The 70972-nt window shown below is 36.1% G+C and overlaps 7 protein-coding genes and 3 long non-coding RNA genes across 13 annotated transcripts in view; 7 read left to right on the top strand and 3 right to left on the bottom strand.

The window, feature by feature from the left end:
• Nucleotides 1–992: 992 nt before the first annotated feature.
• On the top strand, nt 993–3402 carry LOC147472721 (uncharacterized). Its single transcript, XM_086588380.1, has 2 exons — nt 993–1186; nt 1302–3402. The coding sequence occupies exon 2, from the start codon at nt 1584–1586 to the stop codon at nt 3228–3230; it is 1647 nt and encodes a 548-aa protein (XP_086444506.1). The 5' UTR covers nt 993–1186; nt 1302–1583; the 3' UTR covers nt 3231–3402.
• Nucleotides 3403–4300: 898 nt separating this feature from the next.
• On the bottom strand, nt 4301–5444 carry LOC147472722 (uncharacterized). The gene is made up of 2 exons (XR_015210723.1): nt 5276–5444; nt 4301–4905 (listed from the first exon to the last, which is right to left on the bottom strand). It is a non-coding gene; the product is annotated as an uncharacterized LOC147472722 (long non-coding RNA).
• Nucleotides 5445–10985: 5541 nt separating this feature from the next.
• LOC147472723 (protein NO VEIN-like) lies at nt 10986–15052 on the top strand. Its single transcript, XM_086588381.1, has 4 exons — nt 10986–11550; nt 11630–11835; nt 12102–12348; nt 13492–15052. Exons 1-4 carry the CDS (start codon nt 11158–11160, stop codon nt 13963–13965), a joined length of 1320 nt encoding a protein of 439 aa, XP_086444507.1. The 5' UTR covers nt 10986–11157; the 3' UTR covers nt 13966–15052.
• Nucleotides 15053–15666: 614 nt separating this feature from the next.
• Nucleotides 15667–18986, top strand: LOC147472724 (uncharacterized). The gene is made up of 2 exons (XR_015210719.1): nt 15667–15873; nt 17320–18986. It is a non-coding gene; the product is annotated as an uncharacterized LOC147472724 (long non-coding RNA).
• Nucleotides 18987–19487: 501 nt separating this feature from the next.
• Nucleotides 19488–25706, bottom strand: LOC147472725 (protein transport protein SEC13 homolog A-like). Of its 3 annotated transcripts, none has more exons than XM_086588324.1 (3): nt 25482–25706; nt 24416–25333; nt 19488–19983 (listed from the first exon to the last, which is right to left on the bottom strand). In XM_086588324.1, the coding sequence occupies exon 2, from the start codon at nt 25321–25323 to the stop codon at nt 24418–24420; it is 906 nt and encodes a 301-aa protein (XP_086444450.1). In that variant the 5' UTR covers nt 25324–25333; nt 25482–25706; the 3' UTR covers nt 19488–19983; nt 24416–24417. The 3 variants fall into 3 exon arrangements, with proteins under 3 accessions (XP_086444450.1, XP_086444451.1, XP_086444449.1); XM_086588325.1 differs by lacking the exon at nt 19488–19983 and adding an exon at nt 21056–21293 and having other exon boundaries at nt 25482–25641; XM_086588323.1 differs by lacking the exon at nt 19488–19983 and having other exon boundaries at nt 24234–25333; nt 25482–25641.
• On the top strand, nt 21919–25335 carry LOC147472726 (amino acid permease 2-like). Its single transcript, XM_086588370.1, has 5 exons — nt 21919–22025; nt 22127–22222; nt 22566–22780; nt 22868–23007; nt 23136–25335. Exons 1-5 carry the CDS (start codon nt 21919–21921, stop codon nt 23451–23453), a joined length of 876 nt encoding a protein of 291 aa, XP_086444496.1. The 3' UTR covers nt 23454–25335.
• Nucleotides 25707–26369: 663 nt separating the features above from the next.
• Nucleotides 26370–29270, bottom strand: LOC147472727 (uncharacterized). Its single transcript, XR_015210724.1, has 2 exons — nt 28850–29270; nt 26370–27419 (listed from the first exon to the last, which is right to left on the bottom strand). It is a non-coding gene; the product is annotated as an uncharacterized LOC147472727 (long non-coding RNA).
• Nucleotides 29271–31707: 2437 nt separating this feature from the next.
• LOC147472728 (protein RRP6-like 3) lies at nt 31708–38913 on the top strand. Its single transcript, XM_086588354.1, has 11 exons — nt 31708–32274; nt 32371–32621; nt 32699–32797; nt 33468–33551; nt 33881–33967; nt 34603–34723; nt 35445–35629; nt 35726–35764; nt 36341–36858; nt 36938–37436; nt 37677–38913. Exons 1-11 carry the CDS (start codon nt 32076–32078, stop codon nt 38355–38357), a joined length of 2763 nt encoding a protein of 920 aa, XP_086444480.1. The 5' UTR covers nt 31708–32075; the 3' UTR covers nt 38358–38913.
• An 11575-nt stretch (nt 38914–50488) lies between these two features.
• Nucleotides 50489–58403, top strand: LOC147472729 (uncharacterized). 2 transcript variants are annotated; one of them, XM_086588353.1, is made up of 5 exons: nt 50489–51957; nt 52399–52638; nt 53535–53687; nt 54181–54352; nt 58170–58403. In XM_086588353.1, the coding sequence occupies exons 1-4, from the start codon at nt 50737–50739 to the stop codon at nt 54322–54324; spliced, it is 1758 nt and encodes a 585-aa protein (XP_086444479.1). In that variant the 5' UTR covers nt 50489–50736; the 3' UTR covers nt 54325–54352; nt 58170–58403. The 2 variants fall into 2 exon arrangements, with proteins under 2 accessions (XP_086444479.1, XP_086444478.1); XM_086588352.1 differs by lacking the exon at nt 58170–58403 and having other exon boundaries at nt 50490–51957; nt 54181–54558.
• Nucleotides 58404–64843: 6440 nt separating this feature from the next.
• Nucleotides 64844–70972, top strand: part of LOC147472730 (DNA-directed RNA polymerases IV and V subunit 2-like) — a 10387-nt gene continuing 4258 nt past the window's right edge. Inside the window, 12 exon segments of the mRNA XM_086588371.1 lie at nt 64844–65536; nt 65641–67055; nt 67201–67335; nt 67337–67399; nt 67401–67497; nt 68129–68341; nt 68783–69014; nt 69017–69129; nt 69131–69407; nt 69410–69632; nt 70655–70914; nt 70917–70945. Coding sequence (XP_086444497.1) covers nt 64844–65536; nt 65641–67055; nt 67201–67335; nt 67337–67399; nt 67401–67497; nt 68129–68341; nt 68783–69014; nt 69017–69129; nt 69131–69407; nt 69410–69632; nt 70655–70914; nt 70917–70945 — 3750 coding nt within the window.

Raw genomic sequence — 70972 nt, forward strand, 5'->3', positions numbered from 1 at the left:
AAGAGGCACGAATTTATTTCGTGTGATAAAGAGTATTCTGTTGTATCACTTTGTAGGCTGCAATCAGGTTGCAATCCTATACGAAGATTGTTGTTTTTCATTTGAAGGAGGAGACGATTCAAGAGGATTGTCCGAAAGAGGTTATTATGGTGCATTGGTGTAAAGTGGATTTTACATCTGGGGGTGTCAGCTGGATATCTATATGCTGTACCAAAAAATTTGGAAACGTTTTCTTGTGTGTGCTAGCGCGGATGGAGTGAACTTTCACTTGAATCATACTATCGAAACTGAAAGCTTGACGCATATATCTATATTCCGTAACTTATAGGGGCAACTTTTAACCCCATGGTAACTTCCTCAATCCCATGAAAGTATTAGCTCGGTGCTTTGAACTCGATTTCTATATTTTTGTTTATTTATTGTCTTAGATTTTGGTGCGTTGGGTTTATCACAGGGGATTTGGATCCAATACATTTGCAATGTCTGTGATTAAGGTTGCACACTTGCACAACGGAGTAGATTCCTTCGAATATCAAAGCAATGTAAAATTGGCAACCGAATTAATAACTCTAGTCATGCAGAAACTGTGCCTTAGGATTTGTAATCATTTTTTATTTAGGTTGCTGTACTAGGAGTCTAGGTATGAACAAGTGGGCATGGAGATTAAGCAGTGACCAGATGTGATTAATATTGATATATTACGAAAAAACGAAAGAGATGTGAATTATATAATAAAAATTGTTGGTTTATTTTATGTGCAGGTCCAGATCAAATGCAGTATTCTAGCTTAAATCTTAGAAGGCGTTCCTCAAGTCGACGACTACTTCGCAGAAAATGAAACATATAACGAAAACAAAGACAATGTATTCCACCAACCGATGATGTAATTGATGACTTTCAGATCATATATAAATCCAATAGTTAACATGTCTTAATCAGTAGCGTTCTTAAAACATTCAATAATGTCCATATTCCTCTCCAAGTTTTACCCTAGACAACAGTAAGTGAAGCTCTACTTAATTTGGCAGAAAACATAGAAAGTCCCTCCAAAACTGTGAGACAGTTCGTTTTCTTTAAGAATTAAGAAACCATGGTGAAGCATGGGTGCGTCAAAATGGACTTGGATGAATCCAAGTATCCTTCTCCAGTGTCTGTGATTGGATTTTACATAGCAGCAGCATCTCTGGTATGTTTCCTAGCAATGCTTTTTGATATCCTGTCTGGATTTCGTTATAGAAAACGATGGTTACCGTGTGGGCTATTCTCACTCAATTCTTTAACATTGACTCTGCTCTCTATAGCTGCAAAAATCCCGGTAGATCTCACTACACCAATGCCAAGTGCTTGGGACCAAATTTCTAAACTTAGTGGGAGTACCTTTATATGCATATCTATGGGGTTTCTCATGCCTTCTCTTGGAACCAACCAAATTTCTGAATGTTTGACCAACATGGCCGCCTTGAGCATTTTCGTGGTGACTATTATTGTCAACATCTGCATTCAAATCCGCACTGGTGTTATCTTCATGTTCATTGTTGAACATAGGTAGCCCACAAGATCATAAGGTGCTTGTTGAACATATCATGATCATGTGTTGTATGCTAGTATTGCTCGCAGTTTTGTGGATTTCTGCTCTGTTTATTAACAGACGTAAGGATCTTGACCTCGATTTTAACAAAGATCTCTTAACTAAATGCCGAGGAAGTTTATTTCGTCGACTGAAGTTTGTTTACTTGTATGGTTATTGCTATAATCCTCAGTACGTTTTATGTAGCCACCATCTCCGCGATCTTGTGGGCTACCTATGTGTACTTTGTTCTGTCGTAATAATACAGGCAGCAGTAAGGTTTCTTAGCTTAGAGTTTTGTCAAGGGTTTTCTGACTATCGATGGTCAATATGGATAATAGTTGTCTTCCAGATTCTAACTATCATATTAGGAAGTTTTGTCAGCATCTTTAGACGGTTCATGATGCATTTCAGCAATGAGAAGAGCGGACATCGTCAAGGAATGCCAAGTGCAACTGGGTTGATAATGTCAAGTCCGTTTCTGAGAAATAGTTTGAGGGACCGTTGTGACATTCTTATGGAGGCTTTCATGTTACTCGTGACTTTTCTTCCCGTGTTATTTTTTTTCCCTGTGGATAAGTTGCTTGTTGTTCTTATTAGTCTATGCCACAGAAAAAGATATAAATACAATGACAATAGATCAGAAGCTCGAGTGGTGAAATTTGTGAAGCGTATCAGGAAAGAGGTAGAGCTAAGGCTATGTCTGCTTCTCGGAGTCAGAACCGTACTCAGTGGAGACATAAAAGAATATGAGCATCTAAGTTATGAAATTGGAGTGCGTTTTGGTTTATGGTCACTTCTAGAAAGTGTGAAGGATATGAGAAGGTGGTGGATGGGGGTCAGTGGAAAGGAGTCTCTAAATTATCTGCCCAAAATCATTGAGAAAACACTTGATCGAGTTCATCCTGATCAAATAGGTCGGGAAGGGTCTTGTCTTTCAATGGTTCTCCTTGTAAGGATTGCCCAAGTTTCTATACCATCGGAGCTTAGCGGGTCTCTAGTTCAAGCATATAGTGAAGCCCACAGCATCATCCATTATATCGATAGAAGAATGAACTCCGGAACCTACAAGAATAGACAGATATCTAAACTTGCACAAGCTGTGTGGGCAAGTGATGATTTTAGCACTCTTCTACCTGAGACTCTTAGGAGATCTACTGTGGGTGGCACATCTGGATATCAAACCAATATGCATCGCGCAGTTGAGATCATTGAATATCTTAGAACTGCATTCTCATATGATGCTGTAGGGAATGAATTCCGACTCCTTACAACGTTGCTCACTTACAGTAGTTACTCGTCAATTGACGATCTATACGATTACATAGAGCAATTATTTGTTGAGATGTTGCATGTATTCCTTGCTAAACTCCCGCATGCCATATTTAAAGAAATAAGTGAGAGTCCTGTTGAAGAGTTGGACCAGAGGGCTAGACTTGCTTTGCAACTCCTTTGTCAGGTTGAATCATTTAAAGATCGTATTCATTGGTCATTTCCTGTGCAATCTGACATCTCGACTCTAATTGTTACTTGTCAGATGGCGAGTGATGCACTCGAGGAAGAAAATTTTGATGTTCATCAGGACAATGTTCCTGCCAACCGTGGTGATGAAAGTGTTCCTTCCACCAACGATAATGTAATAGTTGAAGTTGACGATGAATGAAGAATCCATAGCATGTAAATCTTAATCTCTCTCTCTCCATCTTAACATAGATTGTCAATTATAGCCTCTATGCTCGGAAGGATGAAGTAGACTGTAGACCACATCGAAACGTTGTCTGTTAACATGTATTCGATCAAAAGGTATATAATGACGACCTTGACTTGCTTTGTGATTCCTATTGTCAAATTGATTCGTAAGAGGCCGCAAATTTGGTGGTCGTTTCCAAGTTATACTACTGCAATAGTACCTCCAGTACTGTGGCCCATATTCTGAAAATGGACCGGACCAAATACTAAGGGGTCTTATACATTATACAGGCTACCCGAACCATGCTGCCAAACAGGCCTTAATATAGAGTTTGTATTACAAAGTATAAACCCAAGGTACATTAAGTTCTGGGTTTCATCCTGGCCCACCCCGTACTTGAATTGGCCATTGCGGCTTGGAAACCAAGAACATGTCACTTTGTTTAATTCCTGTCCATGGAACAAAAATCCCACATTTCCACTTTGTTTAAATTCTTGTTTACTAACCTAACCCAATTGTAATTCTAATCAGTTTCTACAGTGGAATGAAGATCCACTATATTAGGCTGAGTCCAATGACTTCCTATCCCTTTAAAAATAGAAAGTCAATAGATTTTATTCTCTATCATTAATTTCCTCTTTATATATATAAAAGATTTTATTCTATATCTTTATTTTACTCTCTATATATAGAGATAGAGAGTAAAATCCTTTGTATATATACATAGAAAAATAATGATAGAGAGTAAAATATGTTGACTTTAGCTCTATTTTGTTGATTTTAGCTCTATTTTATTGATTTTAACACTACTTTTAAAGGGATAGGGAGCCATTGGACTCAGCCTTAGAACTGCACCTTTATTATTTTCTCACCGTTGGCTTATATTTCTCAATGGTTGCTGGGCCTATACCAAATGTAATACCAAGTGCAAGTGAACATTGTATTGAGTATCGAATTGAATATAATCATTCTCTTTTTCCCTTTTTCCTTATTCCTCACTTCTCTCTCAACACTAATCGTTCTAACTTCTAACTGTTTGGTCATTCAGCATATAGTTGTAATAATAGAAATAAAATATAAAATAGCTTCAACAGTTGCCAACAATATACTATCCCATTTTGAGTCCTGGGTTATCTCCCTTCCGATCAGGTGAACAAAAATGCCTCAACCTATACAGTTCAAGACTAGCTGAGAGTAAAGCAACCAAAAGAGCAGATACCAGTTCACTTTCCCACCACCTAAGAGAAAAAACACTGATGCTTCAGAAGTCGCAATATAATATCCCACTTTGTTTAAATTCTTGTTTACTAACCCAAAAAATTCACTTACACCTAAACTTTTCTATACAGACTTCAAAACTTCACTTCAAATACTTCAGAACATTGTCACAAGACATCAGGACCACACTGACTCCAAAAGTGCCCACCACAGCTGGCTTCCAACCCAAGTAAAACCCTCTCCAACCCAGTTCTCTGTACACCTCCATTACCAACTGTCTCATGCTTCCACTCTTTGTTAATACAAAAGGATGAGCAGCCATAGTCCCAAGCAAAGTACACAAATAAGGGGCAACTACACCAGCTGCTGGAATATCCTTCAGTAAATACACCTCTCTACGATCACCACCCCTTCTAGACTCACATGCACCCTGCATAAAAGCCAAAATCAATATCATAAGCTTGAGACAAAGAAACCAATACTGACAATTTAAGTGAAAGTAAAATGCTTAAGAAACAAGGGAAACATACATATTAGACCTTGACAAACTTGATACGAGAAATTAAAGTCTAATCTATATAATTGGATCAAATTTGTCAAGGTCTGACCTATATAATTGGAGTTTTAGCACCCTCAACTCTTGCAGATAATTTTGATCTCGAAATTCAACAAACTCCAGGTTACAAAAAAAAAGTGACACGAGCTTCGACACAAAGCACAAAGTTTAAAACTCAAAAAGAAAACATCACGCAAGCCAAAGATAATTATCCAACGAAGGCATAAAATTTTTATATACCAACCTCTGCAACCCAAGTAATAACAATATTGTTCATATAACATATCCAATATCCTTAAAGAAATCACTACTTAGGATGCATAAAAGAAAAGTTACACCCCTAATTTAAACACACTCAGATGCAAAAAAATGCAAATACTTAAGAAGGTCAGAGCACTAACCTATATTTAACTCAATAAGAGCCACATAAGTGCTACACAGACCTTTTAGCTTGCCCAGCTAAATTTGGCTCCCTAAAATAAAAAAACCCAATCCAATCACGTGGTCTGTTTTGAAGTGCTAAATGATACAGACGGCATAGTTTCTGTCGTCCGTCCATTATTTTTTGAAATTTTTTTGGACGGACGGCACAGTTTTTGCCCTATCGAAATTTAACACACGAACGGCAGAAACTATGTCGTCCGTCTCCCAAACTTATTATAGCAGCTGCTAACGAAGGTCTTAACTTTAGCTGGGTTTTTAAGTCCTTCCAAATTTAAGACCCTTTTAGCAGTCCCATTGGAATGATATTTTTGTAGTTAGGGTGTTATATTTGTCTTTAGCAGCCCATATAGCCCTCATTGGACTTGCTCTAACATAAAAACATACGTGCCATAAGTTATAGACCCAAAAATAAAATAAATAACACCTATAAAGAAGAACAACACCAAAAACATACAAAATGAAGGAACCCTTCCATGAGGACCCCAACTCTCCCTCAAAAGAAGTACCACACCAAAGCATTCGCCAGCAACAAAACTCCCTCTCTATGGGGATACTTACACCCATGCAAAACTCCCTCCCAAGTCCCAAGTCCCAAGTCCCAACTACACTCCCAAAAGCCAAAATACGCTCCAAATGAGTCAATTACACTCCAAAAGCTGCCAACCCTAGAATCACGCTCTATAAGGAGTCAACACATGCTCTATATGCTGCTTAAAGTCATAAGCGACTTTGTGAAGCCTGAAATTTTCGAACATTATCCAAGGATATGAATTGTATACGCTACCAAGAACTAAGATACTAACCGTATTGAGCCAAAGCAATAATTTTCAAGTTATCAAGTGAGCGGAGCGAACATTCTGGGCCGACAAGAAGAGGTATGTGGTTTAAAAAGTATTTTGGTTGGTTTCTGTTTGTCTTCATTCTCGAGCAATTTCTCCTTCACTTTCCCTCTCCCTCTCCCTCTCCCTCTCCCTCTTTCATTTTCAACCAAACTCAACTCTTTCTCTCCCCACCACAAACTCATCTCTCTCTCTCTCTCTTCTCCACCTCCGCTCACGCCCTCACTGTTTACAATTATCTAGTATAATGTGGTCAAGTAAAAATAAAATAAAAATTGATGCAGGAAGATAAAATAAAAAATAAAAAAATAAAAAAAATACACCAATCCATTCAAATTTGAAATAACATATTCATTAAAATTCAAAAGCATTTTACATGCATGTTGCATTTACAAGCAGTTAATTGAACATTTTTCATTAAACACATACAAAAACTAAAACTAAGAGCTCCATAACATAACTCTTTCGTTGATGGAGTGTTGAATAGGTGCATAGACTTTCTTGGAGAAAATTAATTCGGCCCCTAAACTGGAAACAAGCCCAACACAAATAGCGGATTTCAACCTCGTCGTCAATCCATTTCTTGACTCAAAAATTCCGACCCTGATATTCGCCCCAATTCCTTCAAATAAACTAGTAAGCCCCAATATCCCAACATTACTATATACCCCCTATAGCTCTTCCTTAACCCGATCAAACCTCCACTGATAATACGAAAACATGATGTAGCTGTAAGACCAACCACACCCAGAGACGGAGCCATAATTCTAAGCCAGCGGGTTCGAGATTATGTACACACCCCACCCTACCTATGCAATTTTTATTTTTATTTTTATTTTTCCTGTTAGAAGGTCTAAAAAATAAAGATCAACAAAATTATGTATTTATTTTAATTTACAAAACTAGAGTGCGTTGACTACTAAGAATTTAATATGGACTGATTAAGTTAACTACTTAAATATTTGAGCCATTAATTGATACTACTATGTCTATATATATCTATATAATCTAGTCCACAATACAACAATTCAACAAATTGTTAACTTCCTATAATGTTATAAGTCTATATAACATATATAATATTATATAGACTTATAAAAGATTAACATTGAAAATAAAAAAATTACTTTGTTTTGTTTTGTTTTAAGTGGAAATTTTATTGATAATGATAATGAGTTTTACAAATAATTAGAACAAGCGTGCAACAAACTGCGTCGTTGCGCCGCAAGTCATTTCTGAATTTGTGTTTTTTGTTTTTTGTTTTTTTTGTTAAAATATGACCGTTTGTTTAAGAATTGAGAGTGAAAGAAAGGAATGAGAGAATACGAGTTTGTTATGGGTGATTAGAATTATACAAACTAACCGGTTAGGCTTTAGGTCTTTAGCTATTTGTTTTAGTATCATCAACCCATCAAATATTCAAAGACACATTTATCCCTCTTTAATAGTTTTGAACTCAAAATAAATGATAAATGGTAATTTTGTAATGGTAAAAAGAGAAGTAAAAAAAAGTTGGTTTATTGGAATGTTTTTTATAAGTTTTTTTTTCATACTATTTTTTTTTTTGTTAATAATATTCTTATAATAGTTAAGAAAATTTTAGAGATGCGGTAGTGGAAGTTTGCTAAAAAAAATTGGGGGTGCGATTCCTTATAATTTTAAGATTTTTCTAGACAATTAGTTATGTGGTAGTAGAGGTTTTCTAATCTCATGAGGTGCGACCGCCCCCACACGTATGCACCCCTCTAAATCCATCTATGATCACACCGCCCATTACAGCCTCATGACCCATATTTTGAAGGGAACGGTGTGGTTCAATAGTGGTAGCCACAGGTGAAAGTTATTGGCTTTTGAAATGATAATCAATAGTGGAAGAAATAGAAAAAACCAACTTACTTCCTGAAATAGAGAAAGTTAAAATCTTTTCTTCGTGTTCTGATACTTTTTCTCACCCGACAATGAATGTCTGAAAAATCTAAACTCCCAAGTCTCAACTCTCTCAACTACACGCACGGAAAACTAAAAACTAATTTCTGAAATAATGTCGAAAGGGTTTTGAAAGTTGTCAAGTGGAAGTGGTAACACAAGGAATGATCTAGTGGGACGCGAGTAGGCTCCCAACTCTGGTAGTAGTCGAGTGGGCTCAATTGTTGTATTTGTAAGTAAAGATGTACTTTAACGACACGTTGTCAGGATTGGAAAATTTCCAGAAAAGGTTGAACATCACATGATATCAGGAACGCCAAGTTTGATGACCAACATACATATAAATCGAGTGAATGATGTTCGTAAGTGTGTCTTATGGACGGCCATGCTATGTTAAATTGTCTTGATGAAATTATTCTCTAGAGAAAGCTCGATTGGACCTGTCTCAATTCCAAGGGATAAACCAGTTAGACTTGGATATGGCTTTTTTGATTGGGTTAATTAGTTCAGTGAATGAGTCTCAAGGACAAAACCGACGAAATAATCACCCACCAGAACCACCTTTTTTTTATAATAAGCCACAACGACCGGGTAGAGGAAATCTCCAGTCTACCCCTAAAATTTTAAAGAGCCAACTTAACCACCCACTATCCTTTTTAGTTGTATACTATGACAGATTCTAACTCCCCTTAATTGTTATTACGACTCCACTCTAAGCTCACATCCCGTCATCTGTATACTCGAAATCTTCTCAATGTCTTTGAAATTTGAAAACAAAAACTATTTTGACATTAGTAACATTTTAGGGGTGTCAAAAGGGCCGGGTCAGGCTAGCCCGGCCCTCAAACCATAAAAGCCCTCATGACTGAGGGCCAAGTCAGCCCGCCCCTAATGTGTGTTGAGGGCCGGGTCGAGTAGGGTCAGGACATAAATATGCAAGTTCTTACCCGCCTCTCGGCCCTCAATTTTAAGGGTCAAATGAGGGCCGGGTCGGGCCCAATCAAATTATACACTACTAATTTACTTAATTTTTTTATTATACTTTTGATTATGTATATCAATTTCAACTAAGGATATAAAACTTATTTTTATGTATTTAGAAAATGAGATATAGAGATGGTGGAAAAGATGAGAGCCTTACACTTTCAATATTGAACTATGTTACTACGTTAGAATTGCATGTTAACTTTGTCTTTATATAACGTATATATCTCTATTTCATTTAATTATAAAAAAATGTATATATTATGTTCTAATCTACTCCTTATTGAATACTAATTGTAGCGAAAAAAAATTGATATAACCTAGATAATTATATTAGAAAACATATATGCAATGTAAACAACAACAAAAATTATGAGGGCCAAGTGAGGGCTGGTGAGGGCCTAATGAGGGTCGGGCTCATGTTCCAGAACCTAAGCCCTAGTCCGCCCCTAATAGGCATGAGGGCTGGGCCGGGCTGCCCCTCAAATCTATGAGGGCCAGCTTTTGAGGGCTTTTGCAAACATTTTTGAGGGCCGGGTTGAGGGCCTGAGGGCTGAATTATCCCTAATGGGCTAATGTTGTCCGCAAACCGGCTGTTCACGAAGCTGAGCCCTTTCTGACTGACCCAAGCTTCTTTGCAAAATCAGTCAACTCACATTACTCCTATCTTGACATCATCATCTGATATACGACATCGAAAATCATCTTATGTCAACAAGGAAAATCTTCTTCAATTTTATGGATGCTACTTCTAATGTCAAATTCCTACAACACCTATAGAAGAAGGAACTTGATTTTTTTAAATATGTATCAAGCTTGATCAATTACATTTTAGGCAGTGAGCAAATGCGCAATACGGTCATGTATAATTTGATAGACATAATTAATTTTAGCCAGCCTTATGTGTGAAAGTGAGCATAATTAGTTTAATAGAATAAAAAACAAAGACATAACTTCTAAACTCCAAAACAATTTCAGATAAAATGTGTGATTCTCTCGTGTGAAATTTGAGCCAGCCTTATGTGTGAAGCACCCTCCAAGCTGTTGGCAAACGGGATGACCGCACTGCTGCAGAAACCCTGAAATTGTTAAAGAAACAGGAGTTCCCCTGTCCTCATGCCTTCATTGAGATATGGTTATTCTTTGTAGCTTGGGTTGCAAGTAATAATAGACTGTGTAGCTATATTACGCTGAAAGATTTATTTGACTCCACGTGTGGTGTTTGAGGGACATTTAGCTAATCTATTGTTTCTTAACTTATTTAAAGTCGAATTTGTGACACAATTTTAGAAATTACTTTGCTGAACTTGTTAGCCATGATCCTTCATTCAATAGAATGTTGAAAACTTGAAATACATTGATGAGAGTCATAGGAATATAGGGAAGAGCCACTTTTGACTGATACTGAAACTATAATTGAAAATTATACAAATGCTCTCGTTGTTTTCAAAAAGAAAATATTCAATTTTAATTAGGTGGGAGCATTTATGTTATTTTCAGTTGTTTGCGGTCAAACCAAGTTGACCGTGTGTTTAGGGGGAAAATCCTAATTGGCTAGTGGGGGATAAGTGGATAACACTAGTTCACCCTTATTTATTTATAGTGATAGGTTCAGTTTTTTGGTGAATCATATCTAACAAATATCCTATTCATTATTATAGTTTGACAACCAATGAAAGTCCCTTTGCTTTCAAGAATCATGACCTCTATCAATTTTTTTTAAAGTGACATAGGATTGAAGACTCGAGTTACCATTGATGATGCTTTAGAAGTTCTTCGAGTCTTGCCTAGCTTTGAGGCACCTGTTATTGTCAGGAACCTAAACCACTTTTTCATTTATTTAAATCTACAATTGTTTTGGTCATCTCTGCATCTGCTTTTCTACAATTTTCACTTATAAGGGCACTGTCTCACTTGTGGCAGCATTGGCCAAATGTCCAAATTTTATGCCTTCATCTGGAATGGAATGGGTTCTGCAAAAGCAGAAAATGCAAAAGAGTTTACTTCAGGACCCTCTATATTTGTCCCATTTGCAAATAAATCTAGGCATGGGGATGAAATATCTGGTAAACTTTTATCAACAAATGAAGTGTATTGGTATGATCCAACTGGTTCTGTGGACTTGAAAAAAGAGATACTTCTTCAATGCGGCTCATTAGATGAGACCAATTATTCCTTAAGCAAGATGATTTCTCATGTTTATGAAGGCCTTCACGACTTTTTTGTGACTGAGTGTAAGGTGTGCGAGATCCCTCCTTCTCGGTGCTACATGCAGATCTTGGCGCAGATGTCAAAAGTTGCGTTGCCTTCACAGGCGCCTAGTGTTGTAAGTATGCTTTCTAAGACAATTAAGATTGTATCACGTTTCAGGTTGGCACACTTGAGTGACGTATCACATGTTTCAGGTTTTACGTGTTCTTATGAAGTGGGCCAATGATCTCAAGTCTGGATTACTGGAGCCGGAAGATGCTGTTTACCTGAGAGAATGCCTTCTTAAACGGGAGACTGCAGTGCTTCCTACAAAGCAGGATAAATGGGTTTCACTCCATCCAACTTTTGGACTCGTATGTTGGTGCGATAACATGGAACTATGGACGCCTCTGACACAGAGGTAATATTTTCTCTTTTAAAATGGTAAACTTGGATAACCTTCGATGGCCGAAAATGTAGGATAGGTAGTGGTGGCTGCATCTCCAATCTCTTCTGGGAAGTCCATTTACTCTTGGATTTGACATGTTCAGATGAACTTTTAATCGTCTAGTGTCATTTTAATCGTCTATTCATGCAGGCTGCATACTTTTCAATTATGAAAAACTTTGTTGAAGAACTCTTTGGTACTTGAGCTTGATCTATACACATATTTTGTTGCTTTGTCAGGTCATTACTCGTGAAGACGGTTGACTGTAGAGAAAAAGCTTTATTGGTAAACTGGGTTCTTCCATATGCACAACATTATATCTACAAATTACACCCTGATAAGTATATTCAACTAAAGCAGTCTGGATTTTCAAACGTATGCGACCTATGGATTGTGGTCGTCAAAAAATTGTTTAAAAATCGCCATACTGTTAAAGGATGTGACAGTGCATCAAATAAGCGAACTGAGTGCAGCTGCCTTTTACAGGTATGCAATTAAATGATTCTTAATTATTTTTTTATTGTGAATTTGTGCTAATCATATCGGATATGGTATTGGTGAAACTGAATACTTGTGTGATGTACTGATGTAAAAACATTTTCCCGAAAATGTAATTGGTTTTAACTTGCATGTTATTTTCTCTGTTTTGGTAAGCATCGTTTGTTGTTCAAAACTGCAGTCAGTTGTAAGAAACCTTAACGAAGATGATCAAGTCCAGGTATGGTAATAAAATTTTCTAGGGAAGCTGTATAGGCCCCACTACGTGACCCAAAGGCCATCCATACTTGTGCCCACAATAGAAGGATTAATGAGCTGATGTGTGACGTGCCCAAAATGTCTGGAAAAAACCATTAGTGGCATAATGCAAGGCCCAAATGTACTTGGGACGTTTAGAAGGATTCATTCATGTGTCCAGTATCTAATTCAAAAGCAATCAGTACAATCTCTAACAAATATTTGGTTGTGCTGAATCTTATCCTAATTTGAAATACGTAGTTAACTATAATAAACTGGGCAATATTTGATCCACTTCTACTATGAATCAAATTAGTGGAGGGAAAACAAATCTACGTTCTCTCTTTCCACTTTACGATGGATCATATAGTGGACTGCACAAGTTGAATGTGCTCTCTGGCGCTGGTAATGTGTATCCTAAACTCTGAGTATGCAAATGTTTTTGTTCTCCTTGGTTGAAACATTTTTTCACTATGTATATAGTCAAATATGATTACGGTTTGTAGGAATACGACTATCCTGTAAGTGCTTTCCGATGCTGGTAATATGCGTATCTGGAACTCGGATTATGCGAAAACCATGTTCTAGTTCTCCTTAGTCGAAACGTTTTTTCTTAGGGTCACTGTTTTTGCCTTTTTGGTTTTTGTTAAGTATGTAAAGATCCTAACAGCTCTCCTATACTTTTTGGTTCAGATGATTTGCAATAAGTTACTTCTGAAAATTGTGCGTTAAATTTGGTTTAACAAATGTCAGTAGTACATAGCTGTAGAACCTGGTCTTTTGTTTTCTTTGTTTTTTTCTTACAATTTAGCAAGCAGAAGTCTAGAATAGATTTGAATTGTTTAGCTTCTTAATCCTCTACTCAACAATTTTCTTTGCTAAAACTTGTTGCAGGATAACAACTTATACGTAGACCGTGCCTCAAATCCACATCAGATATTCATGGAGCTTTCACGCCTTTTTTTCAATGGAGCTCCGGAACTACACTTGGCAAATTTCCTCCACATGATTACAACCATGGCAGAGTCAGGCTCCAAGGAGGAGCAGACAGAGTTCTTCATTGTAAATAGTCAAAAAATTTCAAAGCTTCCAGATGAAGAACCTGTTTGGTTCATTTCATCTTTATTATCTCAGAAGATAGATGATGGTAATTACCAGCCCACTTTTGTTTCGTCCACAACTGATAACCAAAACTGGTTAAAGTCTAAGAAGAAACCAAGTGTCAATACTTTTTCTCGAGAAAACTGTTTTAGGAAAAAACCTGCGGTCCTGCCACCAAGTGATAGGTTAGAGATAAAGAATCAGGCCGAAGGCATCACTTGCACAGAAGCTCATGGGAGAGTTTGTGGCTTTCAAGTACTTCACTGACAAGGTTGGTGGGGCAAGTGTGAAATGGGTCAATGAAGAAACAGAAACAGGTTTACCCTATGATATTGTTATTGGGGAGAGCGCAGAAAGAAGTGAATATATTGAAGTTAAAGCGACCAAATCTGCAAAGAAGGATTGGTTTGCAATATCTACAGTTTTTAAGAATCCTCTGAGACTGCCAGAAAGGCATGCTTCGATTGGCTATTTTGATACCGAAGAGTTGAAACTTGTCAGGATATGCTAATGTTAATGACCCTTGTATGCTCAATTGGATGTCCAACTGCCTATACCGAAGGTACTCTCCTCTTGTACTGGCTATCTCACAATGTGTAACATGAAAGTAGTTCCCAAACAATGGGAAAATATTCAAGACTGTACCTTTCACTTGAACCACGTTCCCTAATCTGTAAAGAGTGGTCTGGTGGTGAGTCATGGGTGGAATAAAATGCCCTTAATGGATGTACGGGTTAGCAGAACAATGTCTCAATCTATGGGTAATTTCACTAACCCTTGCCCCTGTGGTATCATACCAAGCATCTCACTGTTATCCGTTCTGTCAGGCTTCTGTGAACATGTTTGGTGAGAGTATGGTGAAGGGTTATATATTGCTCTTTTGGTTGGTGGCTTGATCATTCAAACAAGGATATAATCATAGTCTGCTCAGATCAAAGACACTCAGTGCAGTCTGAGCTCAATGCCATACCTGCTATAGTCTGCATAAGTTTCAGTTATCATGTATCCTTTAAAGTGGGTGAAAGCATCAGAACACAGAGTACTAGTTCAAAGCGCCTTGAATCAGAAGGTGATTGAGTTCTTGATGGAACGGTCATTTGTTGTTTTTGGATACAGATTGGTGTACAAGGCATCACTTTATTAATGGAAGATGGGGAGTGGGGTGGTGATTAATCATCTACTTTTTCAGAACATCTTCTGAGAGCAGGGGTTGCCCATTCTTTTAGGTCACTTGTATTCAAACAGATCTTTCACGCACTCTGTGCTATTATGCTGACATGTTGTAGCTTCATTTGAGAAATGGCTGAAATGCAGAAGAAATTTAATCCATCCAATTTTACTGATTTCCAACTTTCCTTTCAGAAATACTTTTTTGTCAGACATTATGTCTTAGGAGGAGATGGTCATTATTAGTTTACAGCTGCTAGGAATTATTAGTTTACATTATGTCTAAGTTAGTATGGCCTTTCGACATTAGAGTGGAGACATTTAGTTTACAGCTGCTAGCCCATAAGTAAGCAGTATAAAAAGAATAAGATGAGTGAATACAGCTTAGGTAGTAACAGTATATGTTGTCCCTCCTCTATCACCATGGTTCTCCTCCAATATCTAACTAGGGTGCGATGGAGTTTCTACCAATTAACCAACCTCTGTAATTCATATGAATGATCCAAGTTTTTCTTGTGAAATATTAATAAACCTTGTTTGTCACAAAATGTACATGTCACATGAAAATTTTCAGTGGCTTAATCACATACAAGTGACGGCCTGAAATTCAATCGCTGAGCATGTGCCTCACGGTAAATCCCTGCTTAACTTTAGAAAGTGGCTGAAATCTGCAACTGCGGGTCCCACCTCGTCATGGGTGCAATTTGCAAACTTTAAATGGGCCTAAGACAAGCCCAATAGGCTTTATGTACATGAATGCATTTCTTGTTGAGAAACTTGGACTGGAGCCCAATAAAGAAACCAATGACCAAAATGAAGTACTCAGATAGTCAGATCACCGTATTTGTTGCAGATTTGTTTTTCTTCTGTCTTTACCTTAATAATCTAGGCCTTCTTCATTGTAATTCCGCTATGTTTCACGGGGCTCACCTCCCAGCTGATTTGGCTTATGCCACTTATGGTCTCACTGCGGACCACTGCACTTCTCTCTATCAAAGCCTAGAACGTGTAAGTATCCTTTTATATTTCTGGTTGGTTAGTTGCATATTATTCTAGTTTTAGTATGAGATTAATTCAATTTTCTTCACTTCTCACCACGATGGATAGATTAGATTATTGCATTTCCCGAATCCCTGTACGCTAGAATTAGCATGGTACGCCAGTTCGAATCAAAGACTCGGGGGCAGATAATAGTTGTCCCTGGACTTGGCATAATACACCGGTCCGAATCAAACACTTGGGGGTGGAGGTCCCTAGACGCGGCATGGTATGCCAATCCGAATCAAAGACTCAGGGGGCAGATAATAGTTGTCCCTGGATTTGGCATGGTACGCCGGTCTGAATCAAACACTTGGGGGCGGAGGTCCCTGGATGCGGCATGGTACGCCAATCCGAATCAAAGACTCAGGGGGCAGATAATAGTTGTCTTTGGACTTGGCATGGTACGCCGGTTCAAATCAAAGACTATAGGGCGCAATTCCTGGATGTAGCGTGTTGGGCAGCCCTAAAAATGAAAAAGGGGCAAGTCCTCGATGCGGCATTTGGGCCAATCCGAAAAATGTAAAGGGCACGAATGTGTGTCCTAATTAACACTTGGGGGCAACCTAAGCAAGGAAAGAGGACCAGCAATACTTGGGGGCAAGATGATATTCGGATCCAATAGTTACATTTGTTAGTTGATCCCTGGCTTGTTTTACCAAACCAGCCGGCATCAACTTGGGGGCATGCGAATATTGGGGGCTCCGTGACCTCAATAGACTGCCAGAGGCACACAAGTACGCAGAAGATATGATAGAGAGGGGAATTAAGTTGCACTCTAAAACTTTGTCCAAGTTGAAACAGAGCCTTACGCAATTCGGCAAGGCATATGCTTACGATGAACTGTTAAGGAAATGGAAGTCTAATTAGCCCAACTGATGGCACTTCTGTAAAATACATAGGTTCAGATTTTGTTATAGTGGGTTTTGGTCATATATGTTCCTCATGAAGCTTGCTGCCTCCTGACAAAGATTTCAAGTTTGCAGATGAACAGACAATAAGATATTCAAAGTGCTACCCAATGTATGGTATTTTCTTATCCTTATGCATAGTGACATATTTTGGAGCAGTTTGTCGTGGTTGGTATTTCTGGCTTTGTTGGTACATGTTGTCCTTCTCACTTCCCCATTTCCTCGAAGGAAACTTCTTCAGATGTTAGTGTTTAACATTATAACTTGGTTGTTGATTTCCTTCCATCTATGTTTCTATCCATATAAAAGAAATTGATTGATTTTACAAATTATTAACTGCATTTCTCTAATATATTTGGCCTGCGAGGCAAATCAGTGTTATATTCATGTGTACGGATTTGTTGGAGTGCATTGCTGAAAGCAAACTGTTTAAATATTTGGTTCAATCATTATATTACCTCAATTGACACAGTACCATTACAAGAATCTGTGAGTTAACATGCAGTGCAGGTTCAGCAATGAGTAGACAGTTGAATGACTAATACAACACATATGGGGTTGTTGCTGAAACAGAGTCTACAGGTTTGGTTTTGATGCCCACAAGCAATGAGAGACAGTATGAACTGATGAAGAGAACCTGGTGCCTGTGCGTAGAAATATTTAGCAATGATATGAAGGAACTCTTTCCTACTATAAATCACTCCACAGTCTTATATATTTTACACATTCAAGTCCAACTTATTTTGGACACGTCTACTCTAAAGCAGCCCTCAAAGAATCTGATTATGCATTGATCTGTTCCTTATTCTTATGAACTATGCTACTCCCAAGTGACCCCTTCTTAAATTATAGTCCAAAATTTGATACACATGAACTCGAACTGTCAAGAAGTGTATCCTTTATGTTCATGGTCAGTTGGTAACACTAGTCACACCTCCATGACTCCATCACGCATTTCAACATATCAACTAGGAGCTTAATTCTTTCCAGTAACACAACAAAGTTACGAACGAGTTCTTAACTATATAGAAAATGTACTTAAAGCACTGGAAACCACAACAAAGTAGCGGCTATTGTAGGCCAGAGAGATGCAGAAAATGCATAGAACTAATATGATAGTTGTTAATGTAAATTGCAGTTCAGGTAAGTTTGGTATTAGGAATGAAGATAAGTGTACCGTGATAGAATTTGTGGAAGTGGAAACAGTAAAACGAACTCTGGCTTCTTGGCACCACGGGCTAAATTAACGGTCCGCGGTACCAATAGGGGCAACTGTTATGGCCTTATTAGGCCTCTAGGGATTTTTTAGGTCGTAACAGCGATGTAACACTGCAGTACATGCGTGGGTCTAGAAGCATGTCGATTGAGAATAGGATTCTAATTGATGGTTTTATACAAGGTGGTGGTGCATCAGTTGCATGTTTTACGTCTTCGTGAGTCGTCATTTAAAGCGTTGTAGAAGACACATGTCCTTGAAACAATATAGGAGCCGTGGTTCATTTGATTTGCCTCAAGAGTTACTGAGGTTTGACATTTTCAAGCCACTGCATGATACATGGAAACTCTATGTCCTGAAAATTTTAAAAAGTCCCTGGAACACACAACAAATAGCTCGATGTCTTCTCCACACAGACCTACATGGTGCGATTTTTCTAGTGGAAACCCAAGAAAGAAGGTCCCATGTCTCTTCACGATGCCATCGATGAGTCTGAGAATTTAACTGATTTCCTGTTGGACTTCAATGTAGATGAGTGATATTTCTCGGTGTTTTCATTTCCAAATTTCTCGTGGTGATCTCAGGAAGTTCTACTCAGATCTCTCAGGATGGTCTTCTGGAAACTCAGAGGAGAAGAACAGTACTGTTGGCAATGTAGTTAAGCTTATTAAGTGAAGCAGATGAAAAGCTTTCACGCAGCCCAGAAGTAGAGCAGCTGATAAAAAAGTTGGAAAAAAAAACAACACAATCACTAAACTTACACCCACAGACTATTTCCTATAACATCCTAGAAACCATTTAATTTGTATGCTTGAAGTATCTTATATACTCAAGCCAAGTGTATTTGAGTCTGACTTGTTTTTCGAATCATTGTTTTGCATTTGGTATTTGGAAATTTTGGAATGCTTGTACATTTTCAGAGCTAGTACCTAGTTTTGCACTTCAGCATTCAGAGATTTCGTAGTCTTTAATTACTTTATTTAGATGATCTAAGCAACCTACTTTTAGCACACCAAACATTATGCTGTTTGGGAAATCTGCATCACATGGTTTCTCTCTACTTTGCACCATTTGAATGATTCTGGTGGGCTGGTGGCATATTACAATGAGTTAGCTTGATATAATTTTTATCTTTCCAGTGATAAAAAGAGGCGGGAAGAGAGATGTCTCTCTTCTTGCTACTCCAGTGCTTGATCTCCCACCTGCAACTTGTTTGTAACTTATGTCTTAAATTCATTTCCGAGTATACAAATATATGAATTCTGATGTAATAAGCTGGTTGACAGAAGCCTAATAATAGCAGTATGTCACTGAACATTTGTCTGTTAATATGCATTGCCCTGGGCCTTTTGATTGCACACACTCTAACGTGAAGAATGAATTTGATGCCTGTGTTAAGACACAGGTCATCCTTACAAAAAAAAAGCAAATAGTCGGTCAGATGAAAAGGCATGAAGTGAATAAGAAGGTTTGGCTTCATAACTTATCTGATCAATCGTTAGTTTAACCATAACGATTGAATGTGTGGTCAAAATTAAAACTAGCTATACCACCTTACATTAACTAATCAAGATTAAGACAAATAAGAGTATATGGATGATCCTGACACAACTCAAAGAATACAGAACATGAAGAAGGTTCCTAAAACTATTTGGAACAAGCTACTGACAAATGTAGCCTATCTTAGATAAACCCAAGGTGGTATTTCGAAGATTCATGAACTGCTGCAACAACAATATCCCACTGCAAGAGATGAATTGCTAAATCTTGATTTCAAATGTCAGAACTTCCAATCCTTATGATGTATTTAGCCTTGTCACTGCCATTCACAAGCAAAGAAGGCACTGCATAAAGGGTGACTCAGAGTTGCTCATCCAGTAGCCTCCAATGAGTTTTTCTTCTCTGCAACCTTAAACTCACTTTTGGTCTTATCCCAGCTCTGTTTTCCCCTAGCTGATATTATAAGAATATGTTGACAACAAAATTAGGTAAAGGTAAAGTAATAATGATCTTACAACAAGAACTTGTTTATTTGTGAGGCACCGTTGATGTGGATGGGGTTTAGGGTTTAGGGTTCAAGTGACGCGAAAATGATATCTGATTTTGTTTGTTGGATGGAAGGATTTTTATTGTTGTTGTTCACAGTCATATTTACCAATCTGGAAGAAATAAACCAACAGCTCATTTCATGAACTCTTAATCTTACTTACAATACCAAAATCAATAATGAATCATAAAAAAAGGTATCCCCACATCAAAAATAAATATAGAATTTCAACTAATCATTACTCCCAGCGAGCAAGAAACTGATAACTTGCATTGAGAAAGTATCACAAACATCAAAATTGCATAAAAAACTTAGCCATTCAAGTGAAATATCACAAAGAGAAAGACAAATTCATGATTTCACTACCTATATAACAATTGCAACATGAAGCACACTTCAAATTACAGAAAACGTCAAACTGCATCAAAACATAGCTTATCAAGCTGAAATCAAGCAAATTTCAAGAAACACTAGTCAATTCAACTAAAACAAGTGCAATTTCACATCTAAAACGAGAAATCCCATGATAAAAGTATCATAATAGCAATCGCAACATCAAAAACTTGGTATTTAACCAGAAATCAAACAAGAATCTAAAGGGTTAATATTAAAAAAAGAGCTAAACACTACCAGATACTCAAACAAGCGGATGGTGAAAGAGGAAAGGCTAACCTTGCTTGCAAAGAGAAGCACATTCTGGAGTGTGAGAGACTCGACCAAAATTGAGAGAGGGAGAGAGAGTTGAGGAGGCTAACCGAGAGAGAGAGAGAGAGAGAAGCGAATGGTGAAATTGATCAAAAATTATTTTCCAATGGCAAAAATTGTGTTATCAAGCACCGCCAAACCTGGCAAATGAGATTTGCCAACATTTGCCTGTTGACGAAACAAGCAGCGGCAAAACTCTATTTTCCTACTAGGTAGTTTGCCGGCAAAAGTTGAAGTGGGAAATTGTTTTCCCTTTACATATTTGCCCAGCAAGCGGGAATTTTTATCAAGCAGGCCCTAAATTCTCATCAATTCATCATTTATGTAAACAGATCCTCCACACAAAGTCTTTCAAATATTGCAACAAGATCAAGACTTCCAAGTATGAGCAACAACATATACACCCCTAGCAGTTTTAACTTCTCAGACATGTACCAAATCATAAAAGAAATAATAACATGATCATAGGACTTCGAGAGTGACATCACACTCCATCGTCCTCCACACATAACTACACGAAATAAATGATGAAATTTAATGGAAAATCGATAGAATAGGGAACATAATGCAAACAGTCTCAAAACTCCAATCTAGAAATATAGGAGGTTCAGCTATAGGAGTTGAGACCTTGTCATACGAAACCAACTACAGACTTCAAAAGCATATCTGACCTTATGGTCTACAGGGAGATGCAAGGAACTGATATGGAACATCTAATGTGCGCTTCAAGAAACATGTCACAGACAAATTCGAAAAAGATTGTACTGATAACAATTACTGTCTGTCTAACGAGATAGGAAAATGAGATAGGTATTACAAACAAAACCCTAACGTCAGGTCCTCCCCAATCAGGTTTTTATGGAAATATGAGTATCAAGTATCATCCTCTGAAATGAAAGTCGTTATCAAAGATATGAACATCTGGTACCTTGGTGTGGATCTGCCAAAAAGTAATTATCATCTATTCATTCATATATCTCTCAAGTTGATTACTACAAGTCTACAACCTTCTGTCACTTGTCTAATTATCACTTGGATCTAATCATAGTTTTGCTTTATGGTGGTGCAGGTACTGTTTGGACTGCGACGTCCCATATAATTACAGCCGTAATAGGATCTGGTGTTCTATCTTTAGCATGGGCTATAGGGCAGCTCGGTTGGGTGGCTGGACCCACGGTCATGGTCATTTTTGCACTTGTCATCCTCTACACCTCCAACCTCCTTTCTCAATGTTACAGATCTGGTAATCCCACCAATGGGACAAGGAACTACACTTACATGGACATATTTTCACTTTTAAAAAGACGGGGAAAACATCTTATTTCTAAGCATTATCCTGTGCAGGGGGGGGCGGAAGGTTGCGATTTGTGGGCTAATCCAGTATTTGAATTTGTTCGGTGTTGCAATCGGATACACAATTGCAGCTTCAGTCAGCATGATGTGAGTGTAATATCAAAAAGAGTTATCAAACAAAAAAAAGTGTCATATCTACCAAACTCTAATATATTTGACCAACACACTATAGGAGAATGAAACGAGTTTCTGACAACAAAAATGATCATCACATGCAATGGTTGTGAGCTAATTATAGAGCAGATTGGAATAAAATGATAAGAGAACAAAGACAAATTTGTACAAAAACTTCCAAAAATGGATACAAACATACTGTGCAGTGCTCACGTAGCACATACTTGGTGGCGTCCATAAATATTATGAAAAGAGTTATGTTTCCCTTTAGTGTCAAATTCTCTGCTATCCTATTAATCTTCTTTTCTATTTGTAGGGCAATAAAAAGATCCAACTGTTTACATGAGAGTGGAGGAAAAGATCCCTGTCATATGTCAAGCAATGGGTACATGATAACATTTGGAATCACAGAACTAGTATTTTCCCAAATCCCAGACTTTGATCAGGTCTGGTGGCTCTCTATAGTAGCAGCGGTCATGTCTTTTACTTATTCTACAGTTGGCCTAAGTCTTGGCGTCACTAAAGTTGCAGGTACTTCATTACATTAAATGCAAAGCATTTTCCATATAAATACACACACACACACACTCACTAATGATCAGACCAACTCAAATGCAGAAAATGGTAGCTTCAAAGGGACTCTGACGGGTATCAGCCTAGGGGATGTAACAGCAACACAGAAGCTCTGGCGCAGTATGCAAGCTCTGGGAGCTATTGCATTTGCATACTCTTATTCTGTTATCCTTATAGAAATTCAGGTACTTTTGTATTCAAGAACAAAAGGATTCTGCTGCATGTATCCAATCTCTAACGACAGAAGTGTTCTATGAAGTTAACTTCCAAAAACTGTATATAGGATACACTAAAATCTCTAATTTGTATGTAGGATACAATAAAATCTCCGCCAGCAGAGTATAAGACAATGAAAAAGGCTACCTCGATAAGCATCATAGTGACTATAGTGTTCTATCTACTCTGCAGATGTATGGGCTATGCCGCCTTTGGAAATGATGCCCCTGGAAATCTTCTGACTGGATTTGGATTTAAAAACCCCTACTGGTTACTTGATATTGCTAATGTTGCAATTGTAGTCCATTTAGTTGGAGCATATCAGGTACATTCAACAAAACACACAATGCACATACACATAAGTGGATCTCCTCTACAACTCGAAAATAACCATAAAAAGGATCTGCCTATTTAGATGAGAAGTAGAAACAATGTTCGTATACAAGCTACACCCCAAGGCACAACCACAACACCGTAACTCCGTAAGCAACATAGCCAAAGAAAAGAGGCCTCAGACTGTTTAGGAAATTGCTACACAAGATGATGACTATATAGAAAATTAACCAGGGAACCAGATTCTTCGCATTTTATTCTTTTAAGGCAGGAATAAAAGCAAAATAACCTACCAAACTATATGATCCTTTCTACTAGCTCCTACACAAGTAAAACCATTACACAGTATCATACTATCATGACTGAAAGTGCATTTTTTTCCTCCTAGGTTCTACAAATAGCTAAAATCATTCACAGTGCCATGCCTGAAAGTGCCTCACACAAACACTTAGGCGATCACCAGCAGTTTGGGTCTGCGATCATTCAGACATTGGTAAAATACTAAAACAGCACATCAATATCTTTATGTGTCCACAATTTCCTAATACTAAAGCACATTCCAATGCCAGCAATTTCTATATTTTGATACGCACAATTGGGGATTGCAGATTGGCACTTTTCTAAACAGATAATTGGAGCTCACTCACTCTTCTCTTCTGGGAATTCGTCCAAAAATTGGGTAAGATCCACATTCACATTCTCCTATTTTGTTCCTAAGTTACACACAAATCAACAATCAAACTAAACTATACAATTCCAACAATTCACACAACCTCACTTGATCATCCATAACACTTTTCCTCAAGCTCAAACCGACATAACAAAAAACCACAAAAAACCATTCTAACAAACAACAAAAATCTAATAAAAAAAAACTGAAATTAACACCAACCAAACAGCTTCATACAACAGTCATTTATATTTAAACCACAATCTTATTCAGACAAACATACCAATTACACTGTAAAATCCCTACTACAATGTAGTAAAAACATCAGAACATTTAGATGGTAGTAGCAAGATAAGAAAAACCATGAACCTGACCTCTATGGCTCAACAGTAGTCACTTGTTGCCATTCCCCGTCAACTGCTTCCTTCCACAGGGTTACGTTGTTGTCCCCATCAGCCACAGCCAATATGTTTCCAGTCAAAGACCACGAAACCCTCCACACTGGGGTCTGAAAATCCTTCAAAACTATGCCTTCCCACTGATCCCCTTCCTTGGCGACGGTCCATATAACAACTTTCCCATCCTGTGAAGCACTTGCAATAGTCGACTTAGGAAGCCCCAAGTTAGGCGCCCATGCCACATCCCTCACCCAGTCAGTGTGCATTAGAAGAGCAGGGAAACAATCCATCTTCCACACTCCATTAGTAAGCTTCCAAACTTTAACAGTATTATCACAACCACCGGAAACAAGCTTTGTTACTGGCTCAAGCGATCCATTTCCAACAAAAGCACCAGGTGCCAACGCCGGAGCCCACGAAACAGAAGTCACACCAGCAGGATGAGCTTGACCAATTCGATTAGTATCCCAACCACCATCAGCTCCAGCAGTAAAAACCGAGATATTCCCATCCGAAGATCCACAAGCCAACACTAGCCCAAGTTCACGAGGAGCCCAACAAATTGAATTCACCGACACCTTATGTTCACTAAACACATGAGCTTGACTCCACTCATTCTGATTCCCTTCCTTCCAAATTATAACCCTCCCATCATAAGAACACGAAGCGAGAAGCGACCCAAATTTAGGATGCGCCCACGCAACCTGCCAAACAGGTCCTTGGTGACCACTCAACGTAGCAAGATGCTGCGAAGCGGTACCACTCACACCAACTATCTTAATCGTAGTATCCGAAGAAGCAGTAGCAATACGCTTTCCGTAATAATCCATCACTACATCATGAACTGTGTCCGTATGACCCGTTTCTATTTTCTGACCCGGCATATCTTCGTTTCTAAATTACACAATTTTAACACAATAATGAATAAAATACAATCAATAAAATATAAATCAAGTATCAAATCGGTCTGAGATTGATTAATAATAGGATAATATTAGATTTAAACAATATAAATGAATTATTAGGAAATATAATTTGGTACCTGATATTAGATTTAGAGGAAACGTATGAAAAAACTAATCTTTGTTGAGGTTGAGATTGTTTTGTCAAGAGAAGAGATGTGATGTGATGATCAAGTGTTAAATTGGGCCGTTTTTTTTTGGTGATCCAGAACTTATTCAAGCCTAAACAAGCCCAAGTTTTTGTTTATAAGAGCAAGTCAAATGGAGAGCTGCTAAATTGGGCTGCCAAAAGTGTCACACATAACTGCCATATAGGCCTTTTAGCTTGCCCAACCAAACTTGGCTCCCCAAAATCAAAAAACCAATCCAATCATGTTTTATATTTTGAAGTGTTAAATGATAAGAACAGAATAGTTTCTGTCGTCCATCCATTATTTTTTGAAATTTTTTTGGACGGACGGGACAGTTTCTGCTGTCCGTCAAAATTTAAAACACGGCAGAAACTATGCCGTCCGTCTCCCGAACTTATTATAGTAGCTGCAAACGAAAGTCTTAACTTTGGCTGGATTTTTGACTCCTTCCAAATTTAAAACCCTTTTAGTAGTCCCATTGGAATGATATTTTTGTGGTTTGGGTGCTATATTTACCTTTAACAGCTCATATAGCCCCCCCTTGGACTTGCTATAAGGCAGGTGTGAAATATGAAAGTGATTGAACCATTATTGTCCATAACTCAATATAACAACCTTCGTTTACTAGCTTTGGGGGCAAGTAACAAGTTTGAAATTCAAATATGTGAATGATGGATGAAATGTCAGCACTCAGCAAATACAATCAATTTGATAATAGACATGTGACTATTTTTGTTTTACGAATTTGAAGATGTCATATCAACCAACGATATTTGTTTTGCGGTTTTGCCGGTTTGCACCAAAGAGCTTTATTAACTAAAATGTGAATAGCAATCAACCATTGAATTGTTAAGTTATATGCATATATATGGGTGAAGTCATTGAACCAAAAGAAAAAGTTAAACTGCCAAGTTGCGGGGCATCTCTAGTATACACTGACGTCTAAACAAACTGCCATCTCTAATTGCATTTCTCTTATGTCAGAAAAACAGGTTCGACATCACCAATCAAGTAGCTAATGCCCAACTGAAAAAACATGCTGCCTGATTCACTGCCTGCAGGAAGGATGTTTCACAAACATCTTTCAGAGGCTTGTATTTACCCTTTTACGTGCACAGCATCTCCATATACAATGTCTGAGTATATGGAACATTGTGGACAAGGACCAAAAAATTTCTATGAAAAGAAATTGTCCACCACGTCCACAGATGTCAGTGAAAAAATCCACTGCTCGAAGATCAAACCAAATAGCTATAACTGCTACTCAAATCTCTGTAGCTCACTCAAAATCTCTGAAGCTCATCTTTGGGTCTTCCCTTTTCCTGCCTCTGCCCCTTCCTCTGCCTTTTCCCCGGTGCTTTATAGAATGACTTGCCATGCTTCATTTCCACAAGGGAATGCAGTAGGTCATCACAGAGAATGCATCCACTATGCAAAGTGGCTCCATCACTTAATGGTGTTGTCTTCTTATTGAAATCCACTTCCAAGATTGTTGAATCACACTCCACGCATCTATCTCTCGTAGTTGAGATCCGATGAACACCCTGAGGGAGGAAGACAAGGCAGTTGCACTTGTTGCAATAAAGGCGCCATTTAGGACCACTTACTGGATCAAGGACAAGAGTACCATCACACTCGGGGCAGGCACAGACTCCTTGCGCCATTACAGAGTGTTGACAAGTAGGATGTGGGCACATGAAGCCGCGGCATTCCAGCTCCCTTGCCTGAACTACTAGTCTTACTGTTGCTAAAAAGCGTGTCTATCCCTTCAAATGGAGGATTATTGTAGCAGTAAGGACAGAGAGGGAATGACTTGCCTTCTGGACCAGCCATGGAGAAGATCAATAGCTCAAAGTTGTCAAGAGGACAAACAAGTTCCTTGTATAGCTGCAGAAGCATATCATCAGTTCATCAAGAATGTGATAACAAACAAACAAAACAGAACAAAACAAAAAACAAAAAGGAGCAGCGAACAATGAACAAAAAATAACATGAATTATGGACTAAATGGAAGTGTGTAATGTTTCAAAAGTAGCAACAAAACCTATATTTTCTCTACCAGTATCCAAGGTCCTCATTTTCCACACATAAAAGATGTAATGATAGGTGACAACTGACAACATTGTTCATCATCAATTCAGGCAGATCATTCATATAATAAACCATGTCCATGTGCAATAAGCCAATAATAAAATTGTACTGAAAATGAAAACGTTCAAACAAAATATAGTATGGCACTAAATCATATGATCAGTCATTGACTCCAATTTCAGAAAAATCAGAAGACTGCGTCATCCTAGAAGTGGGCTATCAACTTAACAGTACAACAAATTCTACTTATTTCAATGGCATTCATCACGCGATATTATATTTGTATGCTCAGGTATGCACATTTCAACATTTTTCATTCTAGATTGTCGCACAGTGAAGTATAATAAGAACACATAAATAGGTATTCCAGACCATACATGGCAGATAAGAAGTACGGTCCAGTTGAATTTTTTCTAGTTAAGTGTATAAGGATATTCCCATTTTATAATTGGCAATGAGTGGAGAGTCCAAGGAACTTATGTATTATTATTCAAGGATTTCAATGTCCCATGATAGACTATACTATACATCTCAACACGCCCCCTTGTGTGTGGCATCAATTGAGCCTAACATATAGACATATAAACATAGTGGAATGACATGAAGTAAACGGGCCTTACGACCAAGCACAATAGCCTATTCCGATACCATCTTAAGCTTTGGAGCATCCAACCCAAAATCAATTGGCAGTGAGTGGAGAGGCCCATGAGTTTATATATTGTTATGCAAGGCTTTCAATGTCGCAGGTGGGACTACTAAACTATACATCTCAACAACCAGTAAGAGCATAATGAATGTTTTTTTTTAAGACATTGCATGCTTGAAAGCTTACCTGACTTGTCATGCAATAAATTGATGATTTACCTCCACAACACTCAAAGTATAAAACCAATAACGTACAGCTAATTGAGAGAAGCTCGTGGTATGTGAAATTTGTACCAAGATAGTATTTGGGAATTGGAAGTAACATAGAAATGCATGTAGATAAAAGATATATTTCCTCCAATGTGTCTTTGTTTATAACGGTAACCAAGTGTGCTCCAAAGACAGCTTTGCAATGATTAATACTATATTTAATAATTATGCACATCATCAAGACATCTACCACCTGTAAAAGTTTGATTGTTCTAAGGCAAGCAATCCTAGTACTTAGGTTTTATCCAACACATGAAAGTTATCACACCAAATAAATTTAACAAGCTAGTATGTAAAATATTATAAGTTACCTCAGTAAAGCAAACACGAGCTACCGGCTTTACATGCCCTCCCAAAAGACTGCACTCCACCCTGCGTCCAGCGTGTTGAAAAGCTGTTGTAGACCCCGGAGTCGCGAAGCAGCATCTACATATCCCCTTACAGAAGCAGAAAAGGGTGGAAAAGGAAGGCCCCAAAAGCAGCAGTGGCAGCAGGAACTACAACAAATTTATACCACCAGCTCGACTGTAACAAGAGACAAAACCAAATTTATCTCATACAAATATATATTGACAGTTTCGAGTAGGTATGAGAAAAGATAAAAAGATGTTACATTCTTTATTATGTATGCGACATTAGACATTATGGGGTATAAGTCGAGGCAAGTATTAACATGTTTTCCATACAAGTATAAAATATTCAATTCACAAATAACCTAAAAAATATTCAATGATAACTATTAGATATTATAAGTATTTAGTTTTTAACGAAACAATATATAGTAAAAACAAAAAACAAAAAACAAAAACAAATCAATATGTCGAGGAAAAAATTATATTTAAATTGAGGTGTACGTAAAGGTTATTTGTTAAGTAATCAATCACACCTAGATCGACCTGGTTGGGATTGTTGACCATAAGTATTTCGTTGTCGATAAAAAAAACAAAAAAAAAATTGTTTGATGTGCCGAGAAAAACAATACTAGATTTAAATTGGGGCAATAAACAATCGATGTCTAGTAGGGAGCCTATTATAGTTTGTAGATGAATAAAGAGGAAAAATGCGACATTAGACATTATGTGGTAGAAGTCGAGCCAAGTATTAACATGTTTTCCATACAAGTATAAAATATTCAATTCACAAAGAACTTCAAAAATATTCAATGAGAACTATTATATATCAAAGTATTTAGTTTTTAACGAAACAATATATAGTAAAAACAAAAAACAAAAAACAAAAACAAATCAATATGTCGAGGAAAAAATTATATTTAAATTGAGGTGTACGTAAAGGTTATTTGTTAAGTAATCAATCACACCTAGATCGACCTGGTTGGGATTGTTGACCATAAGTATTTCGTTTTCGATAAAAAAAACAAAAAAAAATTGTTTGATGTGCCGAGAAAAACAATACTAGATTTAAATTGGGGCAATAAACAATCGATGTCTAGTAGGGAGCCTATTATAGTTTGTAGATGAATAAAGAGGAAAAATGCGACATTAGACATTATGTGGTAGAACTCAAGCCAAGTATTAACATGTTTTCCATACAAGTATAAAATATTCAATTCACAAATAACCTCAAAAATATTCAATGAGAACTATTATATATCATAAGTATTTAGTTTTTAACGAAACAATATATAGTAAAAACAAAAAAACAAAAAAAAATTCAATATGTCGAGGAAAAAATTATATTTAAATTGAGGTGTACGTAAAAGTTGTTTGTTAAGTAATCAATCACACCTAGATCGACCTGGCTGGGATTGTTGACCATAAGTATTTTGTTGTCGATAAAAAAAAACAAAAAAAATCGTTTGATGTGCCGAAAAAAATAATACTAGATTTAAATTGGGGCCATAAGTAATCAATGTCTAGTAGGGAGCCTATTATGGTTTGTAGGTGAATAAAGAGGAAAATATATTTAAATTTGTGTTATACGTAAAAGTTAGTTGTTAAGTAATCAATTCAAACATAAGTGTCGTTGCGGTCTATTATATGCCATTACTATTTAGTTTTCATCAAAATAATATCACTAAAAAAAGTTTTAGATGTGTCGAGGAAAAAAAATAATAATAATTGTGGGTGTGAATGTTGGTTATTATGTAATCAATCATATATAGGCTTGACTAGGACGTCTATTATAGAACATGAGTATTTAGTTTTCATAAAAAAAAAAAATAGTAAAAAAAAAACCTCGTAGGCAACACTCGTAATACTATAGGTTTTTGAGTACTCCACTAGTTTTAACTTACTAATGCGATGATTTCTGCCAATCTGTCAACCTACTTACTATTGTGTGTGTGTGTGTGTGTTTTTTTTTTTTGTAATTACTTGTTATTGTGGCCAACTGTTTCGACGATATTAGTTTCCATTTGATTTTAAGAATTAATATATCTAACCAGATTGATTGGGCCTAGGTGTTGCAGCTCAATACCACTTGATCAGCTGAAAACCCTTGGCGTCCATGTAATGTGTAACTTTTTTTTTCCTGATAATCATGTAATGTGTAACTTTAAAACATAAAAATTTTAAAAGTACAATGTTAATAGAAAAATTATCAAGTGGATTTTACCGAAAAAGATTATCCAGTGGTCTCAATATATCTATAACATCGCCAGGCGACCTTTCGCAGTGACTTGTGAATCCTCTGTATTGTTAAAACAATTATGGGTTAACGAGTATTACCCCACTAGATGAGCCAATTAGGATTTCTCTCTCACTAGATAAGAAATTAGGGTCTTTCTCCAAATACACACAAAAAAACACAGTCAACCTAAATTGACTTTTTTTTTTTTTGTACTTGAGGAGAGACCCTAATTACCCCCTAATTGGCTCTTATGTAGTGGGGGTAATAGTAGTTAACCCAACAATTATTGTAAAAAATTGACCAGTATACTACATTACTACTAGTCTACTAGTGGACTAATCCCATTTTATTTCCTTTCCTTTCCATGAGTTAAAATTTAACAAACACACCCTTAGTTTTTTTTAAATATTTAGAAGTCAGGCCAATCTCAACCAGTACTAAACCCCATCTCGTTATACAACTCCATTTGCATATATTGCAGACAGGCTTTCCACAAAAGGGCCAATACTGTAATTTGCTCTATAATTTTTCATGCCATAAGACTTGGCCATAAAGTCAGCTGAAAATGTGTTGAAAGTTGGAACTCAATCACCAAAATCAATATATAGAATGCAATGTTGATAGCTGGTAATTTATTTGGTATCAATACAAACCAATGAATGTTTTTCCACGTCGAGTCTTTAGAATTGAACATGGCCAAGCACTCGTTCTATCATAATTTGTTCAGATTAAGTCGAACTAGTAAGTTGGGTACGAAGACAAAGTTATTCCAAAGTGTTCTGTTCAAGAGGGCAGAGAGTGTCAGAGGCGTCTCTGTATTCAAAGGAAATAATACTTTTGTTTCAGCCGCAATCCCTTTTATTAAACCCCAACCTTGTTCCACTCCTCAAAAACTTGAAAACTCACACAACATAAACTAAAACCCCAATCACCAAAACTAAGGACAAAATGAAGCTGACACTGACAATAATCACCCTCACAGCCATTTCACTCTTCTCTGTGGCATTTTATCAAAGACGTCGTAATCATAAAAATCCACCTCAAATTTGTTACCTAGACACAGAATTAAACAAGCCCCAGTCTTCATTTAAACGTGTATTAGCTGATAACTCATATAATCCATTCAAACACTTGAATCGAAACCGTGGTACATTTCTCACTTTTTTCAATATATTCATTTGTTTTATATACATATTTTGTTTTAGCTAAAAAGTGTACTGCATTTTTATTGTTTTTGTTTTAGATAATGTGCTGAATGTGCATCCGTATGAGAAGGAGATTACGGAGTTAATTGAAAGTAATGGCGTTGAGTTTTCGAGGTTTTTTCATGGTGGGGCTGATTTGGATATGGAAATGAAGGAGAGTTATGTTTGGGTGGATAGTGAAGTGGAGTTAGTGAAGCTTGTGGATGTTTTGAGTGAAGAAAGACTTTTTGCTGTTGATATCGAACATCATAGTTTACGGTCTTTTCTGGGGTTTACGGCTTTGTTGCAAGTAAGTCTGTTTTGTATCATGTGTGTTAAATGTGTGGTGGTGTTTTCGATTTAGGATTAATGAATTTTTTTGAACAGATTTCTACTCAGAAAGAAGATTATTTGGTAGATACTATTGCGCTTCATGATGTAATGTGTCTTCTTCGCCCCGTGTTTTCTGATCCTAATATCTGCAAGGTAATATTCAGCTAGTAGTTCTGTTAGGTAGTGTTTTTGAGATTTATTTAAAGACAACAATGGGAAAGAAATTGACTTGAAAATGTAAGCTAGCACAAGTTTGAACTAGCAGAGGTTGCAAAGTCAATAAGTTTTGTATCTGATTAGAAATTTTTTATTTGGGGTATGAGAATAATGACTTTCTGACAATTACATTCCCACAGTTCATGGTACGAAGATGGTATGAAGGAGGTAATTGTGAAAGAATTAGTATTTATTGAAATAAATACTTGAAATTTATGCAAGAGATACAATATTTGTTTGTGCGTATAACAGGAGTTCTACATATCTCTGGATCTTATACATTGGAAACCGATTAACATGAAGCTTTATCAAAAAGAGAGAATTAAAAAGTGAAACTTAACAGATTGCATAATAATTGAATTTGTTTATTGAATACAGTTATTTACCTGGTTGTAAATACCAAATGGACTAAGAGATTTAGGAAAAACAAAAGTTTGAAAGCATATGTATAGTCATGCACTGTAATTGTTGCGTATGGTATCCTCACGTGAATAGCTTATTTTTTTATTTTGTATTATATCTGCTTCAGCTAATCTGGATTTCATCTAGCTCCTGTTACATGTCCATGGAAGTTTATTGAGTGTTTGACAAGTTTCCTATAATGTAGGTCTTTCATGGAGCGGATAATGATGTGACCTGGCTTCAAAGAGACTTTCACATATATATTGTGAACTTATTTGATACGGCAAAGGTTAGTTTTAATGTTCTGACAATACCAGGTTTGACAATTAGTATTAAGTAGATGTCTAAATAAGCAAGGTTGTTATGATACTGGACTCATTGCGGCTAAAGATTTGCTAAATGCCGATTGTGAGTTTCTTTTAATAATTCATTTCACAGTTAGTGTATAACACAGAGAAAATAAAGGAAAAAATAATGTTAGGGAAGGGACCTGAATTGCAATTGATTTTCTTACTTGCTATTCGTGTTCCCTTGGTGGTTATTTAGAAATAGGTAGTTTGCAGTCACAGACTAGACTTTATACGCATCCCAAATTGCTGGTTGATGTTTTCCTTGCAGGCATGTGAGGTGTTGTCAAAACCGCACAGATCTTTGGCATATTTACTTGAAACGTACTGCGGTGTAGCCACAAACAAAATGTTACAGGTTTGGCTTCAAATTACCTTTTAGAGTTTTAGATTGACCTGTTTTTATTTATTTATTATTATTATTATTTATTATTTATTTATTTTGTATGCTTATTGCTTGACTTTCTTTGTATATTAGGAGTATCTATATATATTATTTAAAGAAACACGGGACACTGATTCACAACTTTTAATACTTGTATAGTTCTATGTTCTATCATGTGTACATATACGCCTAAGCACTATGTATATAATATGTACGAAATACATGTGTTTGCATCTGTGTTTGTGATTGTGTTGTTTGGTTGTCGGTTTGCAGTCGGCAATAACAATCATAAAACGTAAAGAGAATAAAGAAAGAGTTCTGGTTGTCTGAAAACATGCATCTCAACATTATTGTGTACCTTTCAAATTTTAAAGTTTCTTCTCTCCACATAGTTCTTTACTTCTTTTCATCGAAATACTGATTGAAAATCATGGAGATATACGTGACAAACTGACAACTGCGGGTTACCTGTCGTCCCAGCTCTTTCAATTGTTTATGACTATGGAATGTCCCTTGGAATTCAAAGATATGATATCCAACTGAATTGTAATCTTAATTGTTAGTGTAAGAACTAAGATTTGCTCATTGTGTGTCTTTCTGGATTACAGTGTGAAGACTGGAGGTTGCGCCCACTCTCAGAAGAAATGATACAATATGCTCGTACGGATGCTCACTATCTGTTGTATATTGCAAGTTGTATGGCTAATGAGCTAAAAAAACAGACTACTGGTATACCTCTCACCATTTCTTAATTTTGTTTTATATGGTTGTATTGATGCTTCTGATAATGAAGAAATTTCATTATGAGAAATACCATTTGTCATACTTTCTTTTTCCTCAAAAAAACAAGATTTTGTTAATTTTGGGAGATACGTTATCCCACTGCAATTGATGAGTACTAGGAAATACTCATTAAGTCTCTTACTCTATCCAGAAAAGACCCCATAAACAAGGAAGTTTTTACTTTACGGATTACTTGCTCCAAAACTGAAAAATTATCCTGAAAAGTTAAAACTTCTGGGCTTCATTTCAGCCAAATTATCAGAAAACATAATGCATGAAGGAGTATCTTCCCGAAGCTGAGGCTGACAAGTTGGAGATAAGCTGGGACACTGAACATGCCCAATTATGTTGATATTCATAGAGTAGATTCGATAAAAAAAAAGTGTTTACAGGAGTTGATGCTATACATCATCCTGACGTTATTGGGCTGAAACTTTGGACTTTTAATTTAAGGACTAATGACTGATTCTATCTATAGTAGTCTTTCTATTTAACCTAGTGGCTTCAACATAGATGAAATAACTTCTCTGAACCAATTTTCATCTGAAATTTGTCTTAAACTGTTGATAGTCTTTTTCTTTTTTTCCTTTTTGTTGGTCATTTGTCTTGATGAACAATTTTACGTTGAAAATGTTCATACTATTTTTGTCTTGACAATATTTCTCAGAAAATATAGTGGATCTTGATGACGAATTCCCTTTAGTTCGTGAGGCTAACCGACGTTCAAACATGATTTGTTTACAACTTTACACAAAAGAGATTGAAGCCTCCCCTGGAGAGTCTGTGGCACAATCAATATTGTCACGCAATTTTACTGGTCAAGGAGGTGTTTCATCAAATTCTGAAGCCAAGGTGTGCTGTATATGTCCATCCTGTCATTGTTAATCATCTTTTTTTGGTGGTTTTGTTTCGATACAATATGTCTTATAACTTCTACTTTGGTTTCAGGAGCTTGTAGGGTGTCTGTGCATGTGGAGGGATTTAATGGTTAGTGCCGTCCTAGGCGTAGGATCCAATTATGGACTACTTTATTACTGTAACACGCTGTGATGCTTATGACGTTGACCTGGTTCCAAATGGTTAATCATGGATAACAGTTTACACTTTACATTTGGAATTTGCATGGACTCTAAACTGGTATTATTTGTATTTGCCAATAATTGGAAGTTGAAACTAATTGCAACTAAAGAGTAAAGTAATTTGGATATTGACACTAGCTTGTTATGCAAATGAAACATACTCATAGTGGAAGTAAAAGAATCTGAAACATTTCATGGTTTGCTTGCAACTGAAACATTATTATATGTTTTCAAGAGCTTATAAATGGCTGTCTATATATTTAGTAAACTGCAATTCTCTGTTGGATTAACTAATATGATTGATAACTTAATTCACTTTTTGTATTATTAGTCAAGCTATCCTTCTTCAATATTTGTTTTAGTTGTCCGACAAAAATAGATATCTGCATCAACTCTTGGATATATTGTTATGTGCAACAGTGAGAATATTCCTTAGACTGTTCCAGACAATTAAGCTCACTCTTTTGATAAAAATTCTCTTCAGGCTCGTGTGCATGATGAAAGTTTGAGATATGTATTATCAGATCAAGCTATTGTGGCTGTTGCATCAAAAGTTCCGACAACTGCAATAGAAATATATGATACTATATCTGAAGCTGATCTGGATGTGGAATTTCTCGGCGGTGGTTCCTCCGTTCCTTCCCCTTCCCCTGTTGTTTGTAGCCATCTCGAGGACATCTGTGATCTCCTTGCAGGAAAGATTAGCAACCTAGGCGATGTTTTTCAAACACTTCCCCAGAAGCATCTGGGTCCAAGTGGGTGTTGTCCACTATCTATTTACAATTATGCTTTATTGACTAAATCAAATTTGAGAGTTACCAATGGTTTCTCTGCCAAACAAAATGGCATTAAGTCTTACAAACAGTTTGGTCGAAAGGCTTCTCGTTCTAGACAACTGCTTGTAAATAAAATTTCATGCAAATCTCCAGTCTATCACAATTGTAGGATTTATGCAAGCGATGGTCGACTGCTTTGCTATTGTGATCGCAGAAAACTTGACTGGTGAGTGGTAAGACTTGTGTTTTTGGTTTGCATTTTTCATTTTCCATGTATTCACAATGCTAACTTCTCAAAATTATAGGTATCTTAGCAGAGATCTGGCGAAACTTGTTGAGAATGATCCACCAGGTATAATGCTTCTTTTTGAACCTAAAGGTCGTCCTGAAGATGAAGATAATGATTTCAATATCCAGAGTAAGAAGAACATATGTGTCGGTTGTGGTGAAAGGAATCATTATTTACGATACCGAATAGTACCCTCATGCTACAGAATGCATTTCCCTGAGCATTTGAAAAGCCATCGTTCTCATGATATTGTACTTCTTTGTGTGGACTGCCATGAAGCTATTCATTCAGTTGCAGAGAAGCATAAGAGACAGATAGCTGCAGAATTTGGTATCCCGCTTTTTGTGAAAAAAGTGACTGAATCAAGTCAAACTGATATTATTGATGGGACATCTGGGTCTGAGGAAAATGTTGAGGAGGCAGGTGTGTCTCCTTTGCAATTACGAGCTGCTGCTATGACTCTTTTACGTCATGGACCTAATATGCCGGCAAAACGTAGGGAGGAGCTTACCCTGGTGAGATTGCTTTTATATTTTAGTATAGGTGAATATTTAAAAGCAACTCTGCAATTGGAGAAGGATAGACGGCTTTGTGAGTAGCCATTAATAGATCCTTTTTTCCGTTTCACATCTGATGTTAAAACATAACCTTGATAGTTTAATTTACACTAGGACGTTCAGCAAGTTAATTATTTGGGATATGAAACTTTTGGGTTTACTTAGTTTATTTTACTTAGTATCTTTGTATCTTTGCAGACCGTGATGAAATATTTCGGAGGGAGGAAAATATCAACTGATGATCTAGAAAGTGCTCTGTTAGTTGGTATGAGTCCTCATCAGAGAAGAAAACATGAGAAGAAAAGAGGATTACCTTTCAAACATTCTACGAGTGGTCATGTTTCAAATGAGGCCAACTACAATAATGCTGATAGCATACGCCCCTACACTCTTACAGAAGCAATTAAATGGGACTATAAAAATGGACTGGAAACTGCTACAGAAGCCAATCTGGGCATGGATATGGATGCGAGTACAAGAGATATTCATAAAGGTTGTGACTCAAAGGTTAAAGGTGACGCTGCTACTACTGATGGTGAGGATCTGAATTTTAACATAGCAAGTCTTTCGAATAAGGGAAAAGCTACAGATACAGGTGAAGACCTTGAAGATAAAAGCTTATCAGATTCCACATATAACTCCTCACAGTGTAAACCTAGCGGAACAGTCTCTTCTATGTACAATCAGAAAATGTCATTGTTAGGACACGGACCACATGGAAAACAAGTCGTCGATCATCTGCTAAAGAAATATGGGGACGATGGAATTCGTGTATTTTGCCAAAGGTGGAGACAAGTCTTTGTGGAAGCTCTTCATCCTCGTTTCTTACCATCTGATTTCCGGAGACTGTTTTGCCAGAGGAAGACGGGACTTCGGTGAATACAGTGTGTATAATCCCATTAAAAAATCTACACTTACGGCAACAGTGTGTATATCAATGACAGTGCTTGCTCTGCGATAAAACATTATCTGGATCTCGAGGTATCTTGCTCTTGTCCCGGTGGCCTTTATTCTGGTTGAAGCTTGAATAAAGGAGCTTGCCGTAGTGGTTGTGTAGATATATCTACACTGATCTTATTCCACATGGGTATTTGACCTTGTACTTCCAACTGGGTGTTTGGCCTCCCAAGCTTTCACAAGCTTCTGTCAGGCTTTGCCAAAATTCTCCTTCTTCCATGCTGATTATTATACTAGGGAAATTTTAACCAAATGTATCTGACATCAAGTAGCCTGCACTAGTTTATAGTGCCCACAGACTAGTGCATTTCAGAAAATTAAATTTCTGCTACCCTTCTTTTCATCTGTCTTCAAAATATATTCAAACACAACAATATTGCTTCATTTCTTTTCGAATGTTTTATGACTCGGGCACTTCTGCACTTTTTATTTTAATTGTTTTCCTATAATAGGCAGAAGAGAATGGGCGTTGTCTTTTTGCTTTCGTTTCACCCATTACCCCAGGTAATCATTGTGATTCTTGTTTCTTTTTTGCAGGGTTGGCAGCAGATTGTTTGTCTTCAATCAGGTAATCATTATGTATGTACTCGGATATGCATTTAAGGAATACTGGCTGCCCGTTCTAAAAATATTTCCTATAGTTGTTGGAAGAATTTTTTTCCAATATCTCCTGTGTTCATTTTTGTAGCATTCAAGGTACGGGTTTAAAACCTTTAAAAAAAAACGGGTGTTATGGTTTGGCATACTAGTTTGTCGTAATAAACGCACGCTAAAGTAGCTGCGTTGTAGTCCATCGTTTTCCAGGATCTCTATGCAAACAAGAAGCAATAAAATTCTTGAACTCTCTAGATGCATTAACTGGTGCTTCAGGTAGTGCAGATACACAAATAGCACACATTAAAGTATTAAACTAGCCCACTCACCTTGTCTACCAACAGCAAATGGAAATTTTCCAAAATAAAATTCCAATAAACTAACACCTAAACTCCATATATCACCAGTTGGCTACCGAATTTAGTGAAGGTTAATGGAGAGAGAGATCACAAATTCACATTGCAAAAACTGAATTACATTATGTGTCATCTACTAATTGTACTAAGGCATATCAAGTTATAGCTTTGGAATTATAAAAATGGAGAGTCAATGTCAATCTAATGTTTATGTCCCAACAGACACCATCTATTACGAAATTGAGATTCACATTAATGATTTGTATAGGGAAGATAGTCTTCAAGTGCTCCAATGCGACATGAGCAACAACGTTCTCTGCATCTTCTCGACTTGATCTCCATGGGCCACAATAAAACTCGAACCTTTTAGTAAGAGATCAACCTGTGGGGCACTTGGACTCTCAATCCCCTCTAGTCGGGGATCCCAATTCGTCAATGACTTTTACAAAACCTTGGTATCTACACTGGGCGGAACATCTAAATATGCTTAAGTTTTTACATGAACCCAGACTGGAAGGGCGTCAGATTATTTTTACAGTGACAAGCCCGACTAAGCTTCATCTGTTCTTGTTTGCAATGCGTTGGGGAACTTAACAAGTGGTGCAGTGATTTCCTCACCGTCATCGAGAGAACTCTTTTCTTTTTTGGAAGGATACAGAAAATAATGTTGGACAATGAAGAGAAGGTCAAAGAAAATAGATACCTGCAAAAGATCAGTTCAACTGATGTTAAAACTTTAAACACCTCCTGATCATGATGTACTGCTGGTAATTTGCCATGTCAAATCAGGTGGATCTAAGCAGTTCTGCAGTCTTCTATATGACTATATGTACTGAAAACTTCGAAAGTTCCCCAGGTTAGTGTAAATCATTGGGAACATAACATTATGTAAACCATGGGGCACATGGAGTTCGGGCATTCCAGCCTTAAAGATTTTAGTTAACGTGTCTATTTAACAAGAAATGTTCATTTTCTAAAACTTCCATTTACAGATTTTAGTATGGCTCTCTAATATAATTTGGCTTTCCTTCTATGACCTAACGATAGTCGCAGAGATGATAGATAATGTATATGTCTATGTTATAATTTTTTAGGCGATCTTTAGGATTGAAGTCATCTAGTCTCATTAGGTAGTAATGCATTGAAAGCTCCACTGAGTATATTCTTAATTGTTGAATTAATCACAACCATTCCATAATAATAAGAAGATTAAGCAACCTTTCTTTAAACTAAACTAACATGGTTTGGAGCTTCAAATGATATTCCAAAGTGTTTTGTTCAAGAGGGCAGAGAGTGCCATAGGCTTCTCTGTATTCGAAGGAAGTAATACTTTTGTTTCAGCCGCAACTCCTTGCAATGGTGCCATGCGAAGACGCAATTCACTTTGTGACTGAAATGTAATGGTTAGTATTTAAACAGATTACCTTGCTAAACTTCAAACTTCGCTTTGGCGTGTCGCTTGGACTATGTTATGGTTAAATTTTGTAAAATCAAGTATAACGTCGACCAGAAGGTTGTCTTCACTGTCATGTGTATTAGGCTCTATTAGTAGGTTTGTGGAAGTGTTTTTTTTCTATTAGTAGGTTTTTATGATTGTAATGTGTTGTCGAGCAACATAAACATGCGTAGTACTCTAAAGCCTAGGCATAGTACTTTTAGTTTTTATACCAAAACCATAATTTGACACATGTTAACCCATTTTCTACAGCAATTGACTAAAATACCATCGTTTGATTATTTGCACCTATTGATATTCCCTCTCCATAGTCTCTAAAATTTCATAAATTTTAAAATGTATTTGAATTGAAAGTAAACCTTTAGTATTGTACTTTAAATCAACATTTTAAAATTCATTAAGTTATTTTGATCTCAATGTTTTACAATGCATTTTTAAATATTAGAATTCACTTATAACCAACCACCTGCTTTGCATTTTAAAATGTATATGGTGTAAAATTAAATTTGTCGACACTAGACTTTAAGCCTAAACCCTAAACCTCTACACACTAAACCCTAAATCCCTGTAAACTAGACGCTAAGAATAAACTTTAAACCCCAATAGACTAGACCCTAAGTTTGAACCCTAAAAACCTCTAGACACTAAACCCTAAGTGCATAAACTCTAAACCTCAAGACACCGAATCTTAAACCCTAAGTGCTAAGTGCATAAACCCTAAACCTCAAGATACCGAATTCTAAACCCCTATAAACTAGATCCTAAGCTTAAACCCTAAACCTGTAGACACTAAACCCTAAACCAACTTATTGTATTTCACAGTAGTTGGTCGGAACTACTAAATAATAAATTGCTGCATATCATTATGCATATACATTTTGAAATGCATTAGTATTTTAAAATAAGTTTACTATGTTGGTGGTTTATATTTCTGTTGGTGGTTTATATTTGTGCATATGCATTTAAAAATGCAAAACAGGTGGTTATAATTGAATGAGGCCGGATCTTCTCCACCCAAGTGGAAAACATTAGCCATTACACCTTACAAAATATTATTGACACGTGTCCCCTTATTGAACACCTAAAGTAACGGTGTTATTTAAAACAAAAAAAAATCATTACAAAAATTAATTGTAATAAACATCAAAACATAACTTAATTATAATCAAGTCATCAAAACACTAATTGTAATAAACATCAACAACTTTTGATTGATATTGATTTTCAATATTAGGTTGAAAATCAATTAAATTCCTTTCTACGTGATCAATTTGATCTTTACAAATTAGTAATTTGATGATTGGGTTTTGAGCTTTAATCATAATTTTGAATAATTTAATCTTTTTTACTTCAAGTTGAGTTTTAATCAGTTCTTTGGATTATTTTTTGAGTATTAATCAAATGCTGTGAAGTTATGTGATAATTTATGATTGTATTTTCGACTTTCATTTAAATCCAAATGTGGTTTTCTATTTCAATAGAAAATTTGGCAATTTCATTGAAATAATAATAAGAATATTGTTTAAGAAGAGAGAACATTTTTTAAAACAAAACGGTGGAGATTTTTTTTTTTCCATTTTCCATTGAATTTTTCTTTTTTTTTAAGTGATTTTTTATTGATTTTGTTTTTTGGTTTTAAGTAACACCGTTACTTTGGGTGTTAAATAAGGGACACATGTCAAAAATATTTTGTAAGGTGTAATAGCTAAAGTTTTCCACCCGGGTGGAGACGATCCGACCTCTAATTGAATTATATTTTTTTTTATGAAAATATTTAATTTGGTAGTTATGTAAGGGTAAAAAAGAAAATAAAATGATTACAAATCTCAATAATTAAATTGTCCACTTCCTAAAAATGTTGGTAGTTATAGATAACACTTTTGAATCTTGTTTTTTTCCTTGTACAAGTAGTTTTCACTATATAAAAAAGGTAAGTAATAGTAAATTTATAAAATAATATTTCTCAATCTTATAAGTGTACAAGGAAAAATAAGATTGATAAATTTTTTAAGTGTACAATCTTATATTTCTCAATCGATATTGTTTTCTCAATCTTATCAAACAAGATTGATAAATTTATCAACACGTAAATTATTTTCACTCGATATTCTTTTTTGTTTTGAAAATTTTCTTGTTTTGTTACTTGTAGTTGTTGAATATCTCATCCTTTTTATAATTGTTTTTCCAAATTGTTTTTCCATTTTCAATATATATATATATATATCCTAATTTTACCGATAAAAAAAACAAACAAACAAAAATTTCATTGAAAATTATGGTTTCTAATATTTTCTTCCACTATTTCAGGTAGACTTGGCTGGCTACCAGATGGGACTTGCATGGAGACTACAGATTCACTTATGATCTCATGACATTTCTATGACTATCTTAATTCTGATGTAATAATCTAGACTGATTTTGTTAATTTTCTATACTATTAGCACCTTCTGACTTGATATACCGTGTTTTCCTTGGTTTTTATTAATCATTAGGACCATATACATGTATTAGATTTGGGCATCCAACTCAAAACCATATGACTATGATTTTGTCATATTATTGCAAGATAGGAGCATTCGGGCTCCGCGTGCGCTAAGGGTGCTAAGGGAGCTGTTTCCTTATGTTTGCACAACTTTTGTAGCAATTGTGGCTTTACCTTTCGACTGTATTAAGAAAAGAAGGCAGCAAAGTTTGAAAATAAAGTTGACAACTAGACAGATAATACGGTTGATATACAAAGAGAAAGGTCTGAGGGGATTTTTCTTGGGCTTGAAGGCGTCTCTAATATATAATATGGGTACCGCCATTGTATTAGTATCCTTGTCAGGCAATAGTCAACAAGTTTTGATGTGTGTTGACTTGTAATAACTCGTAGCAATTCTAACTCTAATACTATAGGTTTTTAGTTCTTCAATAGTTTTAACTTGCTAATGTGATGACTCTGTAGTTTGTTCTATAATCTTTCGTGCCATAAGACATGACCATAAAGTAAGCTGCTTTGTTTGTTTCCCTGAAAATGTGTTGGAACTCAATCTTCTCATAACCCTATCTCGTTATTTGGTCTCACACGGTAATGGCGTATTCCATATTTCCGACCAATCTCAAAGAATTTATTACGAATTGTTTCTTAAGACTTTCTTGGTTGATCACCTTTGTACAATATATAGTAAGCACAAAAAACAAAAAACAAAAAATAAAAAATAAAAAATCTTCATTATGTCAAAGAAAAAATTATATTTAAATTGAGGTGTACGTAAAAGTTGTTTGTTAAGTAATCAATCACACCTAGATCGACCTGGTTGGGATTGTTGACCATAAGTATTTTGTTGTCGATAAAAAAAACAAAAAAAAAAAAAAAATCATTTGATGTGAGCCTATTATAGTTTGTAGGTGAATAAAGAGAAAAAAATGCGACATTAGACATTATGGGGTAGAAATCGAGCCAAGTATTAACATGTTTTCTGTACAAGTATAAAATATTCAATTCACAAAGAACCTCAAAAATATTCAATGAGAACTATTATATATCATAAGTATTTAGTTTTTAACGAAACAATATATAGTAAAAAAAAAAAAAAAAAAAAAAAATCAATATGTCGAGGAAAAAATTATATTTAAATTGAGGTGTACGTAAAGGTTGTTTGTTAAGTAATCAATCACACCTAGATCGACCTGGTTGGGATTGTTGACCATAAGTATTTTGTTGTCGATAAAAAAAACAAAAAAAAATTGTTTGATGTGCCGAGAAAAACAATACTAGATTTAAATTGGGGTGATAAGTAATCGATGTCTAGTAGGGAGCCTATTATAGTTTGTAGGTGAATAAAGAGGAAAATATATTTAAATTTGTGTCATACGTAAAAGTTAGTTGTTAAGTAATCAATTCAAACATAAGTGTGGTTGCGGTCTATTATATGCCATTAGTATTTAGTTTTCATCAAAATAATATCACTAAAAAAGTTTCGATATGTCGAGGAATTTTTTTATTTTTTTAATTGTGGGTGTAAAATATTGGTTATTATGTAATCAATCATATCTAGGCTTGACTAAGGCATCTATTGTAGAACATGATTATTTAATTTTTATAACAAAAAAAAAATAGTAAAAAAAAAAACATCGTAGGCAACTCTAACTCGTAATACTATAGGTTAATTTTTGAGTACTCCACTAGTTTTAACTTACTAATGCGATGACTCCTGTCACTCTGTAAATCTACTTACTATTGTGATTATTTTTTTTGGTAATTACTTGTTATTGTGGCCAACTGTTTCGACGATATTGGTTTCCATTTGATTTTAAGAATTAATATCTCTAACCATATTGATTGTGCCTAGGTCTTGCATGCAGCTAAATACCACTTTATCAGCTGAGAACCCTTGGCGTCCATGTAATGTGTAACTTTAAAACATAGAAATTTCAAAATTACAATGTTAATGAAGGAATTATCAAGTGGTTTTTACCGAAAAAGATTATCCTGTGGTCTCAATATATCTATAACACCCAAGAGGCTTACCTTTCAGCAGATGACTTGTGAATCCTCTGTATTGTTAAAACAATTATGGGTTAATGAGTATTACCCCCACTAGATGAGCCAATTAAGATTTCTCTTCCACTAGATAGGAAATTAGGGTCTTCTCCCAAATACATACAAAAAAAACACGGTCAATCCAAATTGATTTGTTTTTTTTTTTTTTGAGGGGGGAGGCCCTAATTTTCCCATCTAGTGGGAGGAAAATCATAATTGGCCCATCTAAGGGGTAATACTAGTTAACCCAACAATATTATAAAAAATTGACCTAGTATAGTGTACTAAACCCCATATGATATTTTTTTAGTTTTTTTGAAATATTTAGAAGTTAGGCCAATCTCAACCTCAACCTGTATTAATATTAGAATCTATTATATATAACTCCATTTGCATATATTGCAAATATTACATACAGACTTTCTACAAAAGGGCTAATACTGTAATTTTTCCATCCCATAAGACTTGGGCATAAAGTCAGCTGTTTTGTTTGTTTCCCTGAAAATGTGTTGGAGCTCAATCTAACTCACAACCCATTATTTGGGTAATTGGCTGGGTTTTCATTAAAATACACATAGCGAACAAGACCCATTATTCGGATTAGTGAGTCTGTATATTGTATATGAAAATCAATATATAGAACGCAATGTTAGCGTGATAGATGGTAATTTATTTGGTATCAATACAGACCAATGAATGTTTTTCCACGTCGAGTCTTTAAAATTCTGATTAAGTCGAACTAGTAAGTTGGGTACGAACAATAAGTTAAACGAATTTAAAGGCAAAACCTTAATTCCAAAACTCATAGATAAAAGCCTCACTGCGTTTAAACTCTAGTTTATCTTTTTTGTTTTTTTATTTGAATTACCAGAATGGCATAAGTTTTCGTAAATTAACAGTAAGTATATTATTTCTGGGTAATAAGTAATATTAAGTATGAATTTTATTTGGTTCTCTTACATGAATGAATCAGTTGGTTGTAATCAGTTGAAGTTAGTTTATATCACTACTTGTTATTTTTTCATAGGGTCATGATTATTATCGTAAAAGAAGTATATTATGTGTTAGTTTCGATGAAGAATGAATTTCTAATGTGGTAAAGATATCTACAGGACTGTGGCGTAACAACTATTTGTTTTTCCTTTGCAGAATGTCTTTTTTTAGGAATTTGGTGATGCTGCGTAATAAGGCAGCAACAACTGGGAATCTATACGCTGCCCGAAATTTTTCCTCTCATCTCCAACCCGTTAACACTGCTTTGACAATCACGAAAAATCGTTCTAAGTTTCCATGGAAGATGCAGACGCGCTCTCTTATGGAGGCAGCAGCAGGAGGTTTTTTAGGAGGAAAAGTTTACTGGTATCCCTTCTTGAGGTCTCCGACTGCCATGTTGGGCTACACAGCTGTGGCTGGAGGAGGTCTAGCCTGGACATGGATGGGAGAAGGAGGTGTCCCGCAGCATTTCCATACTAATGGGGACTATAAGCTTGCAAAAATGTTTGGGAGGGATTTCTACTTAACCTCCTCCCTCATATCAACATATATATAGGGGAGCCATCCGTATTAAGCTTGCAAATGTCTCCAATAGGCTTGATCCACGTGCATTTCTTATAGCCTACCTCTCTGTATTCAACTATGATTCTCAGTCTACTCAGAAGAACTCTTGTATCTTACTGCATTCTTCACTGTGACTAATTTCTCTTGCAAGTATCTTTTCATATCCTCTAGTAATCGATCTCTCACCTTGCTTATGCCAAGGTTGTTTAGTGTTGCGAAACCTTTGGAAGTTTCTCTCAGTCCAGAGTCCAAATGTGACTGATGGTAACACATACATATGCTTTCAAAATTTCTGCTTCCAAGTTTGTTCCTAAGATTTTAAAACGCGAAAAGCAGCTTAATCTAATACACTAATAATACAGCTAGGATCTATATATGGAAATACAGATCCACTAATAATACACTAATAATACAGCTTAATCAATTTTGAGTCCCTGATCTAAAAACTGGGAATTACAAAAATCAGCTTGAATTTTGGGTGTTGACCAACCTTTGTGCACTCTTCACACCTGTTCGGTTAGATTATCGTCCAGGTGAGTGGGGAAGTTGAGGCAATCCTGCCCTTGGATGATAGAAGTCTGACATAAAATATACGTGGGCATTGTTGTTTTTGTTTCCTCGACAAAAATGAAACAGCTCCACACCAGCACAAAAATTTATGGAAACAGAGAATCTACTACAGATGCTAAACCCTATAGCTTAATTCTTCAGCAAGTTAAGCATAGTAGCATACTACACAAAAGCAAGTTAAGCAGAATGGCAGCAAAAGGTCGGGAACCAGCGTCTGGTAGATTGACAAGCTTAGAAATCACGTTGTTTGGACAGTGAAATCACTTTTTTAACAGAGCACTGAACAGTATATCTGCATATATGATATATCACATTCCATAATGTTAAACAGAATATAAATCAACAAAATCAGTATGCCCTGCTTAGTTCACTAGCCACAAATTGAATAGAGATTAAAAGTAATCCCCGATACAAATTATAGAAAAACTATTGAAATCGCATTACCCCCCTGGTTAGGAAAGAAAAACCTTGAAGCAAAGTTTTACTCCCCTGCTTAGGAAAGAAAAATCCTGAAGGAAAGTTTTAAACCCCTGCTTAGGAGACAAATCCTGAAGTAAAATTTAATCCTTCCCATGATTCTCCAATTTTGCTTTATAAAATATACCGTAGCTATTAAAGTAGAATCCAAAACTCCTTGTTCAACGATATACTATTTCTCAACAGAATGGTTTTCTCTGTAGGATTATAATCACTTGAGCAGAAACATAATGCCAACCTAAAGAATCATATGAAAACTTGACCACATTCCACATTCCACATTCCACATAACCACATTCCACATTCATAGTTTCCAGTAACAAACTAACAAATAAGATATACTCTCTCAGCAGATGGTTTTCCTTCTTGGGAAGTTATATCACTTAAGCAGAAACACAATGCCAACCTAAGGAGCAGAAACATACAATATTTTTATAAATGCGCTATTTTTAAAATTTTCAAATTCATACGAAAACTCAACATTCCACATTCATATTTCATAGTTCCAACTTTCCGATTCCCTCCAATACCACCAACCAATATGATCAGAAGATCATAACACAAAATCAGGAACGGAAGATTGACAACAAAAACGGCACAGGTGGAGAGGAAGGAGACACGTTTTGGATTTGTTGGAAGGAGGAAAATGGCATACAAATGACTTCAACTAAACGAACATGGTGAGATCTATATAAAATATGAAGGCGGTTTGTGTTCCCATTAAAGACAAAAAGAAGCCATCGAATCCCCCTTGCTTTCATGCATCTAAGCTCGCCAATTTTCATTATCAACAAGAACATGAATTGAAAGCCTTCTCAACAAAACACGAGTCATATATCTGTGAGGAAGGGAATCACTAAGAACAGAATCACAAGATTTTTTATTGTAAAAAATAAAGAAATATGTAACTCCATTTTGTTTTAAGATTAAATGACAATTAATCCACAACCTAAAACTCCTTACAACTGTTACCCTCAGGCAATCACCAATTCTTTCAAATAAGTGAATGACACAACTATTGAACAGCTTCAACATATACAGGATGCCACTTCTTTCAAATAAGTGAATGACACAACTATTGAACAGCTTCAACATATATGGGATGCCAAAGGCATGTGCACAGATTGTAAAGTTTGCCCTGTATAATGATTTTACAAGTGCCATACGCCAGACGTGTGGAGTGCCAAGTCATATACAATGAGCCACTACAGGCCCAAGGAGTGGTTCCATGTTTGTTTGGCGATGTCACTTTTCTGGAAATGTTGCTAAACACGTGGAGTGTAGCGAAGTTTAATCCCAGAGGAATTTGGAAATTAAGAACGTAACTGAATGATATGACGGATGAAGTGCCATTAAGGCAAGAAAAATGGAAGAACGTAACTGAATTAATGATATGACCTATGAAGTGTCATTAGGCAAGAAAAATCGTTACAAGTTTGTTGGATTTTGTTGGGAGTGTCGTGGCACATGCAATAATATAGAAAACCTAATGTGAAAAGAGAATGGTATACAGCACCATAATCTATGTAGTGTAAGCCTGAGGAGAACCTCATAGACATGTGGCTAATTAACCGAAAGCATTTAAGCATATACACTTATTATGTTCAGAAATTCCTAATCTGTCTTGAATGGTTAGTTAGGACATCCGTTTGTTAACTTCCTTGTTTTGTCCCTAGGAAACTTCATAAACTGATCAAGGACTGGTCACTTTTCTCCATTGTCCTTGGTATCAACTGTTTCCTGCAATCCCTACTTAAGAATTCCATTAGCCAGGACTTTAATTGTCTCAATCAGCTTCCATACTTTGTCTTTCTCTTCTTCAACGTTTCTATACGTATCTAGTGGATCTTTACCTTCATGGTTTCTTAGTGTAAAAATGCTAGTGTAAAATTTTGGTTCTTAGTTCTTTGTTGTTCCCTTATTAGTTCCCTGTCATAGATGTTTGTTGAGGATTATGCATGTCTGTTACCTGTCATCTATCATTGGATTCTTCTGATTAATATGCTGGTAATTAGGATGTGAACGAGTCCTAACATGGTAATTAGGATGTCATCTATCATTGGATTCAATTTTCCGTGGTCCTAGCATGTACGTGTATACACACATGATAATGTTTTTCAATATATTTTCAAGCAAATTTAGAAATAGGCACAAACTCCTACAATTTTCCCTCAGGTAAGAGTTAACTTTTTTGCAGGGTTGGCAACTGATTGTTATATGAAGAAGTTAACTAACGGATAAAAAGAGATCCGTCCGTGCATTTTTTTAAAATAAAATATGGAATTGAAAATAGGGGAAACAATTAAAATATTTGGTAGCCGTGGAAACCCTAGTGTTGAAGTGGACCTTATTCTTTCTGATATGGAACTCCAATTAAAATATGCAGGTTATTCCGAGTTCTGACCTTATTACAGTTTACCAAAACAGATGAGAATAAAAAACCACCTGTAGGTAAAAGCCTCACTGCGTTTAAACTCTAGTTTCGCTTTTTTGTTTTTTTAATTTGAATGGCATAAGTTTTCGTAAATTAAAAGTATATTATTTCTGGGTAATAAGTAGTATTAAGTATGAATTTTATTTGGTTCTCTTACATGAATGAATCAGTTGGTTGTAATCAATTGAAGTTAGATTATATTTTCATATTGTCATGATTATTATCGTAAAAGAAGTATATTATGTGTTAGTTTCGATGAAGAATGAATTTCTAATGTGGTAAAGATATCTACAGGACTGTGGCGTAACAACTATTTGTTTTTCCTTTGCAGAATGTCTTTTTTTAGGAATTTGGTGATGCTGCGTAATAAGGCAGCAACAACTGGGAATCTATACGCTGCCCGAAATTTTTCCTCTCATCTCCAACCCGTTAACACTGCTTTGACAATCACGAAAAATCTTTCTGAGTTTCCATGGAAGATGCAGACGCGCTCTCTTATGGAGGCAGCAGCAGGAGGTTTAAAAGGAGGAAAATTTTACTGGTCTCCGACTGCCATGTTGGGCTACACAGCTGTGGCTGGAGGAGGTCTAGCCTGGACATGGATGGGAGAAGGGGGTGTCCCGCAGCATTTCCATACTAATGGGGACTATAAGCTTGCAAAAATGTTTGGGAGGGATTTCTACTTAACCTCCTTGCTGTATTCAGTTTTAGATGGTCTTAAAATGCTTGCTAGAGCTATTTACCTCTCCATTTTGTTTACACCAGTGATAGCAATGCCGCTGTTTGCACATTATTTTGGTCCTCAATACAGGGAAAAGTGGCTTCACTTTGTGTATGTTGCTTTGGAGAAAGCAGGGCCTGCATTCATTAAATGGGGTCAATGGGCAGCGACAAGACGAGATCTCTTCCCTAGTGATCTATGCAATGAGCTTTCAAAACTTCAAACTATTAAACCGCTGGAGCATAGTTTTGAATACACTAAAGAAACTGTTGAAAAGGCATTTGGGCGTAACCTTCTTGACATTTTTGTTGATTTTGAAGAGGCACCTGTAGGAACTGGACATCTAACCCAAGTGCATCGAGCTACTTTAAGATGTGATAATCCAGACAAAGAAGAAAAGATCCGTGTGGTCGCTGTAAAAATTAGGCATCCTGGTGTTAAAGAATCACTTGAGAGGGATTTATCGATTGTTCGCTTTTTCTCCAAACTTTTGAGTTTGATAATCCCTACTACTAAATTTAAGTGGTCGAGGTTTGATGAAAATTTAGAAGAGTTTGCAGTTTTCATGGGTTCTCAAGTTGATCTTACCAGGAAAGCTGTGCTTTTGAGCTGTTTCAATCGTATTCTGACGTATAGTGTGAGCAAATGGTGGTATTTGGCTTGCCCTGAGCCTCTTTATCCTTTGGTTCATCCTGAGGTCTTGGTGGAGACTTTTGAGGAAGGGGTAAGTGTTGCACGCATTATACAGGGTGATGGCAATCTGAATCCAAGTCGTAAAGTGAGGGATAATATTGTTCGCGATGGGACACATGCAAGTTTGAACATGTTGCTGGTACACTATACTTATACTATACTCTGAATTAGTTGTACATACGCATCTTATTATTTTATTGTGTCAAATATATCAATTGGCATGATTTAATATTCTTCTTCACCTAACAATGAACAAGGAGTGGGGTTTAGCAAAACATCTAAGCTTCTAGATAGTTTCCTATTTCTGACCTTAAAAAATTCGTATACTGTATATATTGAAATCACCCTGAAACTATAGGACTACAATGAAGGGGCAGATACACGAAAAGTGTGTTGAACTAGTTACCACATTTCTATGTTCCTAGATCACAACATTTATGCATAATTTGCAAGTAACAAATTTGGAGCTTCACGTTGATGATGCATTTAATTTAGGAGATGCAAATAGTTTTTATTTATGTGTGTTGCTCTCTTAAGGCTGTCTGTTGCTAAAAATATCTCTATATATTTATTTTTACAGAATGACAGGTTTGTCAATACAGACATGAGTCCTAGAAACATCCTCGTTTCGTTAGATGGGGAAAAGCCTCATTTTGTCATCCTTGACATAGGCATGACAGCTAGGATTTCAAGGTCTGACGTGGATAATGTAACGCACATCCTCCAGGCTGTTGGCCGACGGGATGGCCGCACTGCTGCAGAAAAAATGCTGCAAATGTCAGAGAAACAGGAGTGCCCCTGTCCTGATGCCTTCATTGAGGTATGATTATTCATTATAGCTTGGGTTAAATTGTGCCAAGTAATAGACTGTGTAGCTATTTTACACTGAAAGATTTCTGTGCCTCCACTTGTGGTGTTTGCTGTTATGTGAACCTTTAGCTAATCTGTTGTTTCTTAACTGATTTAAAGTTGAATTAATGGCGTATATTTAGAAATTATTTTACTGAACTTATTTAGCCATGATCCTTCGTTCAATAGAATGTTGAAATACATTGATGAGAGTCAAAGGAATATAGGGAAGAGAGACTTCTTTGAATGATACTAAAGTGTAAAACATTATGTGATACAATTGTGAACATGAGAAAAAGATGCTTGACCACCTTTGTTTGCCGGAGCATCTCCCTTGTTCTTGTTATGATTGACGTCAGAGGAAATAGCAATTCCCTCTGCAGGTTAATAAATCTTATCAACCAAAGTATTGGTTATATTGTTCGTAATGAAATTTTGACATGCAATTTTTTTTTCCCGTCATTTTTCCATTGTACTTTAATGTATAACTAATTTGTCTTGAATAACCGAGTAAGACTAACTTCGTAAACGGATCAAGGATTGGTGACTTTCCTTTATTGTCCTTAGTATCAACTGTTTTTAATTTTGTCTTTCCGTACTTAGGTGATTCAGTGGCTAGGAGTTTAATTGAGACTCAGTCAGCTTTCACACTTCGCCTCTTTGTTCAACGTTTCTATGTGTATCTCCTGGATCTTTATTATCAAGCTCTCTTGGAAACATAAAACTGTGTATCCTGGTGTACATTTTGCTTCTTATTTTTTTGTTTTTCCCTAATTAGTGCCATATCCGAGATGCGTGTTGAAGTTATTCATTTCTGTAAGCTGTCATGTATCCTTAGATCTGTCTAATTATTTTGCTGTTTATTAGGATATGAGTGAGTCATTTACTCTATGGGACACTACCGGAGCTCTTGCACGTCCGACAGAGTTCTTGCAGCGCCTGCTTGAGAAAGCTCGGGACTATGACGTGAATATCAATGACAGTGCTTGCTCTGCGATAAGACATTATCTGGATCTCGAGGTATCTTGCTCTTGTCCCAGTGGCCTTTATTCTGGTTGAAGCTGAATAAAGGAGCTTGCCTAGTGGTTGTGTAGATATATCTACACTGATCTTATTCCACATGGATATTTGACCTTGTACTTCCAACTGGGTGTTTGACCTCCCAAGCTTTCACAAGCTTCTGTCAGGCTTTGCCAAAATCCTCTTTCTTCCATGCTGATTATTATACTAGGGAAATTTCAAAGTAGCCTGCACTAGTTTATAGTGCCCACAGACTCGTGCATTTCAGAAAATTAAATTTCTGCTACCCTTCTTCTCATTTGTCTTCGAAATATATTTAAACACAACAATATTGTTTCATTTCTTTTCAAATGTTTTATGACTCGGGCACTTCTGCACTTTTTATTTTAATTGTTTACCTATAATAGGCAGAAGAGAATGGGCGTTATTTTTTTGCTTTCATTTCACCCATTCCCCCAGGTAATTTATTGTGATTCTTGTTTCTTTTTTGCAGGGTTGGCAGCAGATTGTTTGTCTTCAATCAGTGAATAGAGTAATTCCAACACTGCAATGCCTTTTCTCAGGAGAGACACCTATACGGGGTGCGACTATATTGCGAAATGAGAGGGGGCTAAGGTCCTATAGGGCCACCGACTAGGGCCTTTTCCAGTGAGGTAGCTTGACTAGCAATCGATGCCAGCCAGCCAACCGTTACATTCTTTAGGATGATTGGGTTGGACAGTGATGCTACTGCTATAATTTTTATTTCGTTGCTATAACCTGTAAAAGTTAACGTTAATTTTATATCTGTATGTATTCGTTACTGACCAAAGTCGCCTCAGTGATGTGTTTTTTTCTTACTCTCCTGATATCAGAACGAGATATGTAGTCCCATCTTTTTATTGATGGCTCCAATATAGCTTCTTCATTAGCAGCTCTTGTACAAACTATCCATATCAGTTATGCAAACTTGGTTGGGGAGGGGTGGAGGGGTCTAAAATCTGTTGTACAAAATATGATGAGTTATCAAGAACCCCACGAATTCCATCAGATACAGCAAGGAAATTTCACCTTAACTAAAAATCACAAGCTTAGCCATGTGAAGGCGAAGAAGAAGTAGGTGCTAGAAGCATTGCACGTTGTTGATGATGGTTCTGATGAACTTGATTTAGCATAACACCACTACTGCTACTGCTACCACTTAAACTCATCTTAAGTGGTTGAAGATGACGACGAATCAGATTGCATATAGACAAATTGATATGCTTCAAGTTCAAAGCCGAATTCCTCTTCATAGTTAGTCTGCTCTAAAAAGGTGGTGTGACTCTGTATATCAATTCCACTCATACCAGATTAGGCGTTTGATTTGGATGCCAATGTTGGAAACAACATTTAAAAGGGAGAGACATGAGGAACTGTGCAGCCAAGGATTTTTAGTCACGAGGAATTAGGCATAAGAAGGTAAAGTATGCTTTCTGCATTAATCAATTTGTTTCCTGGGATAGTCGTTTTTTCCCTAATCTAATGATTTTCATCTGTTACTAATCTGAAGAAAAGTGGCTTTTTACTTTTGTATCTCAAGTAAATTAGCATTTGCAATTTACTGCAAATATATAATCACTTGACAATATTGCAGGTTCTTTGGATAGTCTCCATGTGGTTTCGTTCTTGGAGTGTAGAATAATCTTCCAAGTATGTACATGTTGCTCCAAATCTTTTCCCTGAAGGACCTTGGATGGAGGTAACAATTCTTTCTAATGTTAAGTTCGTAGATTTGTTATAGCGAGTTTGTAGTTGCTTCACTGACAGACGTCACGTACAGTTGATAATCACATGGCAATACTAGATAGTGAGTGTGGTGGCATTAGATTACCGAACAACAACAAAAGTAATTGAAGTTGCTAAAGATCGAGGAACTATTTTTAAATGGAAAGGATGAAACCCCGTTAGTTCGTTTGCTTCATTCATGCTAGGAAAAAAAATCAGTATTGTATACATTGAGCAATGACACAATTTGAATAAGGTATGTATGAGACTATTAAGCCGTAACTTTGAATTTTTCGTCTAAATGACAAAATAAAAGAGACCACAATTGCGCACATTGTCTTTGGTGGTACTGTAATAGCATTTCTATCTAGTATCTACTAACATGTTTTAACCATACGTGAGCACCAGGAAATTTCATAGATTTTAAGTACTTCTAAAATGAAATCCCTACTTAATTAATTTTGTAGTGTTATTATCTTAGAAGTAGCACTAGGTTCAACGTTTGCATGGTATTATGTCTTAGGATCATTTATCTGCATTTGCATTAGATTTTTAGTAGTCATTGTTGTTGCAGCTTAAGTCGGTGAGGCCATTATTACATTTGAAGTTATATAATTAATTGTTTCTTTTTTTTTTCATGACTTTACTATCTGTGTATTTTTTTTGTTGGTGCAATTGTTTACTTGAACTTTATGTTCTTGACGATGCAGATGGTGGGGATTTTGCACATAAATTTTTTAGTTTTGCATTGGCTATACTGCAGGTTTGATTTGCAATGTCAGAGGGCTGTTCTCTGTAAGTTTTTATTTTCCTGTCCATTTTGCGTGTATGAAATCTAGCTATGTTAGGTATAGCCACATTGGAACCTAAGTATAGTTCTAGACTAAACTAGAAATTTGGAGATCAGGTCTTAGACCTTTAAGCAAAAGTTTAGCTTTGGGATTATATTGCCTATATTCATTTGATAGTTTCTTCATTGATGGAAGACTGTGTGGAATGCATAAACCTTGATTTCCATTTGTTGGAACACTATCGAATTAGGATTCTATTCCGCTAGCCCATTGAAATTATAGACCATTTATTTCAATTAAAAACATCTTCTGACAGCTGAGAATTTTGTAAACAAAACCTAATGTGCAATTCAAAGGATTGAACAAAGACGAGTTTATTGAGTCACTTTTCCTCGACCTTTGGAAAACCTTCTTTGAGGTTTAAAAGTAATTAATTAATTAATAATTTACGCTAGACTGCTTATATCAATTTTTGTATAATCACTTTTGGTATCATTATTTTGCTTGGTTTAAATGGTGAAATGTTTGTTTAAAAATGAGTTTGAGGGGGGTATCGCCACTCTTCTTTCTATTTCTATTTACTTTTTTTCCCTATGGTATTGAAGTCGCCCAATACAATCTTTGTATGTATTCTAACTGTAAAGTCTTTGCAGCTTATTAGAAACACTTGATTTCTTTCTAATTCCTTAAATACACTTATATAGAGCAAGAATGGTATGCAATCTGTAGAAACAAAATGACTGACAACTATGATGAGAGCGAATTCACATGATATTGGGACCAGTCTTTATGATATGATTTATAAATCTATAGGTGGTACTTTTGCAACAATCCATTAGATAAGTAGACACTAAAATTTGAGGTATATGCAGCAACCCCCGCTCCCTAACTCGTATCCTTTTTCCCTACCTTTATTGAATTATTATATGTTGATCTCTTGATTATTGTGTTGCAGGTTGTCACATGTGTGTCAGAGGAAGGTGCAACTCAAGCAAATCAATCATAAGAGTCACTCAAAGCCATTGATAAAGCCACAAAATAATTGCAAGGGTGATGACAAGACTAAATTTGTAAAGAACTTATAGTTGAGCTCATTTTGCTATTTCATACGTGTTTGATTCCCAAATGTAAGGAGGCTTTCTTTGTTATGCTTTTGTTCTTATTTGGCATGTTGTGATTGTGCACAACTGGAATGGTTGTAGAAATTTATTGGACAAGTTCAAATTGATGTATGTACTCGGATATGCATTTAAGGAATACTGGCTGCCCGTTCTAAAAATATTTCCTATAGTTGCTGGTAGAATTTTTTTTCCAATATCTTCTGTGTTCATTTTTGTAGCATTCAAGGTACAGGTTTAAAACCTTTACAAAAAAACGGGTTTTGTGGTTTGGGCATGCTAGTTTTCCAGGATCTCTATGCAAACAAGAAACAATAAAATTCTTGAACTCTCTAGATGCATTAACTGGTGCTTCAAGGTAGTGCAGGTATACAAATAGCAAACATTAAACTAGCCCAATAGCCCAATCACCTTGTCTACCAACAGCAAATGGAAATTTTCCAAAATAAAATTCCAATAAATTAACACCCAAACTCCATATATCACCAGTTGGCATTACCGAATTTAGTGAAGGTTAATGGAGAGAGAGAGAGATCACAAATTCACATTGCAAAAACTGAATTACATTATGTGTCATCCACTAATTGTACTCAAGCATTACAAAATCAGTAGACAATATCAAGTTATAGCTTTGGAATTATAAAAATGGAGAGTCAATGTCAATCTAATGTTTATGTCCCAACAGACACCATCTATTACGAAATTGAGATTCACATTAATGATTTGTATAGGGAAGATAGTCTTCAAGTGCTCCAATGCGACATGAGCAACCACGTTCTCTGCATCAAGGTCCTATAGGGCCACCGACTAGGGCCTTTTCCAGTGAGGTAGCTTGACTATCAATGGATGCCAGCCAGCCGTTACATTCTGTAGGAAGATTGGGTTGGACAGTGATGCTACTGCTATAATTTTTATTTCGTTGCTATAACTTGTAAAAGTTAACGTTAATTTTATATCTGTATGTATTCGTTACTTACCAAAGTCGCCGCAGTGATGTTATTTTTCTTACTCTCCTGATATCAGAACTAGATATGTATTATGTAGTCCCATCTTTTTATTGATGGGGCGGCTCAAGATAATCGGGACTAAGCAAAGTTCGAATAGAGAATCTTCTATGATTAATATATACTAATAAAAATTATTACATTTTTTTTTTCTCACGACACCTTATTGATTTGTTTATGTTATTTCATATGATCCCAACTTTTTATTTTTTTCTTTCTTGAATAGTCTTCACACAAACTTGAAACTTCGAGAGAGAGTAATAAAACAAATATAGAAAGAAAAAAAGATTATAGGGAAAAACCATAGAACACAAAAAAAATAATATAGGCAAGATTGAATTGTTGGTGTTATACTTGATTATTTGTTATGGGGTGATGAAGAACTTTAATTAGTTATGGAAGTGTGTTATTTTATGTTGGAGAAGGCGAGGGAACCGAAGGAGTTTAAGTGTTTAACGCTACTTTAACAAATAAAAATTGTTACATTTTTTTTTCTCACAACATGTTATTGATTTGTTTACGTTATTTCATATGATCCAAACTTTTTCTTTTTTCTTTCTTAAATAGTCTTCGCACAATTTGAAACTTCAATAACTTTATTTAACAAATAACTGTAAATATAGAAAGAGAGAGAGAGAGAGAGAATACAGAATAATTCTACATCAAATAAAACAAATATTGAAAGAGAGAGTGAGATTATAGAGAAAAACTATATAGAAGGCAAAAAAATGATATAGGTAAGATGAAATTGTTGGCGTTATACTTGATTATTTGTTATGTGATGAAGAACTTTAATTAGTTATGGAGGTGTGTTATTTTTTGTTAGAGAAGACAAGGGAACTGAAAGAGTTTAAGTGTTTAGTGGGTTTTGGTTTTAATTTTTTTCTTTATCTCCTCACTAATAAAGCAATATTGTGTTGCAGGTTGTCACACGTGTGTCAGAGGAAGGTGCAACTCAAGCAAATCAATCATAAGAGTCACTCAAAGCCATTGATAAAGCCAAAATAATTGCAAGGGTGATGACAAGACTAAATTTGTAAAGAACTTATAGTTGAGCTCATTTTGCTATTTCATACGTGTTTGATTCCCAAATGTAAGGAGGCTTTCTTTGTTATGCTTTTGTTCTTATTTGGTATGTTGTGATTGTGCACAACTGGAATGGTTGTAGAAATTTATTGGACAAGTTCAAATTGATGTATGTACTCGGATATGCATTTAAGGAATACTGGCTGCCCGTTCTAAAAATATTTCCTATAGTTGTTGGAAGAAATTTTTTTCCAATATCTTCTGCATTCATTTTTGTAGCATTCAAGGTACGGGTTTAAAACCTTTAAAAAAAAACGGGTTTTGTGGTTTGGGCATGCTAGTTTTTCATGATCTCTATGCAAACAAGAAGCAATAAAATTCTTGAACTCTCTAGATGCATTAACTGGTGCTTCAAGGTAGTGCAAATATACAAATAGCACACATTAAACTAGCCCAATCACTTTGTCTACCAACAGCAAATGGAAATTTTCCAAAATAAAATTCCAATAAACTAACACCCAAACTCCATATATCACCAGTTGGCATTACCGAATTTAGTGAAGGTTAATGGAGAGAGAGATATCACAAATTCACATTGCAAAAACTGAATTACATTATACATAAAATAAAACAAATATTGAAAGAGAGACTGAGATTATAAAGAAAAACCATATAGAAGGCAAAAAAATAATATAGGTAAGATGGAATTGTTGGCGTTATACTTGATTATTTGTTATGGGATGAAAAACTTTAATTAGTTATGGAGGTGTGTTATTTTTTGTTAGAGAAGACGAGGGAACTGAAGGAGTTTAAGTGTTTAACACTACTTTAACGTGATTTTATGGTTTCCAATTTGCTAATGTAAAAACGTTTATCTAACAGTTAAAAATAAATGAAAAACAATAGTGGGTTTTGGTTTTAATTTTTTTTCTTTATCTCCCCACTAATAAAGCAATAGTGGCAATGGTTGGATTATATTGTGTGTAGGGCTCTTGAGCTACGGGGCCCTAAGTGGAGGCCTATTTTGCTATATGGTTGAGCCGCCCTTGTATTGATGGCTCCAATATAGCTTCATCATTAGCAATTATGTTTGAAAATCAATGTGATATTCTGTGTGTCACGCTATTCGGTTATTAAATTAGATTTTTTGAACTTCTGTTAAACTTTTTAGACGTAGAGCTTCTGCTCCTAAAAGATTCCCCTCTGCAAGATGCCTAGATCCTTCTAAAGTCTAAACAGCCTAGATCTTTCTTTTGTAACTCTTATAGTGAATTTGTCGTTAATTATTTTATGAGAGGGTGGCTGTAAAAGTTTTGGTGGAGCGAAGAAAGTTTGTGAGTACAAAGTTTACTAACTGATAGTTTACGGTTTTCTTATGGTGGGTTGGGTCAAATCAATGATGGAGATGAATATTATCTTTTATAAAATCTGCAAAAAAAAAGTTGTTGGTGGTTAATGTGTGGCAAGTCTAATAGCTAATACAAAGATCCTTCGTTGAAAACCAAAGACTATCAATTACTTGAGATCAATCAAGTAACAATAACAATTACTTAAAATCGAGATTAATAAAAAAAAACGATAAAGTGAAATACCTTTAAAAATAGATTGTTATTCGTCGGATATACAGAGAAATTGATGTGGAAAGTTAATTCAATTTAAAAGACATTAGTAGAAAAGGAAACTGTAGGTGTTTGCAATTTCTTTCTAATTGAGAAATTGAGAAAGAGTAGAAAACTGCCGGTTGAATTAGAAAGATGTTATTAGGAGGGTATCTCTAAATATTTTATAGTTGTTTTATAAATTTTAAAATCATAAAGAAAGAAAAGCTAAATAATCAAAGAAATGAGATCTAAATTAGCCTACTCGATAGTGGGGAGGGGTTCCTCAAAACATCAGTGCAACTCGTTCATTTTAAATTTTGATATTAGAACTAAAAACAATTTCATCATTATGCAGTTCTGCACATTATGATTCTTGCTCTCGACATGTTCTGAATTTATGGCTCAAGGTTACCTGACTCTAATTGTTAATAAATTGTTGAATTGTTCATAATTTCTAAAATTCATTTATTACTTGGTAAATGACAATGTTCAATGTCAAATTGTCAAGTTCAAAGTTCAAACTACATCAAATATGTAGTTTTTTTTTTTTATTGCAAACTATATTTTTCTGGGATCTTTATAACAAACCACCTCAACATGCGTCCAACACAGAAGTGCAACATTGCAGGTCTGCAAAGTGCAAACACGTTACAAATCCTGATCACCACTCAAAAGTTACAAAACATATATTCCATCAAAACTCGATACACCTCATCTAATAATTATCCACCACTCCCATCACTTAAAGTAACATATCTACACAACATCTGAACCACCAGATCACCATTTTCACTTCTCTCTTCTTCCTTTGAGTTTTAAGGACTTGGCTAAAAACCCCCAAACTTGGGCTTCTCTCATTTTAAATTTTTAGTCCAAAAATACAATCTTTTTTACTGTTTTTCAACAATGAGTTCAAATAGTGTTGATGAAGATGATGTAATGGGTACAAATGAGGATGAAGAAGATGTGAAAATGAGTGATAGTGTAGTGAAGAAGAAGGTGGGTTTTCAGACAATGATATAATGGAACTGGTTGACAACATTCTCTCATCTGAAAAGCTTCAACTGCAATGGAACTAGAAGATGAAGATGATGAAGAAGATGAAAGAGTTGAAGAAGTAGCATTTACTGAAGAGGGGAGGGGTTGAGTAAATTGTGTAGAGAATTGAGCAAAAGAATGAAGCTTCAGACAAAGAGCCAGCTCATCAAAGATAGTTCTAGAACATTCTGTTGTAACTAACTAACTCACGGTCATTCTGTTGTAACTAACTAACTCATGTCAGCTATATAAAGGTGTAATCAAGATTGTTTTGAGTAATGAGAAAAATATATTCTAAGATGGTATCAGAGCCATTACGCTCAGTGCGATTCGATCCACCATTAAAGCTAATTTGAAGCTTTGTCTCAAATTGATTTCTTCAGTCAATTTGAAGTAATCATTCAATCATTCGTCTTCATTTAGATTCATCGTCATCGAGATTCACATCCTCTTATAGTTTCTGTGTTTCTGTGTATCAATATCAAGAAATCATCAAGAAAAATGGTTCGAACCAATCAAAATCAACAACCTTCTTCTTATACTGATGCGGTGCTTATTCAACAAACAATGGATCAAATAGCTCAACATGAACTTAATCGTCAATCAAATGATCAAAGTGATCCGATTCAAGATCAACAAATTCCAGATCAGAGAAATCAATTTCTATATCAAGATCGTAGTCATTCAACAATCAGTGATCAAGGTTTGAATTCAATTAACTTCTCTATTCCAATGGCGCTTCCAAGTGTAATACATCATATTCTTTTTGAACATTACAAATCTAGTCACTCTAAAGCTTAATAGGGAGAATTACTTGCTATGGAAAACAGTTATCATGCCAGTTTTCATCAGTTTCGATTTATTAGGACATATAGATGGTACAGATATTTGCCCTTCTCGTTTTATTATTGATGAATGTGGAAATCCCACAAACAAGATCAATCCTAATTTCACTACATGGCTCAAAAGAGATCAGATGTTAATGATCTGGATCAACGCTACTCTGTAAAATGAAATACTTCCTTATGTTGTTGGTGTCACTTCATCAAGGCAATTGTGGTTACAACTGGAAAAGAGGCTATCTACTCTTTCAAGGTCTCATATTAATCAACTCAAGGCACAACTTCAATCTTTAAAGAAAGGGAATCTTACTATGGCGCAATATCTTCAGAAGCTTAAATTTCTTGCTGATAGCCTTGCTGCATCTGGTGAACAAGTTTCTGATGCTGATATGGTTTTTCATACACTAAGAGGTCTTCCAGAGGAGTATGCTGCTTTTGCTACTTCCATAAGGACTAAGTCGAACAATGATCCAGTACAAGTTGATGAATTACATAGTCTTATTATCAGTGAGGAACTTTCAATACAAGATCTTAGAGGCAATATTCAAGCTGATCCAGTGCAAGCTTTTAATCAAAATCAAAATCAATCAAATAGTTTTGGCAGAGGAAGAGGGTTCGATAATTACAGCAGCAACAGAGGAACTGGTCGAGGTTTTTATAGAGGCAATGCCAGAGGAAACTATAGAGGCAGAGGAAATAATTTCATTAATAGTAACAACACTGGCAGAGGAAATGGATTTAGCTACAACAACAATGCCAGCACCTCTAATGGTTACAATAATGTCTCACAAGGTCGCCCTCAATGTCAGATATGTACTAAATTTGGCCACTTGGCAATTGATTGTCACAATCGCATGAACCACTCCTATGTAGGACGAATTCCACCTACTAAACTAGCTATGCTTGCCAATATCAATGATGCTATACCTCAGCCTCATGGTTCTCAATATCATGGTTCTGGTTCACAGTACGATGGTTCTACTTCACAATATGCTGGCTCTCCTTCTTACTACAATGGATCTAACAATTATCCCGGTCCTAGTTCATCAAAGGAATCCCCTACCGGTATCTTGTCTGAGGAGCTTCAAATCATCTCACGAATGATCTTTCCAATCTCCATACACTCGGACTACAAAGGAGTGACAAAGTCCTTGTAGGAAATGGCCAAGGTTTGTCCATTCTTCATAATCGCTCTCAAGGTTAAAAACCACATAATTCCTTGCATAACTTTCATATGAAAGACATTTTACATGTTCCCCAAATACAACACAATCTTCTTAGTGTCCATCGATTTGTCAATGATAATAACTGTGTACTCATATTTGCTCCAAATGCTTTCTATGTAAAGGACATTGCAACATGGAGGACTCTTTTCAAAGGTCCAACTGAGCATGTCTGTATCCCATTCATCTCTCCACTTCGTCAAGTAAAGTCCTATTTCCTTCTGCTTTCATCACCAATAAAGCTCCTGTTGCAACTTGGCACAGAAGACTTGGGCATCCATCTGCTGCAGTTATTCACAAACTCCTTCAAACCAACAGTATTGATCTTCAAGGTTCAAAACAATTTAATTTGTGTGCTGATTGTGCCATGGGCAAAAGTACTAAACTTACTTTTGGTTCTTCATTTTGTAAAACTGTAAAACCTTTACAATTACTGCATATTGATCTTTGGGGTCCATCTCCCATTGTTTAAATTAATGGTTTTAGATATTATGCAAGTATTGTGGATGATCATTCTAGATATTGTTGGATATTTCCTCTTTGTAATAAATCTGATTTTTGCTCGTGTTTCAATCTTTCAAGTCTCTAGTTGAGAATCTTTTGACCGTAGTAAAATACAATGTGTCGAATCCGACAATGGTGGTGAGTTCATCAATACTCAATTTAAAATTTTTCTTATCTCCCATGGTATCAGTCATCAATTCACTTGCCCTCATACCTCTGAACAAAATGGTATTGTTGAGCGAAAGCACCGGCATATATTAGATATGGCTAGAACCCTCATTTCTCAGTCTTGGATGCCACCTAAATATTGGTGTGACATTTTCTCTACCTCTGTTTATCTCATTAATCGACTTCCTTCAGTTTCACTTCACAATATTTCTCCTCTTGAAAAGTTGTTTCATGTCCAACCTAATTATTCCAATCTCAAAGCTTATGGATGCACATGTTTTCCTTGGTTAAGACCTTATACAACTAATAAGCTTGATTTAAGGTCTAAATCTTGCGTTTTTCTTGGTTATAGTTTAAATCACAAAGGTTACAAGTACATGGATATACAAACTGGTCGTATCTACATATCTAGGCATGTTGTATTCAATGAGTCTGAATTTCCATTCAAAAACACAACTCTACATTCAAATTCAATGTCTCCTACAGAATTTCTTCTTTCATCCTTTTGCAATGATATCGTTTTCCCTTCTTCTCATACTTCTACTCCACCATCTTCTGATTCTACTGAAGTTATTACTTCTTTATCACCTACTGCACTACCTGTTGACACTTCTTCTTCAACTCATTCTATGACCACAAGAGCCAAAAATGGCATTTTCAAACCAAAATATCTCATCACCACTAAACATCCTATTCCTCATGCTCTTCAAACTACTCTTTCTTCTCTGCCTAGTACACCTACTTCTTTCACTCAAGCTGACAAAGATCCAAACTGGAGAGCAGCAATGGTCAGTGAATTTAATGCTCTAATAAAAAATGGTACTTGGATTCTTGTACCTTCTTCTCCTTCACAAAATCTTGTTGATAACAAGTGGGTTTTCGACTGAAACAGAAAGCAGATGGCTCCCTTGATAAGTATAAGGCGAGGCTGGTAGCTAAAGGCTTTCATCAAAAACATGGTTTTGATTATGATGAAACCTTTAGCCCAGTTGCAAAACCTCCAACTATCAGACTTATTATATCTCTAGCAGTTTACTATAATTGGGATATCAAGCAATTAGATGTCTCAAATGCCTTTTTGCATGGTCATCTCAAGGAGGATGTGTTCATGACTCAGCCAAAAGGTTTTGTTGATCCTACTAGACCTGCTCATGTTTGCAAATTGTTGAAATCTTTATATGGTTTAAAACAAGCCCCGAGGGCTTGGTATGAAGAGTTATTTCAGGCGCTGTTATCTCTTGGATTCTCTACCTCACATGCTGATCACTCCTTATTCATCAAGAAAGACTCAGCATCCATTACTTATATTCTGGTATATGTTGATGACATTCTGATTACTGGCAGTTCTGCAAGTGTATATCAAAAGATTATTTCTCAGCTCGGCAATTGTTTTGCATTGAAAGATCTTGGCTCTCTTCATTATTTTTTGGGTCTAGAGGCTAAAAGAAACTCTACAGGATTGTTTCTATCTCAAACAAAGTATACCTTTGATTTGTTGACAAAAGCAAAGATGTTAGATGCTAAGCCTATTGCTACTCCTCTTGCAACCAATTGCAAACTTGACAATCACACTGGAGAACTTCTACCTGATCCCATGGAATACAGATCACTTGTAGGTGGTTTACAATATTTAACATGGTGCAGACCTGACATTTCATTTGCAGTTAATATGGTTTGTCAGTTTATGCAAAGCCCAAGAGCTCCTCATTTATCAGCAGTAAAAAGAATTCTCAGGTACTTAAAAGGGACTATACATCATGGCATATGGTTTACAAAGAGCAATCTCAGAATACAAGCATATAGTGATGCAGATTGGGCAGGTTGTCCAATGGACAGAAGGTCAATTACAGGGTTCTGTATTTACATTGGGCATAATCCTTTATCTTGGTCTGCTAAGAAACAAAAGACTGTTGCTCGATCGTCAACTGAAGCAGAATATCGTGCTCTCGCTCAAACTGCTGGTGAGATCTATTGGATATGTGTACTTCTAAAGGATCTCAGGATTTCTCTACCTTCAGCTCCATTGGTTCACTGTGATAACATTAGTGCAATTTCTTTAGCTCACAATCCTGTATTTCACGCGAGAACAAAACATGTGGAAATTGACTATCATTATGTCAGAGAATTGGTCACTAGTAAACTTCTTGATGTTCAGTATCTCAACACCAAGGATCAGATTGCCGATGTCCTTACTAAAGCTCTATCTTCTCAACGATTTCATTTTCTTACCAGCAAGCTTTCAGTGCTTTCTAATCCCTTCAGCTTGAGGGAGGGAATTGAGCAAAAGAATGAAGCTTCAGACAAAGAGCCAGCTCATCAAAGATAGTTCTAGAACATTCTGTTGTAACTAACTAACTCACGTCATTCTGTTGTAACTAACTAACTCATGTCAGCTATATAAAGGTGTAATCAAGATTGTTTTGAGTAATGAGAAAAATATATTCTAAGATAGAGAAGCATCAAGGTCGTTTTTTAAGGAGTATGGTTTGTTAAGTCATCAGATTCACTCCTATAATGATTTTGTTGAAAATGGAGTGCAGGGGAAAGTTTTTGATGATATTGGAGAGATTGATGTTGAGCCTGGTTATGAAGAAAGGGGGTGATGGTGGTTGGAGGAGAGCAAAAGTGAAGTTTGGGAAGGTTAAGTTGGAGTAATGATAGTGGTAAAGCTTTGAAGTTTTTGCCTAGACATGCAAGGTTGCAGCATATGACTTATTCTTCTAGGATGAAAGTCGAAATCGACTTTGAGGTATACTTAAAAACTCTGCATTTTACTTTGTATGTAGAGAAAATTGTGTAAATAATTTTGTGAATAAATAAAGTATTAAGTAATGGGGGTGATGAACACGAGTAATGCAGCTGTTGTTTGAGCTTGGATGGTTGTCATCTATGCTCTTTTGATTAGCATTGTTGTTTGTTTGGGGTTGCTAGTTGCACTTCTTGTGTTCATCGTCTTCTGTGACACAAGGCTTTAAAAAAATATTCTTTTAGGATGGAAATGGGTAAAACTTAAAAACTTTGCGTTTTACTTTGTTTTGAGGAAGTATTGTATCATGTTTATGAACAAACAAATTGAACTAAGGGGGGTGATGAACACGAATACCGTGTTTTGGTTAACAGTGCTGGTTGTTTGGGGTTGCTAGTTGCGCTTGTGTTCATCGACATTTCTTCACAGATCCGTAGATGGGGGTCCAATGGATTTCCCATTGATGGAGGTTTGGGTGTTTAGGATGTGACATATTGCTAGTTGTCATTGGTTTGTTGGATATGTTATAGCATGTTCCGTATATATTCTGTTTTTGACTTACCTCTCATTTGTTGTTATTATTTCTTTTGGAACTAAATCATGCTGTTTTTTTTCCTCCTTCAAAATCCATCAGGTTTTTAAACTAGAGAATAAATCTAGTGACAAGTTCAAGACTGGGAAAGAAACATATACTCAAAAGGTTGGTATAAGCGAGGAAAAGAAGGAAGTTGTGATTGGCCGAATACCTGTAATGGGGGGTTCTAACCTTTGTTGGATGAATGGAAAGGAGAAGGATGATTGTGAATTTGATCATGGAGGCTATTTTGTGGTCAAGGGTGCAGAGAAGGTAAAATTAACTCCTCTCATAGTTGATGCTTCATTTTCTGTTTGTTTTCCTATTACATACATTCTCGGGGTCCACATAAATGTGTAAAATCAACAGAGTTCTTTTGTGGTTTGATTTATGAAAAATAAGATGGTCAAAACCAAGTAGATGGATTTTCTGCTATCAGGAAATCAATACTGCGTTGGATATTTAGGTCATGACAAAGGAAGCTAACTCAATATCATACAGCATATCCGTGGTCCCTACTGATTGTGGTATGCACTGTTTCATGAATTGGAGTTGCTGAATATAAGTAGTAACTTTACATATCCTTCATCCCTAAATGGGCTTGTGTAGTACTGTAGTCTGGAAAATTTACTTTACTGAACGGGTGATTATATTTATGAAGTGTGGTTTTTATTAGACGTTTTGATGATAATCTCCCTATGATGTCAATTGCAGGCCTTTGTTGCACAAGAACGGATTTCCTTGAAGAGACTTTGGGTTTTTGATCAACCAAACTGGAATATTTCTTATCGTACTGAGATTAGGAGGCTAAGAGTTGATTTGAAAATAGAAGAAGTGAGTGCTTCTGAATGTGAACATCTTCAAAGAACAAAGGTCCTTAATGTGCACTTTTTGGGGTGTACAATTCCTCTCTGGGTGTTCCTTTTTGCCCTTGGTATGCCATCAGACAAGAAATCATTGAAATGATTGACTGCAATCTGAGTGATGAGAGCTCTGTGAAATTACTCCTCTCAACCATCAGTTATGCGGACGATCAGCATGAAGGTTTCCCGAGAGGGAGGATATTCTTCCAAAAAGATTGATGAGCTGATTAAGGGAACAAGATTTCCTCAAAGGAAAGTACCAAAGACTGTTTGGACAAGTACTTATTTCCCTACGCTTACTGGGTCTAAACAAAAGGCTTTGTTTTTTTGGGGGTACATGGTAAAAGCGTCTCCGACAGTCGATTCTGGACAAGGGAAACCTGACAACAAGGATGATTTTAGAAACAAGAGGTTGGACTTAGCTGGAGAGCTGCTTGAGCGGGAGCTGCGAAATCATATTAAACATGCTGAGAGGCGGACTCAAACCAAATTGAACACTATCTGGATGCTTCACTTATCACTAACGGTCTTACGAAGGCCTTTTCAACTGGAGCTTGGTCGCATCATTTCAGATACTCAGAGAAGATAAATGGTGTGGTTGCAAACCTTAGGCGAACGAATCCCTTGCAAACAATGTGTGATATGAGGAAAACACGTCAGCATGTCCAGTATTCCGGGAAGGTTGGAGATGCTAGGTTCCCGTAAGTGTCATTCATGAACTTCTAGAAATCTTTTTGATGTGTTATTTCTTATTCTTCTCATATATTTACTTACCACTTTTTACTTTAGGTGGTCGTAAGCCTTAATAAAGTGCTTTCGTTTTTTTTTTGGTTTACTCTTGTATTTGTAGGCTTCCTCGGCCTATTCTTATTTTTACTGTTAATGAAATTCAACTTTACTGAGCTAAAAAGAAAGGGTGCTTTCCTGATTTCAAACTTGAATGCGATGTAAGCTGTCATTTTGTGGTTTCTTTGAAGTATTGCATTCATCTTAGACATCTTGTTTCCTTTCCTACCTTTTTGATTGGCAATCCATTGTTGTACTGAAGAATTCTGTTTTTGCATAGGCATTGTCCTTAGAATATCGGGCACTTTCATTGTCAGTAATTCCTTGGAATGCTCTTCAACACTGTCGCACCTTATTGTAGGTCATACTCACAATTATTTACATGTGCCATCAGTAGGTAATACACGTAAAGGCTCCTGTCATGAATTTTTAGAAAATTTATAGGAAATTGGAACCTTTAGTTTGAACTTTTAGTTGATTTTTGTTTCACATCAAGATCTTTGCATCTTGCTTTTACGTCTGTAACCTTATATTCATCCTCCCAAACATTTTTTTTTATGAATTTCTATCTGCACTATGCTAGTTCTGAAGAATCTACCTTAATTGAATTTCAATGCTTGTAAATTTTTTGTCCAACTTTGAATGTGATTGTTTTGGATTTTACTTTCCTGTTAAATAATGTTATTTGATGTAGCACCTTTTGCAAAAGGAAGGAACATATTCTGATGTTTTTACACTGGCTTTGCTTCACATGCCCTCAAAAAGCATTTCTCTGAGCTCAATTACATGCATTAACAGACTTAACTGTATATGAATGGGGGTTTTTTTTTTAATGATTGTAGCTGTCTTTGATTTTTAATCTGTTTATTAATAGATTTGCTGTTAGATTCATCTTGGTATTGTTATTCTGTATTAAATATTTTTTTTCTGGATGCAGACACCCTTCTCATTGGGGGAAATTGTGTTTTCTTTCTACATCAGATGGAGAAAACTGTGGGCTTGTAAAGAATATGGCCATCACTGGAATTGTCTCCACAAACTCGATTCAGCCTTTACTGGGCATACTATTGGTGTGCAGAATGGAGAAATTGAGTGATGATCTTTCTCCTTTGTCATTGAAAAGAAAGAATAAGATTTTTCTGAATGGGGAGTGGGTTGGAGTATGCAGGGATTCTCTTTCACTTGTAAACACTTTGAAAAGGAACGCAGCAAGGAAGTCCCACCCCAGGTAATGTCTTTTACTGTAGCCTCTAGG

The sequence above is a fragment of the Coptis chinensis genome, unplaced genomic scaffold, assembly GCF_015680905.1.
Source record: "Coptis chinensis isolate HL-2020 unplaced genomic scaffold, ASM1568090v1 utg912_pilon_pilon, whole genome shotgun sequence".
In the NCBI taxonomy this organism is placed as follows: domain Eukaryota; kingdom Viridiplantae; phylum Streptophyta; class Magnoliopsida; order Ranunculales; family Ranunculaceae; genus Coptis; species Coptis chinensis.

Bases quoted from the DNA above. Each gene is read 5' to 3' on its own strand.
- LOC147472721 (XM_086588380.1), top strand. From the start codon at position 1,584: ATGATCATGTGTTGTATGCTAGTATTGCTCGCAGTTTTGTGGATTTCT.
- LOC147472723 (XM_086588381.1), top strand. From the start codon at position 11,158: ATGTCCAAATTTTATGCCTTCATCTGGAATGGAATGGGTTCTGCAAAA. The intron at 11,836-12,101 runs GTAATATTTTCT...TTGCTTTGTCAG, and splicing joins TGGACGCCTCTGACACAGAG to GTCATTACTCGTGAAGACGG. The intron at 12,349-13,491 runs GTATGCAATTAA...AACTTGTTGCAG, and splicing joins AGTGCAGCTGCCTTTTACAG to GATAACAACTTATACGTAGA.
- LOC147472726 (XM_086588370.1), top strand. From the start codon at position 21,919: ATGGGCTATAGGGCAGCTCGGTTGGGTGGCTGGACCCACGGTCATGGT. The intron at 22,026-22,126 runs GTAATCCCACCA...TATCCTGTGCAG, and splicing joins TTCTCAATGTTACAGATCTG to GGGGGGGCGGAAGGTTGCGA. The intron at 23,008-23,135 runs GTACTTTTGTAT...ATTTGTATGTAG, and splicing joins TTATCCTTATAGAAATTCAG to GATACAATAAAATCTCCGCC.
- LOC147472725 (XM_086588324.1), bottom strand. From the start codon at position 25,323: ATGCCGGGTCAGAAAATAGAAACGGGTCATACGGACACAGTTCATGAT.
- LOC147472728 (XM_086588354.1), top strand. From the start codon at position 32,076: ATGAAGCTGACACTGACAATAATCACCCTCACAGCCATTTCACTCTTC. The intron at 32,622-32,698 runs GTAAGTCTGTTT...TTTTTTGAACAG, and splicing joins GGTTTACGGCTTTGTTGCAA to ATTTCTACTCAGAAAGAAGA. The intron at 33,968-34,602 runs GTTTGGCTTCAA...TCTGGATTACAG, and splicing joins CCACAAACAAAATGTTACAG to TGTGAAGACTGGAGGTTGCG.
- LOC147472729 (XM_086588353.1), top strand. From the start codon at position 50,737: ATGTCTTTTTTTAGGAATTTGGTGATGCTGCGTAATAAGGCAGCAACA. The intron at 51,958-52,398 runs GTACACTATACT...TTATTTTTACAG, and splicing joins CAAGTTTGAACATGTTGCTG to AATGACAGGTTTGTCAATAC. The intron at 53,688-54,180 runs GTATCTTGCTCT...TCTTTTTTGCAG, and splicing joins GACATTATCTGGATCTCGAG to GGTTGGCAGCAGATTGTTTG.